This window comes from Nelumbo lutea, chromosome 3 (assembly GCF_056320005.1).
Source record: "Nelumbo lutea isolate HS-2025 chromosome 3, American lotus-T2T, whole genome shotgun sequence".
Classification (NCBI taxonomy): Eukaryota; Viridiplantae; Streptophyta; class Magnoliopsida; order Proteales; family Nelumbonaceae; genus Nelumbo; species Nelumbo lutea.
The window spans coordinates 95,534,981-95,590,826 of NC_142686.1; the positions used below are offsets into that span (position 1 = coordinate 95,534,981).

Here is a 55,846-nt window from a genome sequence, read left to right on the forward strand (position 1 = left end):
TTGCTGGAACAATTTGGGCTTGTTCTCATACAATTGGAGGAGACCTCCACTACTCCCCCCACTTCTTATGTAGCAAATTTTGGTAACCAAGCCCATGCTCTTCATGTTTCATCCATTCCTTCTCACTTCTCAGTCATTCTCAATCATTGATTTAGGGGCCAGACACACCACATGATTGGGAAGTCTTCCCTTTTCTCATCATATTGAGTTCTACCTAGTAGAGATAAAGTTAAACTTGCTGATGGTTCCTTTTCTACTATTGTTAGGTTGGAAGTTGTCTCCCTATCCATGGGTCTTTCCTTGCCTAATGTTTACTGATATTTCTATAAGGTGCCTCTTAATCTTCTCTCCATTAGTTGCATTACATAGTCCCTAAATGTTGGGTTTCAAGATTTGACTTCGGGGAGAATGATTGGTAGAGGACGCATGACTGATGGTCTCCACATTCCGGATTTAGTGGCTTTCGATACTTCCAAAGGCACAAGCTTGTTGAGTTAGATGAGTTAGCATAAGAGTCATTGTGATAAAGATTAGATTTATCTTTGGCACTGTCGCTTAGGACATTTTTCTTTGATAATTGAAGTCGGATTTCATTAATTTTGAAAATATAATCATTACAAGCATCCCTTAGAGAGGCACGAGATGCTACCTCTCTATAAACAAAACAGAAAAATTAGCTAAACCATTTGCTGATTTCCTCACCCATTGTATCAAATTCATATTCTTGGTGATCCATAAGAACCTTTTTAATTCATCCCTGTAGCACCATATCACAGATTCTGGATCCTTTAACCAACCCACCACCAAATTTGAGTCCCCTTCAATCACCAAATTGGTTATGTTGAACACATTTGCAATTTGTACTCTTGTAACGCTGCAAGCAATTCTGCCTTGAGAGAATCCCCATACCCCAGTGGACCAGAAAGCAAGGCTATGAATTTGCCTTCCATGTCTCTCACGACCCCTATTCCGGTAGGTCCTGGATTCCCCCTGCTACTCCCATCAAATTTCAGTTTTACATAGTCCTGAGGTGGGGGTATCCATTCAACATTTAATCTTTCCTTTCTAGAAAAGCTTCTTGTAACACCTGTCCAGTTCATAAGTCGTTAGGAGAAAATTGAGAGAACAGGTCCAAAGATTTCATCTAATGGATCACTCTAATCATCACAGTCCCTTATTTCTTCCTTGCTTCTTTCTTATCAAAGAAAATTCTCGCATTCCTCTCTTCCCAAATGGTTCACACCAATGCTGCTCTAACACACGTCCACATTATTCTTCCCCTCTTTTTTGGCCATGTAAACACAGAAGGATCAAATGGCAAGTTAACCTCCGCTGTTGAGGACCATCTACACCCAAACAAAGAAAAAACCAATTCCATATATTTGTAGCAACAAAACAAGAAATCAGTAAGTGATAGCAACTCTTGTTATTAGATCTGCACAAAACACACTAGTTTGGAGAGAGACATAAATTGGGTCTCCTCTTCCGTAGCATTTCCAAAGTGTTAATTTTCCAATGAATTACTTCCCAACAAAAAGCTCTTATTTTAGGGGGAATGGGTTTGCACCAGAACTATTTCAAGGGAAATAAAGGAGAGGACAAAGAATTACAAAGAGACTTTAAAAAGGAGGCACAAGAAAAAAGACCCTTAGGGTGAGAGGCCCAAACGCGCTTGTCTGACTTATCAAGATCAAAACACACACGTTGAAGTATTTGAAGCAAATCCAGACAAGCCCTCATGTCATCATCCCTTAATCCTTTACAAAAACCAAAATCCTAGTTATGATCCATTGGGTGAACAGGGGGAGTAATGAATTTAGAGATACATTCATTTTTGTACAAAGAAACTAAGTATAGGGATGGGAAGAGATCCTTTAAAGGATGAGACCTAATCCAGATATCCTCCCAAAAGTAATAGTATCCCCTGAACAAGCATCGTACTTGACAAACTGGAGAAGAGTGGGCAAAATGCCATGAATTACCTTCCACGTAGACACTAATGTAGCCCGTTTCGAAACAATTGCATCCCAGCCATTCCCAGCCTACCATGAATACTGGCTACCACCTTATGCCATAGTTTGTCCTGTTCTTGTGGCTATCTCCATAACCATTTTCCTAGCAATGCCAAATTCTTTTTATCCACATTCCCAATTCCCTGCCCTCCTGCCTCTAAGCTTCTAGTCACAATCTCCCACTTAACCAAGTGGTCTCTTTTACCTTCTTTTGATTCCCACAAAAAGTCCATCATTAGTTTCTCTATCTTAATTATTTCCTTTTAGGGATCCTAAAGACCAACAAGTAGTATATGGGTAGATTGTCAAGACTGGACTTAAATCTGAGTAATCCTACCCCCCAGCGAGATTTAATTCCTTTTGCAGGTAGCTAGTCTCTTGGCACACCTCTCAAGGATTGAACTTCAAAAACTACTCTCTCTATGGTTTGCACCTAGGTGAAGTTCTAAGTAGGTCAAAGGCCACCTTGAGATTGAGCAATCTAGGACATTTGCAACAACTTTAAAGTCTCCATCTTCCATATTAAGTCCTGCAATACAGCTCTTCTGAAGATTAATTTTAAGATTGGAGACAAGTTCGAAAATCCTCACCAACTCCTTCAGATTCTCCGCCAAAAGTAGATCTCCCCCTTCACAAAAGATTATAATATCATCTGCAAACTGTAAGTGAGTAATCAGTAACCTATCCCTTCCAACCTTTAATTCTATTCTCCCTTTCAGCTCATTCTGCTTAAGACATCCACAATTAGGGTAAAGAGGCAAGGTGAGAGGGGGTCTCCCTGCCTTAAACCTCTACGTGATGGAAAGAAGTCTCTTACAAACCCATTGACCTGAATCAAGTAATGACAAGTCTTAATACATCTAAAAATCCAATTACACCATCTCTCCCCAAATCCATAAGATCTCATTACCTCAATTAAGAATGCCCAATCCACCAGATATAAGCTTTCTCAAGGTCCATCTTACAAACAAAACCATTTTAACTAGATCTTTTCATCTATTTCACGCACTCATTTGCAATGAGAATTTGATTAGCCATTTGTCTCCCTTTTACAAAATCCCATTCCTGCTGACTGATTAATGTAGGAAGAACTATTTTTAGCTTTGTGGAAAGGACCTTAGCAATAATCTTGTACAAGTTGGTCACTAAGCTGATTGGTCTAAAGTCCTTAGGATGGCAAGCATCAGGTTTTTTGGGGACAAGAGCTTGAAAGGTTGCATTTATCCCTAGACTAATGAAACCCTTTTTCGTAAATTTAGTAAACACCTCAACTAGATAATGTTTCACAATTTCCCAACAATCTTGATAGAAGGCCATAGTGAAGCCATCTGGCCCATGGACTTTAGATCTGTTCATTGAGAAAACTGCCTTACTTATCTTTTGTTCAAAATTCCTTTCCATCCAGCAAGCTTCTTCAAATTCTAGGCAAGTCCAATCAAGGTCCTCCATATCCACTCTGTTAGTCAAAGGTCTTCCATAGATGGACTTAAAGTGGTCTACAAATCTCCTAGAAATCTCGCTCTAATTGGCTATCACCTGCCCTTCTATCTCCAATTTAGCCACATAGTTCTCCCTCTTTCTCCCATTTGCCAAAGCATGAAGATATTTTGTATTACCGCCACCTTCTTTTAACCACTTGAACCTAGATTTCTGTCTCCAAACCGCTTGCACCTAGATTTCTGTCTCCAATTGATCTCTTCCCTTAATAAGGTTTCTTCCAACTCTTTCTTTAATTTGCACGTCACGACTCCCTCCTCCACAAAAATAGTCCCCTGTGCTTCCTTCTTATCTAATTTCCTCTATGCTTGGCACAAGATTGAGCTTTTTCTCCTCTAGTCTTCCAAACTGATCCCTATTCTACTCCTTGATTTTTCCCCTCAACATCTTCAACTTCTTGTGAAACTTTACACCTTTCTAACTCACATCACCCATGTCCTCCTTCCACCATGTTTCTACTTTCCTTACGAAGTTCGGGTGGGTGAGCCACATGTTTTCAAAAGGAAATGAGGTAGGCCCACTCAAGGTTTAAAATGTCGATGTCAATGGAAATGTTGCTTACCAAAATATAGGACATATGTCAGAAATGTCAAAAATGTCGAGGGGAAATATTGTAAAAATTAGACATTGTCGAAATGTTATGACATATGTGGAAATATGCAATGATATTCTGTAAAATGATAAAAGAAGCATTAATACATATTTCTAGACTATTATCTTATTCCCAACCATTATATAAAGCTAAGAAACTAAGATCAATAACAAATTAGTAAATGACGATTTACTAATTTATTATGCATTTTGATGCTTTTACAAGGTTATCTAATATTTTCTTTTCTTATTTTTAATTCTGATTTATTATAAATTCTAATATATTTATTTCACACTAGTAAATAGAAATGCATTTATTTCTGATTTTTTAAATATTAAAGTTATAATACATTATGTTTTATTATAAATTTAATAAACTGGTTCTCCTTTTTGTAGTATTAAGATTATGATAAATCCTGATTTCTTATAAAACTTAATGAATTTATTATGATTTTTAATACTAAACTTATAATAAATATGATTTAGTATAAAATTTAATAAATTTATTCTGATTTTTTATATTAAATGTAGAATATGATTTATTATAAAATTTAATATACATTTTCTGATTTTAATAAATATTTTAAAAAATACTAACTAGTTTATATTTTATTACTTGAAAAATATTTTATTTTTATATTATAAAGTAACTAATTTATTCTTTTGTTTTTATATTTTGTTAATTCTTTTTTATAAATATTTTATTTGAAATATTAAATAGAAATTATTAATGGAATAATTTATATTAATATACTGTATTATAATAATATAATATACTAATATATTATATTATTAATGTACGTTAGTCGACATCTTGTTGACATTATCAACATCCTATCGACATAATAGGAAAAACTGTCCAATTTTTTGTTATTTGGACCGATTTGACAGAAATAATGTTGTTTGGGCGACATTAGCGACATTTCACGACATTTGAAACCATGGGGCCACTTATGAAGGTTTTAGAACCTAGCTAGATAGGGAAACGATCTGAGGTGACTCTAGGTAAGGTTGTAGATACTTGGCTCTCCTCATAGTTTTTCCATTATTCATTAAACAAATATCCAATTTTGAGCAATGGGAAACTTCTTGCAAATTGGACCAAGTGATTCTAGCTTTTAAGAAGGAGAGTTCCTTCAACTCACAAGAGTATGAAATCATTGAACTTCCTCATACTAGAGGTCACCTGTTGGTTTGGATTATTAGATTTATTTGAGAACCTTATCACATTGAAATCCCCTGCACACACACCTTGGTTCTTCCCATAAGCCCCTATCATCAAACAACTCCTCCCATATTTCATTCCTTTCTCGATATCTTTTTGGACCATAGACATTCACGAGAACCCAAGTAAATCCATCTCTTGTGTTTTTAAACTTCATTGAAATCAGGAATCTACCAATGAGTTCCTCTACAATCTCCACCACCTTGTCCTTCCACATGGTCACAAATCACAATTCCCCCTGAGGCCTCACAAGAAGGAATACAAGACCACCTAATTCCTCTTGAACCCTAGATACTTCTGATCCAAAATCTATCCACTTCTAAAATTTTAGTTTCTTGTATCAAAACAATATCTGGATTCTCCCTTCTAAGTAGGTCTTTTATAACTATTCTTTTCACGCACTCCCTAGACCTCTAACATTCCAATTAATAAACTTCATAGTTCTGCCTTGATGAAACCTCTGTTTCCTTAAAGTTCCTTAAAGTTGAGTTTTCCTTCTTTTACCCTTGATGAAACCTCTTCTTCTTTGTTATTTCAGTAGCTTCAGCAGTTCGAACCAGTAGAGAGTGAAAGAGAAAGAGAAGAAGAAGAAGAAGTTCGAACCAGTCAAACTTGGTAGCCTAAACCCTACCAGTCGACCATAATATGGATTAGGGGTGCTAATTAGTGCACAATGACTAAACTGACCCTATTTAAGTATGGGACAGGATGTCTACAGAAGTAATATTAGAATTGTCACATAAGCATATAACTTAAATAGAATGAAAAGACTAATCTACCCTTATTCAACTAACTCTAACACTCCCCCTCAAGCTGGGGAATATATGTCATATAATCCCAGCTTGTTACATATATAGTCCACTCTCCCTGAGCTCAAACCTTCTGTAAACAAATCTTCCCACTGTTCACCTGAGCCCACATGTTCTGTGCTTATCCCTCCCTGATTGTGGCCCTTAAGCTCGGTGAGAACCACCCGACCCGAAAATGGACTAGTTGGTTCAGAGAGTGTGGTGCGTAGCTCGAACTTAGTCTTGGACCGAACCCCCCCTCCCTGTTCTCACCTGGTTACCTCTTTCACCAAGTCTGCATAGGACAGAACAGTGGTAGAGTTGTTTTGGTTTTCAAAAAAAATTGAAAACTTTTCCACAAATGCCTCTTTGCTTTTGGCCTTCGACTTTTCAGCTTCCTCATTCAGAGAAACCATCACTCCAGCAGCTTCCACATGTCCAAACTTCCTTTGCTCTAACCTGCCAACTGTAGCCCATCTTGTCATGTCATCATCTCCCTCAAGCTTTGACCTCCCCAGCCACTGCAACTTTTCAACTTCCGAACTCAACCAAACTTTATACCAATAGCCTTCTGCACATATTTGTACTACCCTTGGAACTTCCTCAGGCTTCATTCCAGCAACACTCAAGTGTGCTGCCCTCAAATCTGTGGTCTTATAGGACAGAAGAACACTGCCCATTGCCTGCACCATATTCTCCAAGGTTGATTTTTGCCAGAGATGAAAGGGTAAACCCAACAACTTCAGTTTAAAGCTTCCATCTACAGCAGCAACCTCATTTGAAAGAGGACACCAGTTTTCAATTCTTACAAGACCTTCACTCGTTTCCAACATAGTGAAATCCATCAACAACTCACCCACATCAAGGACTGCATTCCGATCATTGAAAGGAATAAGGATGACCGTCTGGTTCAATCCAAGCTTCGTCGTCACCTCTTCTAGCAGCCCCTTCCAGTCCTTCACCTCGTCCTTCGCAGATAAGATGTATTTCTTTTCCCAGTTTCCTTTCTCCCCATCCAATGCAACTCTTGGTTCTGGGATAGTAAATGCCACAGTTGGCTTTCCCTGGGTTCCCACTGTGTCTTCTAAGCCCAGCCTCTCTAGTCTCTTTCTTCTTTCTGTCATCTCTTCTTTCTTACACTATCCGCCAACTACTCTCTCGGTTTGTACCTTCACTGCCTTTGATTCCTTACTGACTAATCTCCTGTCTAGAGCATTAGCCACCACTGTCCATCCCTGCTGCCGAACACCTTCAGGGATAACTAATATCTCTCTCTTCCTTTTGTCGAACTTCTCTTCCAAGGTAACAAACCAACCACTAGAGTTCTTCCTTCTCTCAGCTATGTATTGTCTCCTTGCCTGCCTTAGCGTACCTTTCCACCTTTCACTCCAACTCACCTGGCCAGCGGCACCATCTAGGAAACTCTGAAACCACGGAACGGCATCTCCCACTAACAGAACTATTCCTTTCTTTCCTTCTCTGATCTTAATCGTAAGGTCCTTTTGGTAAAAAGTCTCCTCCAGCAACAGTTCCTTTCGTTCTATTCTCAACACTTCTCTCCACTTACCGGCTGGTGAGAAACCTTCATGTTCTTCGAACGCCATTCTCTCCTTCTCTCCTCTATTCGATTTTTTGGAGTAAGATATTCATCGTTATAATTAATAAGGAAATCTCAAACTAGAACCAGGTTATAGATGCTTTAAGGAAAAGACTTTGCCCTGAAGAGTCTTTATGGTTAACTCCGATCTAGGATAGAAAAGCCATTTTGGATTTGCCTTGTGTCAACAAAGAGATTTGTGCACTCGGGGGTAGTTGGAAAATGGAATCCCATCACTAACATGGTTTTCTTGAGGGAACCCCACGGGTGAAAGTGGTAGGACTTCCCTTCCACATTTGGCTTGGAGAAGTATTCAAGAGGATAGTGAATCTCTGTGGGGGTGTGCTTGAAGACATGGATACATCAAAGCTGAGAGAGTAGCTTCATTTAGACTGTTAGGATTTCAACCAGAATCTATTACCAGGATGATGGAGGTTACTACAGAAGATGCTTTCTACCAGGCTTGGTTGCTATTGTTAGTGGAAGACAAAATTTGGAATGAAGTGTTGGAGGAAGAAGATGATGTGGAAGCTGGTGGTACACATGAAGGGTTTGTATAGGAGGAAGATGTTGGAAGAGCTGAAATTTAAAAATTTTCATGACTGAATCTATTAGGGTTTCTGGCCAAATTTGCAAAAAAAATTCAGTCCAATCCAGGAACCAATTTATCGGTATTTGAAAATCAGAGATTCAGAATTTTCTAGATCAAACTTGCATTGAATTGGATCAGATTTGGAACCTAAATTTAAATTGAGCATACCTGATATGGAATCCACAAATTGCAGCTCCCCGAGTGGTAGTTCACACCTAAAATTTAGACCTAGATCAGCCTCCCAACTAAAGATGGTGCACGTGGAAAGTTGAGGTCAATCCTACAACTCTACTTCAGCCAATTTGATTTCCAATTGGTGGAATTCGATGCAGCTATGTGAACCACTTCTCTGATGTTTTTACTTCAAAAACACAGCAGAAATCTGATTTAGACCTAGATCAGCCTCCCAACTAAAGATGGTGCACATGGAAAGTTGAGGTCAATCCTACAACTCTACTTCAGCCAATTTGATCTCCAATTGGTGGAATTCGATGCAGCTATGTGAACCACTTCTTCTCTGATATTTTTACTTCAAAAACACAGCAGAAATCTGATGGAGAATCAGTCCTCTCCAAGGCTGCTTTGAACTAGGGTTTTGGGAGCAAGTGAGAAGAGAGAGAGAGCAAAAGAGAGTATAGAAAAGTGATGTATCAACCTCTCCCTCTTAACCCTATGTATAGGTCTCTCTCCTAATGTGATTAGATTTTGATCCAAATCAGATTTGGATTAGGACTTAACCATACTAATAGAGTGGAGCTCCGTACCCATATTCTATCCAAATCACATGACAACATGACAAAAGTTGTCATGTGACTTTATTAATGTAGGAAACTGTGGACCCCACATTAGTGTACTCGTGTGACAGCCCGAGTTGTACTTAGATTTAATTAAGTCATTGATTAGGATCAGCTTTCCTAGTAGGATTAGTTTTAATCTTATTTTATCTTATCTAGGATTAGATTTTAATTATCTTTTCTTGCCATGTAAGCATTAAAGTTCTTTTACAATTAGGAAACTATGTATATAAATTCAAAAGGTGGGGCGGCTGTTTTAACACACCAACCACTCTCTTCTCTCAAATGTCCTTCCACAAGTTCTCCCTCTCTATCTCTCTTTTTCTCTTCTCCTCCTCTTCCTTTTTATTTTTTGTTCAAAATCTAAAGAATATCTGTAGTCATGTATGACTACTTGGTATCAGAGCTAAGATTAGGGCTTCTCATGTGAGTTTGATCCAGCCGACCACATGAGAATTGCCTTGGGCTGGAAGAATAGAGAAAAAGCTCTCTTCGGATGATTCTTGGAGGTTATCTACAGCAGCAGTCCAAAGATTGGATCAAATCTTTGATAACCAGGAAGAATCAGAGGAAGAGAAAAGGATCAAGATCAGTCCTTGATCAGTACTAGAGGTGGCGATCAGAATTTTAGAGGATTTCTGTTCAAGATCAGTTTTTTCTTTCTAGAGTAGAGGATCAAGATCAGTCCTTGATCAAGACAAGAGGCGGCAATCAAAAATTCAGAAGATTTCTGGTTCAAGATCAGTTTTTCTCTTAAAGACTGAAGTTGATTATCAAGATCAGAGTTTCTCAGAATTTTCTGGTAAGTTTTCAAGCTTTTTTTGAAATTGGCAGCAATGATGCCTTGATATTAGAGGTACGGTTAACAAAAAATCCCTCCTTTTTGTATTCCTTTTAGGGTTTAAGAGAAAACCCTCAAGTTTCAGGGCTGGTATTGCTTCAGGGAGGTAATCGGATTTGTCTCCCTCGATTTCTTTTCTCTTTGGAAGATCCAATGGAGTTTGGACTGTTACAGTTTTTTACTGCTATCTGTCTCAATAGGCTGAATAGGGTTTCTAAATCAGAACTCTCCATCTTGACCCACTATTACCTGTTACAGACCCAGTAGGCCGACTGGAACAGTAATTAGGAAGTATTCTGATTAAAAATGGAGTTTAAAATCCAAGGAGAGGGTGTTTTTGGGGCTGGTTCAGGTAGCATGGCTGAAAACCCCTTCCAGATTACAACCACAAAATTTGATGGTTCAAACTACTTAGAGTAGGCCCAATCAGCCATGATGGCCATTGGGGGAAGAGGAAAGTTGAATTATTTATTGGGAGATGTGAAGGAACCAACCAAGGAGGATCCCACTTTTGCTAAGTGGATTTAGGAAAATTATTTAGTGATGATATGGCTATGCAACTCTATGCAGCCACACATCAGCCAAAATTATTTATGGGCAAAAACAACTAAAGAAATATGGGAAGTTGTGAAAGAAACCTAGTCTTAGCCCCTTAGTGTTGCTAGGGCTTATGAGCTGAAATGTGAGGTTAAAAATTTCAGACAATGAGAGAAACAAGTCTCTGTTTATTTTTCAACCCTAAAATCTCTGTGGCATGAGATTGGCCACCTTGAGACAATTGAATGGGAGAGTTGGAAAGATGCACAGACTTACAGAAGGCAAGTTAAAACTAACAGAGTATTTGAGTTCCTGGCTGGTCTAAATTCTGAGTATGATATTGTAAGACAACATCTATTGACAAGAGAAAGTGTGACTCTATCTCAAGCATATTCCCTAGTGCACATTGAAGAGACTAGGAGAAAGGTTATGTTACAACAGCAGCGTTTCGAATCTGCCCTGGCAGTAGTTAAACGCAAGTCTGATGAGAAGGAAAGGGATATGAAGAAAGAGGCTAAAAAGGATCTAGTTTGTGAACATTGCAAGAAACCTAAACACACTAAAGACACTTGTTGGAAGTTGCATCAACATCTAGTTCCAACAAAACTTAGAAACAAAAAGGGGAATGCCAATATGACTGTCAACACTGATAGTGCAGCCTCAACGGCCTCAAGAGGCACTCCTCCTCCTTCAACCTCATCCTTTGCTCAATCAGGTAATCAGAACTCAGCTTATTACGCTTCAGCTCTAGGTAATACAAAACATTTTGGATAATAGATTTAAGAGCATCCAACCATATGACTGGCTTGCTATCACTTTTCTCTACACATCATTTATCTTCTGGTAAAGACAAAGTGTCCATTGCTGATGGATCCCTTGTTCCTATTTCTAGCAAAGGAGGCATCAAGTTGTCTAATCCCATTTTCTATCCTCTGTCCTGCATGTTCCTAAGCTTAACACTAACTTACTCTTAGTTAGTAGCATTATAAAAAAATAGAATTGTTCAGTAACCTTTTTTCTGGATCGATGTGTTTTTCAGGATCTGGAGACAAGGAAGGTGGTTGGGATTGGCCGTGAGACAAATGGAATCTACCTACTTGAAGGAAGTGCTCATCAGGAAGATAGTGAAACTAAGAAATCCTTTGTTTCTCAGTTTGTTGATCAGGTGATGCTTTGGCATAATAGGATGGGTCATTTATCCTTTTAGGCTTTGAAGAGTTTGTTTCGTAGTTTATTTGAATCTATTCAGATGTCTAGTTTGAAGTGTGAAAGTTGTGAGCGTGCAAAACATTGCAAGACAACCTATTTATTAAATAATAGCAGAAGCAATATTCCTTTTGAAATTGTGCATACTGATGTTTGGGGACCCTATGATACAATAGCCATGGGGGGTACAAATATTTCCTGTTATTTGTTGATGATTATACTTGGTTTTCTTGGGTTTACCTTATTCATTCTCGAGATGAGGTTCCTGCATTAACCCGGATCTTTTATCAAATGGTTTTAACCCAATTTGGGATTAAAATTAAAATTTTTAAATCTGATAATGCAAAAGAATATTTTGCAAACCCATTAGCCTCCTACATGCTTGATCATGGGATTATCCATCAGAGTACCTACCCACATACCACAACAAAATGGGGTTGTTGAAAGAAAGAATAAATACATATTGGAGGTAGCCAGAGGCATTATGTTTACCTTAAATGTGGCTATTCGTTTATGGAGGGGTGTTGTTTTTACAACAGTTTATCTCATCAATCGGATTCCCTCACGGGTTCTTGACATGAAACCTCCATTTACCCTTTTATACCCTAATAAAGAATTGTTTACCGTTCCACTCAAAACCTTTGGGTGCACTTGCTTCGTTCAAATCCTTGGCCCTCATCGTTCCAAATTTGATCCTAAGGCCTCCAAATGTATTTTCCTTGGTTATGCCCAAATTCAAAAGGAATATTGTTATTATGAACCCACTTCTGGAAAAAGATTTGTTTCAATGGATGTCACCTTCTTTGAGGATAAACCCTATTATCCAAGGGTTTCTCCTCAAGGGGAGAATAGTGAGGCTGGGAGCAGCTCATCAGAAGTTCCTTTACCAATCCCATTAAGTGAAGAAGGGTGTAATGGGGAAGGTTGTCAAAGGTGCAGGGATGTGAGTCTATCACAGATGATGGAGGCAGATTGATTTCGGACATCAGCAGTGCAGGCCAGTCCCAGTCCCCTCTACAGATCCAGATCCTAGTACCACGGTAGCCCTAGTTCCTTCTGCAAATCCAAATCTAGGTACCACAAATACTACAGATGAGAGACATCCCACCATGGAGCCTTCACCTTCATTAGATGATCTTGACCTTCCCATAGTAGTTCGTAAGGGCAAGCGTCGTTGCACTACATCCACAACTCACAACATTTCTCAGTTCTTGTCCTGTGATCATTTGTCTCCCTCCTATAAGTCTTTTCTCACATCCATTGCTGATATTTCCATTCCCAGAACAATACAGGAAGCATTGGAAGTACCAGAATGGAAAGATGCAATAAAAGTAGAAATGGATGCCCTCATCAAAAACAATACCTGGGAGATAGTTTATCAGTCTAAAGGAAAGAAACCAGTTGGATGTAGATGGGTATTCACTGTGAAACATAATGATGATGGTTTTGTTGAAAGGTATAAGGCCTAGTTAGTTGCAAAAGGATTTACTCAGACATATGGTATTGACTACTTAGAAACTTTTGCACCAGTAGCAAAGATGATCACTATTAGAGTCCTATTATCTCTTGTAGATAGTTACTCTTGGCCTTTGTATCAGATGGATGTTAAAAACACCTTTCTCAATGGAGACTTGTAGGAAGAAGTTTACATGCAATTGCCTCCTGGATTTTATGGTATGGAGGCAGGAAAAAAGGGTTTGCAGGTTGAACAAAGCTTTATATGGACTAAAACAGTCCCCTAGAGCTTGGTTTGATAGATTCAGATGAGCCCTTGATAGGTCCGAATATGTGAAGGCCCAGTCAGACCATACCTTGTATATTAAGAGAGTGGATTCTTTCGTAACTTTGCTTGCTATATATGTGGACGATATTGTAGTAACAGTGAGTGATACTAGTGAAATTGAGTCTCTTAAGCAACTTCTTCATCAAGAGTTTGAGGTGAAAGATTTGGGGGAACTACGATACTACTTGAGCATTGAGGTAGCTAGATTCAAGCATGGGATTTTTGTCTCTCAACAAAAGTATGTCCTTGATCTGCTAGAAGAAACAGGAAAGTTGGGAGTTAAGCCTGCAGACACACCTATTGAACAGAACCATAGGATTAGTGCAGAGGGTGGATAGCCTCTTGAAGATAAAGCTATGTTCCAACAGTTAGTTGGAAAACTTTTCTATCTTTTCCTCACACGACCTGACATCAGTTATGCAGCCAGTGTAGTAAGTTAGTATATGCACTCTCCTAGAACTACTCGCCTCCTTGCGGTTAAGAGGATATTAGCATATTTGAAGAGGTCCCCAGGCAGAGGCATTTTGTTAAAAAAAAATGACTACATGAAGATAGAAGTCTACACAGATGCTGATTGGGCTGGGTGTGTTGATGATCGAAGATCTACCTCTGGATATTGTGCCTTTGTAGGAGGTAATCCGGTCTCCTGGAAGAGAAGAAACAAAGTGTTATCTCTTGTTCCAGTGCTAAAGCTGAATATAGGTCCATGGAAAATGGTGTGGCTGAGATTCTATGGTTAAGATCATTACTTGAGAAATTGGGTATTGTTTATTATAAACCCCTAATGTTGTATTGTGATAATCAAGCTGCCATTAATATAGCCCATAATCCAGTACAGCATGACAAAACTACGTATATTGAAGTGGATCGGCATTTTATTAGAGAAAGGGTTACATCTCAAGAAGAATGCCTCCCCTACATCACCTCTGACATGCAACTTGCAGAACTTCTCACCAATGTTGTTTCAAGAAAGAAGTTAGAAGAAGACGCATGCAAGTTGGGAATGACCAACATCTACTCCCAACTTGAGGGGGAGTGTACGAAACTGTGGACCCCACATCAGTGTACTCGTGTGACAGCCTGAGTTGTACTTGGATTTAATTAAGTCATTGATTAGGATCAGCTTTCCTAGTAGGATTAGTTTTAATCTTATTCTATCTTATCTAGGATTAGTTTTTCATTATCTTATCTTTCCATGTAAGCATTAAAGTTCTTTTACAATTAGGAAACTATGTATATAAATTCAAAGGGTGGGGTGGCTGTTTTAACACACCAACCACTCTCTTCTCTCAAAAGTCCTTCCACGAGTTTTCCCTCTCTATCTCTCTTCTTCTCTTCTCCTCTTCTCTTCCTTTCTTTTATTTTTTGTTCAAAATCTAAAGAATATTTGTAGTCTTGTACGACTACTATTAACTAGTCTTATTAGTAATGGGCTAAGGTCCATTTCCTTTTGTGATTCACATACATAGGCACTGCAAGGCCTCTTAGGCTTGAATATTGTGGATATACTCTTTAACCTTAGTATGCTCAAAATTAAATATTGTGGATATACCCTTAAATTACATGATGGGTTGATTTTTAGTGTATTGTTCACATTCCTAATACATTACAGGGGGTTTTTGAATGTAAGGAAATTTATTTGGAAAGTGCTTACATCTATATGGGGAATTCAAAGCATGTCGGGGTCTTGGGAGTTGGCACTTTTAGACTTGTTTTAGAATCTAGAGTCACTTCAGATTTTTTAGATATTATGTGCCATCTATTAGAAGGAACTTATTTTCAGTTTCAAAGTTAGATGCTTTGATATTCATTTTATTTTTATTTTTTTGGGAACACTTGCTATTAGCTTTTGTTTGAATAAAATTGGCTATGCAATTTGTATAGATGGGCTTTATAGATAGAATCTTGATCAATCATTTGCAAAGCTCTTAATTAATCGTGAATGTCGAATTCTGTATTGTTGATAATTTGTCACTTAAACGAAAAGAGATGGAATTCTGTATTGTTGATAATTTGTCACTTAATCAGGGCACATATCCAAAGAATGTCCTAATAGACTAGTCAAAGAGAAAACAAGAGTAAAATAACTAGAAAACCATTTCCCAAGGGAAATAGATATTTTGAACTCTAGATCAGTGTTTTAAAAGGTGTGGGAGGCGTATGCCTGGAGGCGCTCCCAAAATGCCCTGAGGCGTATGCCAGAGGCATTGACACCTCTGAGGTGTACGCCTCAGGTGCAAGAGGTATATGCCTCATGCACCTCATGCACAATTGCACATCTTATATAAAAAGACAGAAAAAAAAAAAGAAGAAAGGAAAAAAAAAAGGAAAGGAAAGGTAAAGAAAAGAAAGGGAAGGGAAAGAAAAAGAAAGAAAAGAAAAAAAGAGAAAAGGAAAGAAAAGAAAAGGAAAGGGAGGAGAAGAAAAGATAAGGGGAAAGAAAGTGGTTTGCCCCCTGCCCCTTCGACAGGGAGCGCCTGTTGATATTTCATTTGCGGTTAGTGTGGTGAGCTAGTTTATGCAGAATCCTCAGGTTCCACATTGGGATGCACTTCTAAGGATTGTAAGGTATTTTAAGGGAGCTCTTGGTCATGGCTTGCTATATAAGAGTGGAGAAAAACTTGAAATAGAAGGATACATCGGTGCTGATTGTACCTTTCTTGGGGGTAACTTGGTGACATGGAAGAGTAAGAAGACAGTGGTGGCAAGAAGCAGTGCAGAAGCTGAATACAGAGCCATGGTACATACAACTGGTGAATTGATGTGGTTGAGAAATCTTCCACAAGAGATGGGGTACTCAATTGACACACTGATGAAACTTTATTGCGACAACCAAGCTGCAGTCCACATCTCCTCTAATCCAGTTTTCCATGAGAGAACAAAACTCATAGAAGTTGATTGTCACTTCGTGAGAGAGAAGATTCTTAGTGGAGTAATAAGTACAGCATATGTTAACACAAGAAGCCAATGGGCAGATCCATTCACCAAAGGGTTGAGTCAAGCGAGAGTGGACTACATATGTAACAAGCTGGGATTATATGATATATACTCACCAGCTTGAGGGGGAATGTTAGTGTCGATTATATGGGGGCAGAGTAGTCTTTTTGTTTATGTTTAGTATGAGGTGTAATGTTGAGTTAAGTGATGTGTCCCATACTTAAGTTGGGGCACAAGAATCAATTTGTTTTTGATATAGAGAACTATAAATATAACCTGGCTGACTAGAGAGGGTAGATTTTTCTCTCAAGTTCGAACCATCCTTTCTTTCCTCTCTCCCTCTCTTCACTCTTCTCTCTTCCTCTCTCTTCTCTCCCTTTCTCTTTTTATCTTTTCTTAACTATTATTCTGAAACTAATGGGTATATGTATCTGAACTTTATCAAGAATAAATTAAATAACTTACAAACATTCAAAGTTTACAAGACTGAGGTGGAAAATCAATTAGATAAAAGGATAAAAATTGTAAGGTCTGATAGGGGTGGTGCATTTGAGACTTTTGATGCCTTCCTCCAAAAAACATGGGATTATTCATTAGACATCAATAGCCCATACACCCTAACAAAATGGTGTTGCTGAGAGACGAAATAGAATTCTAATGGATATGGTGCATAACATGATGAGCAATGCCTCTTTACCTACATTTTTTTGGGGTGAAGCCATTAGGATGGTTGTTTACATTTTGAATACAATGCCTTCGAAGTTGGTGTCAAAGACACCATATGAAATATTTGATTGGAAGGAAGTCAAGGTTGAATCACCTAATTCTAGGACTACCTAAGACTTCATCTAGATACATTTGTTGCAATTTTGTGGGGTACCCAGAAAGATCGAAGGGTTACATGTTGTACGATCCATTAAACCCTAACTCCTCTATTATTGAATCTAGGGATGTGAAGTTTCTTGAGGATAATTATTACATTTCTAAAAGGAGTAAACAAGTAGAAGGCTTGATTGATGAGGGTTCTGTAGAGAACACTGGTGTGGACCCGACGACTGTGGTCCCCATTGTGTTTGTATGACAACAGAGCATGTATTATTTGTTAGTTATGTCAGTGTTAGTTGGTAGTTATTTCAGTTTTGTTGTTACAGCTTGTTATTTCAGCCTTATTATTAGTTTATTTTCCATGTAAGCATTAAGGAAAATTCTGCCTTTTTTTACAATTAGTAAATATATAAATATTAAGAGAGTGGGTCGGCAGATTAATCAATCCGTCCCTCTCTCTCCTTTTCTAAAACCCTTGTGTACTTCTGCTTCTCCCTTTTTTCTCCTTCTTTTCTTATTCTTTTCTCCATCTGAAACCCTTTTTACTTTTGGATTCAAGACTCATTGTAGTCTTGATCGACTACTTGGTATTAGAGCCAATCTAGGGTTTCTCATGTGTGTCTAGTCTAGCCGACCACATGAGAATTGCCTAGGGCTGGAAGCTTAGAAAGAACTATTCGTTGGCTGATTCTTGGAGGTTACCAGAAGGGTTTAGCAGCTGTCCAAAGGCTTGTAGAGGCTTGGAGAGTCTTTTGGTAATCAGGAAGAATTGGAGAAGGTTAAAAGGATCAATATTAGGGTTCAGGCCAAGATTGAAGGTGGTGATCAGAGTTTTCTGGGTAAGTTTTTATCTTTTCTTGAGACTGTCATCGGTCAAAGGTAGGTTGGACTTATCTAGTAGGAGTGACTGAGCTCTCCTTTATTTTCTTAGAGGCGCCAGAGTTCTTTGGTTTTTTCTAGGGTTTGTCCTTAACCCTACGACCAAACTTGACTGTGGACCTATTTGGAAGGTGCGGCTGAGCACTGTTTTGTTCTCACAAAGATTTCCTTAACCTTACAATCAAACCCTAAATCTGTTTCAGCATTACAGGATTGTTTTCTAAGTGAGTTCTAGACTTGTTTTAGCTTCAAAGCCTATTTTTGGGGTGAGAACCTTTATCAAGAATTGAACTGCTTACATTCCGAACTATCGATTGGTTTCAGATCAGATCTGAACTGGGTTCACCCTAAAATTCAGAACTGTTGATCGGTTTCATATCAGATCTGAACTGAGTTCATACAGAATTCTGTTTCCCTTTGTTTGTGGAAGACCTAGGCTGGCTGTGATCAGTTGTTTAAGTGTTGTTTTCTATTACAGTAGCTCTAATGGCTTTTGATTACTAATTCTTAACCAAGAATGGAGTTCAAGAATCAGGGGGAAGGTGTTTTTGGGACTAGCAATTCTGGTAATATGTCTAAGACTGCATTTCAGATTACAACTGAGGTTTGCTGGATCCAACTACTTAGAATGGGCCCAATCGGCCATGATGACTATTGGAGGAATAGGAAAACTTAGCTATCTATTAGGAGATGTGAAAGAATCATCCAAGGAAGACTAAATGTATACCAAGTGGGTTTAGGAGAACTACTTGGTTATGACATGGCTGTGCAACTCTATGCAGCCAAATATCAACCGAAACTTGTTGTGGGCAAAAACAACCAAGGAAATCTGGGATGTCATGAAAGAAACCTACTCCAACCCCTTAATTTTGCTAGAGCCTATGGATTGAAGTGTGAGGTTAATAACCTCAAGCAAGGAGAGAAACCAGTCTCCGTTTACTTCTCTACTTTGAAATCTTTGTGGCATGAAATTGACCATCTGGAAACACTTGAGTAGGAAAGTCAGAAGGATGCACAGACTCATAGAAAGCAAGTTGAGACTAATAGGGTGTTTGAATTCCTAGCTGGTTTGAATTTTGATTATGATATTGTGAGACAGCAGATACTAACAAGGGATGGTGTGACCTTATCTCAAGCCTATTCCTTGGTGCATAGTGAAGAGATTAGGAGAAAGGTTATGATGCAGCATCAGCCCTTTCCACCAGCCCTGGCAGTAGTTAAACCTAAGTCTGGGGGTGATATAGAAAGGGATATGAAGAAAGAAGATAAGCGGGATCTAGTGTGTGAACATTGCAAGAAACCCAAGCATACTAAAGACACATGTTGGAAGTTGCACCCTCATCTAGTCCCAGCAAAACTAAGGAACAAAAGGGGTAATGCTCATATGGCTGTTAATACTGCATCCTCATCGGGCACAAAAGGCACGCCCCTAGACAACTTAGCTGCTATTCGAGCTGCCCTAATACAGTTGGAAAAGGAGGTTGGAATTCAGCTCAGTCATCTCAGTCATCATCAGCTCCTGCCACATCAGCCTTTGCTCCTTCAAGTACTCGGGCCTCAATTTACCATGCTTCAGCTCCAGGTAACACCAAACATTGTTGGGTAATAGACTTAGGTGCATCTGACCATATGACTAGCTTGCCATCACTGTTCACTACCTATCACTTATCTTCTGGTAGAGATAAAGTGTCCATTGTTGATGGTTCCCTTGTTCCCATTTCTGGCAAGGGAGACATCAAGTTGTCTAATACCATTTACTTATCCTCAGTTTCGCATGTTCCTAAGCTTGATACTAATTTGCTTTCAGTCAGTAGTATTATGAAACACCAAAACTATTCAGTAACCTTCTTCCCTGACCGATGTGTTTTTCAGGACTTGGAGACAAGGAAGGTGATTAGGACTGATCGTGAGACAAATGGGATCTATCTTCTTGGAGGGAGTTCTAATTGGAAAGATCATGAAGATAAGAAGTCTTTTGTTTCTCAATCTGTTAGTCTGGTTATGGTTTGGCATAATCGGTTAGGTCATTTATCATTTCAGTCTTTGAAGAGTTTGTTTCTTAATTTGTTTGAGTCTATTCAGATGTCAAATTTGAGATGTGAGAGTTGTGAGCTTGCAAAGCATTGTACAACATCTTATTCCTTGAGTAATAAAAGAAGTAGTAATTCTTTTGATGTTGTGCACATTAATGTTTGGGGCCCGTATCACATCCCTTCTATGGGGGGGTACAAATATTTCTTGTTGTTTGTTGATGACTATACCCATTTTTCTTGGGTTTACTTTATACGTTCTCGAGATGAGGTTCCTGCTCTGACCCAGACCTTTAATCAGATGATTTTAACCCAGTTCGGGGTCAAAATCAAAATCCTCAGATCTGATAATGCGAAAGAATACTATACCAAGCCACTTCCCTCTTATCTGCTTGATCATGGGATTATTCACCAGAGCACTTGTCCTTATACACCACAGTAGAATGGGATTGCCGAGAGGAAGAATAGGCATATTTTGTAGGTGGCTAGAAGCATTATGTTTACCTCCAATGTGCCTATCCGTTTCTGGGGCGATGCTATTCTCACAGCAGATGATTTTAACCCAGTTCGGGGTCAAAATCAAAATCCTCAGATCTGATAATGCGAAAGAATACTTTACCAAGCCACTGGCCTCTTATCTACTTGATCATGGGATTATTCACCAGAGCACTTGTCCTTATACACATTTTGGAGGTGGCTATTCTCATAGCAGCATATCTCATTAATCGGGTTCCTTCACGGGTTCTTGACATGAAGCCTTCGTTTACCCTTCTATACCCAGATGAAGAATTATTTACTGTTCCCCTTAAAACCTTTGGTTGCACCTGCTTTGTTCAGATTCTTGGACCTCATCGTTCCAAATTTGACCCTAAGGCCTCCAAATGCATTTTTCTCGGTTATGCACAAACTCAAAAGGGTTATTGCTGCTATGAACCTACTTCCGGGAGGAGAATGAGGGGTTTTTTCCTCAGGGGGAGAGCAGTGAGAATGAGGGGTTTTTCCCTCAGGGGGAGAGTAGTGAGAGTGGGGTTAACTCATCTAAAGTTCCTTTACCCATTCCATTGAGAGATGAGGGCTGTAATGGGGAGGGTTGTCAGAGGTGTCAGGAGTTGAAAGTCTATCACAGGCGGTGGAGGCAGGTTGATTTCGGTCATCAGCAGTCCAGGCCAGCCCCAGTTCCTTTTGCGGATCTAGATCCAGGTACTACAGTCCCCTTATCAGATCCAGGTTCCACTGAGATACCTTCCACTGTTGCTACTTCACTTTCTTCGGATGACCTTGGCCTCTTACAGGTTTTTTCTCACTTCCATTGCTGATATTCCTATCCCCAGAACAGTGCAGGAAGCCTTGTCAGTTCCTGAGTGGAAAGATGCAATGAAGGTTGAAATGGATGCCCTTCTGAGGAATAATACTTGGGAGCTAGTTGACCAGCCCAAAGGAAAAACCGGTTGGATGTAAATGGGTATTTATCGTGAAACATAATGCTGATGGTTCCATTGAAAGGTATAAAGCTCGGTTAGTTGCAAAAGGATTTACTTAGACTTATGGTATAGACTACTTGGAGACTTTTGCTACAGTGGCAAAGATGACCACTATTCGAGTTCTGTTAGCCCTTGCAGCGAGTTATTCTTGGCCTTTGTTCCAGATGAATGTTAAAAATGCCTTTCTAAATGGAGACTTACAGGAAGAAGTCTACATGCAATTACCCCCTGTGTTTTATGATGCAGAGACAAGTAAGAAGGTTTGTCGGCTGAATAAAGCCTTGTATGGACTAAAACAATCTCCTAGAGCTTGGTTTGATAGGTTCAGACAATCCCTTGGAAAATTTGGCTATGTACAGGCCCAATCAGACCATGCATTGTTCATTAAAAGAGTGGACTCTTCTTTAACCTTGCTTGTTGTATATGTGGATGATATTGTGGTGACAGGGAATGATAATAGTGAGATTGAGTCCCTCAAACAACTCCTTCATCAAGAGTTTGAGGTGAAAGATCTGGGTGCATTACGATACTTCTTGGGTATTGAGGTTGCTAGATCTAAACATGGGATCTTTATTTCTCAAAAGAAGTATGTTCTAGATCTGTTAGCAGAAACTGGAAAGTTGGGTGTCAAGCTTGCAGATACACCCATTGAACAGAATCACAAGATCAGTGCAGAGGGTGGAGAGCCTCTTGAAGACAAAGCTATGTTCCAACGGTTGGTTGGAAAACTCCTATATCTTTGTCTCACATGACTAGACATCAGTTATGCAGTCATCGTTATCAGTCAATACATGCATTCTCCTAAAACTACTCACCTCCTTGCAGTTGAGAGAATATTAGCATACTTGAAGAGATGTCCAGGTAGAGGTATATTATTCAAGAATAATAATCACATGAAGATAGAGGTCTATACAGATGCTGATTGGGTTGGGAGATCTGATGACAGGAGGTCTATCTCTGGATATTGTGCCTTTGTAGGATGTAACCTTGTCTCTTGGAGGTGTAAGAAACAAAGTGTTGTTTTTCACCCTAGTGCTGAAGCTGAATATAGATCGATGGCTAATGGTGTGGCTGAAATCCTATGGCTGAAGTCATTACTTGAAGAGTTGGGTATTGATTATGAGAAACCCTTGATGTTGTATTGTGATAATCAAGCTGCTATTAATATAGCTCACAATCCAGTACAACATGATAGAATTAAGTATATCGAAGTTGATCAACATTTTGTCAGAGAAAGGGTTTCATCTCAAGAAGTGTGTCTCCCGTATATCACCTCCAGCATGCAGCTCGCAGATCTTCTCACCAAGGTTGTTCCAAGGAAGAAGTTAGAGGCAAACTTATGCAAGTTGGGAATGACAAATATCTATTCCCAACTTGAGGGGGAGTGTAGAGTGTAATCTGAAGAGCTATACTCAAAGTAGCAAGGAAGAGAAGAGAACCACAGAACTGAAGAGAATGTCGAACTGTACTATCCAGTCGACCAGTCCTTTATTTATAGATGAATATAGTACAAGGTACAAGAAATTACTGGGATGCCCCTGATTAGTGATGGGACACCCAAATGACTTAAATCATTAAACAGGATTAGGCCCATTAACACAAGCCCAGTTACAAGATAAGTTAAACATAAGAATGGGCTAATAAGAACTCTTATCAGCCGAACATCACTCTAACATTCTAACACTCCCCCTCAAGCTAAGCATGAATATCAATCATGTTTAGCTTGCCAAGTATGTCCCTGAACTTCGTTGATGCCAGCCCTTTAGTTAATACATCTGCAATATGCATCTCTGATGGAGTATAAGGCACACAAAGTTCTCTTGAAATAATTCTCTCTCTGACAAAGTGTCGATCAATTTTAATATGTTTTGTCCTGTCATGCTGCACAGGATTGTTGGCAATGTTGATAGCAGTTTTATTATCGCAATACAGCTTGAGAGGACCCTCAGTCTTGATACCAAGCTCATTAAGGAGAGTCCTGAGCCATAAGAGTTCAGCAACCCCGTGTGCCATAGCCCGGTATTCTGCTTCTGCACTTGATCTAGCCACAACATTCTGCTTCTTACTATGCCATGTGACTAGGTTTCCTCCCAAGAATGTACAGTAACCTGAGGTTGATTTTCTGTCTCCAACGGACCCAGCCCAATCAGCATCAGTGTAGGCTTCAATTTCAAGTCTGCTGTTTTTTCTGAATAGAATTCCTTTCCCTAGGCAAGTCTTCAAGTATCTGAGGATTCTTTCCACTACTCTCATATGAGGGGTCTTTGGTGAGTGCATGAATTGACTGACAACATGCACTGCATAGGCAATGTCTGGCCGAGTAAGGGATAAGTATATCAGTTTTCCTACCAACTTTTGGTACCTTTCCTTATCACAGTATTCCTCACCCATTGATTCTTGTAATCCATGGCTTGGTTCTATTGGAGTGTCTACTGGCCTACACCCCATCATGCTTGTTTCCTCTAGGAGATCTAGCACATACTTTCTTCAACATATGTAGATTCCTTCTCTTGATCTAGCAACTTCAATTCCAAGAAAGTATCTCAGATTTCCCAGGTCTTTGATCTCAAATTCTGAAGCTAAGAACTCCTTCAACCTCTTCATCTCTTTCACATCATTTCCAGTAATCACCATATCATCCACATACACAATGAGTGCTGTAACTTTGTCATCCTGTCTCCTTGTAAACAATGTATGATCTGCACTGCTCTGAGTGTACCCTACTTTCTTCACGGCCAAACAAAGTCTCTCAAACCATGCCCGGGGAGATTGCTTCAAACCATATAATGCTTTCCTTAGTTTACATGCCTTCTTTCCAACATCATATTCAGGTGGGGGTTCCATGAATACCACTTCATGAAGATCACCATTTAGGAAGGCATTCTTCACATCCAGCTGATGAAGTTCCCAAGAGAATTTTGCTGCTAGTGACAGTAGAACCCTGATTGTGTTGAGCTTTGCTACTGGGGCAAAGGTTTCCTTGTAGTCAATTCCTTCCTTTTGTGTAAATCCCTTTGCCACAAGTCTGGCCTTGTACCTCTCAATTGACCCATCTTCCCTGTGCTTTACTGTGAATACCCACTTGCACCCAACAGTGCCTTTCCCTTTTGGCAGGTCCACCAATTCCCATGTCCTTGCTTTCATTAGGGCTTTCATCTCCTCATTCATGGCTTCTTTCCACCTTGGATCAGATGCCGCCTCTGAATACCTGGAAGGGACACATACAGAGGAAAGAGCAGACACAAAGGAATGATAGACAGGGGATAAGTGTGAGTAAGAAACATAATCGGCTATGGGATGCCGAGTGGTACAAGAACGAACAGGCTTATGGAGAGCAATAGGAAGATCCAAATCTGAATTGAGTGAATCGGAATTACCTTGGATTGCAGAGACAGATTGATCCAAGTTCAACTGGTTGCAATCATGAGGTTGAGGGGTCTTCTTCCTTCTACTGTATGTAAGTATCTCTTTCTCTTGTTTACTGGAACCTTCAGAAGCATCAGCCGAATCTGGAGAAGCAACTGGCATAGTGGAAGTCTCACTAGGTTGACCCGGAATGTTACAGCTAGTAGTAGTGGAAGGTGATGAAATGGGAACAAAAAAGAAGGGAGAATGAGAATCCTCTTCCAACCCACTACTCTCCCCTTGAAGAGGATTCTGAGAAGACTGGAAATAGGGTTGAGACTCAAAAAAGACTACATCCCTAGTGACATATTTTTTCTTGGAGACAGGATCATAACACTTATACCCCTTCTGCGTAGTAGAGTACCCCAAAAATATTCCCTTTGTAGCCTTAGGATCCAGCTTGGTCTTCTTTGGATATTTCACATGTATGAAGCATGTACAACCAAAAACCCGCGGGGGAAGAGGAAATTCTGGAAGAGTGGGACACAAAACAGAGAAAGGGGTCTTCATACCCAGTACCTTAGATGGCATCCGATTTATCAGGTATGATGCAGTGAGAACAGCTTGAGACCAATATTGCTTGGGCACATTGTGCTGGAAAAGAAGGGCTCGAGCTGTCTCCAATAGATGCCTGTTCTTGCGCTCAGCAACCCCATTTTGCTGAGGGGTGTAAGCACATGATGATTGATGTAACATGCCTGTGTCTTCAATGAATGAGTTCAGGGATCTTTCAAAGTATTCAGCTGCATTGTCTGAATGGAATTGCTTGATCTTTTTATTAAATTGTGTTTCAACCATCTTGCAAAACATCATAGTTATCCGGGGAACTTCTTCACGTCCTTTCAACAGATAAATCCAAGTGCACCGAGAATAATGGTCAATAAAACTGATAAAATAACGGAAGCCATCAATGGAAACAATGGGTGAAGGACCCCAAATATCAGAATGAACCAAATCAAAAGGGGATTGAATTTCATTACTAGAAATTGGATACATTGATCTACATTGTTTTGACATTTGACACACATCACAAATTAAACTCTGGCTTGGAATGCCCTTACATAATTCGGGAAACAACATTGCTAAGGAAGAAAAGGACAAATGACCTAGCCTAGCATGCCACAAGTGTAGCCTAGCTATTGACTCCACACTTTCCATACTAGTAGTAGAAGCTTGCAAGGCTGAGCTGACATGTTCATCAAAATAGTAGAGGCCCCCATACTCATGACCACTCCCAATCGTTCTCTTCATCAATCTGTCCTGGAAGACACAATGAGAAGGAAAGAAAGTTATACTGCAATTCAAGTTTTTTGTAAGCTTTGAAACAGACAACAGATTTGAGGTAAGACTAGGAACATGTAGGACTGATTTAAGAGAGAGATCCTTGCTTAGGTCAACCACCCCCTTTCCAGAGATGGTGGAGAGGGACCCATCAGCTACTCTCATCTTATCCTGGCCAGACAACAAATGATATGTGGAGAATAAGGAGGACATATGTGTCATATGGTCAGTGGCTCCGGAATCAATCACCCAAGATGTAGAATTAATGGAACTAGATGCACTAAATGCAGAGGTTGTACCTGATTTGGCAAGAGAGGTGGAAGCTAAAGAATTGTTCTTTAGACGAGCTAATGCCTGACTGAGAACCTCTACCTCACTAGCTGTGAAGCCCAAAATACTTGATCCAGAGGAGTTGGCAGCCTGCCTTGCGGTGGAAGATGACATTGTCTGAATACTCTGTGAGTTGTCACTACTGTTGTTGGTGGCAAGATTCCCACTTGCTATGTGGCCCTTATGTTGCCTTTTGTCCTTTCTCAGAGCAGCTGGCTTCAGATGAGGGTACAGGACCCAACATTTCTCCTTTGTGTGTTTCTCACCACCACAATGTGTACACTTGAGGGACTTCTTGTCTGAAAATCTATTCCCCTTAGTGGAGACTAAGGCTGAATGTTCTCCAGGTAGTTCAGTTGACTGTGTTTGGGAGTCAACTTGCATCTCCTTTCTCCTTACTTCTTCATTCCTCACCAGGTAGTAGACATGGTGAAGCTCAGGTAATTCATCTCTCCCTAGAATCTGTGACCTTATACCTTCATATACAGGGTCAAGACCCGCCAAAAACTTGAAGGCTCTGCCCTCCTCAATCTACTTATCATGCCTCCCCTTATCATTAGCATTTTCCCAATCCAAAATCAAATGGTGGTCAAGCTCTTCCCAGAGGCCTTCCAGTGTTGCAAAGTAGGTTGCCACGGACATGTCTCCTTGCCTTAGGGCTGCAATGTCTTGGTTCAGCCTGTAGATTCTAGCATTGTTCTTTTTCTGGCCATATGTCTTAGATACTTTCTCCCAAATTTTAGCAGCTGTGGGGAAGTGATGAACAGTTCTGGCCACCCTAGGAGTCATAGAGGCCAGCAACCAAGACATGACTATGGCATTTTCCTTGCGCCACACGGTGTATTCAGGACTGCCAATTTCTGGTTGTTTCTTGTCTCCATCCAAATAGCCTGTGAGCTCACGAGAGGTAATGAACAGCATTGCTGAGACAGACCACTCTCTGAAGTTATACTCATCTAGCAGCACACTTGTAATCTGCAAGCTGTGCAGATTAGGGTTTTCCAGGTTTGAGGACCTTGTAACAGGTCTGTTATCCCTAGAGAAACTTCACCGGATAGTGAGGACATCCTGACTTTAGTCCAAGAGTTGTTCATAGTGCTGTAGGTGGTTCTGTTTAGGACTGGCCGAAGTGGTCACAGTGTTCACAGTGCTGGTAGAAGTGTTCACAGTTCGGGTACTGTGCAGTGCTATTTAGGACTGGTCGAAGTAGCTGAACCAGTTCACAGTGCTAGTAACTGAAGTTACTTCAGTTAGGGCTTGTTCTGCAACCTGAAGTAACTGTGCAGTGCAATAACTGAAGTTCACAAAGTAGGACTAATAACTGACCTGAAGAGAATCTGTAACTAAAGTTACCACAGTTCTGCCCGAGTCTTGCTGGGGCACGAAGCTACAACTGTAGAGAAGGCTAAGTCTTTACCACTCGTTCTGCGCAAGTCTTGCTGGAGCACGAAGCTGCAACTGTAGAGGAAGCTCCCCCCCTTTTGGCTAGTGCTAGGACTGCTGAAATCAGTCCTCAACTAGGTCTGTCCTATACAGACCTCTCTTAGTAGCCCAATAGCTACTATTTGCTGGAGATAATCTAGTAGGACATCTACTTCTGGGTCTTACTTCCCTTGAGTCCTACAACCAAGAGAAACCCTAGGTTCGAACTTGCTTTACTCTCTTACACTCCTAGGTCTTCACTGCAGCAACCCAGAAAAGGAAGAGAGAAGATGAAAAGACAGCAAGAGAAAAGAGTGCGCCTGTTGAAACCAGGAAGGAGCTAATGCTTTGATACCATGTAATCTGAAGAGCTATACTCAAAGTAGCAAGGAAGAGAAGAGAACCACAGAACTGAAGAGAATATCAAACTGTACTATCCAGTCGATAGTACAGTTGTAGAATATAGTACAAGGTACAAGAAATTACTGGGATGCCCCTGATTAGTGATGGAACACCCAAATGACTTAAATCATTAAACAGGATTAAGCCCATTAACACAAGCCCAGTTACAAGATAAGTTAAACATAAGAATGGGCTAATAAGAACTCTTATCAGCCGAACATCACTCTAACATTCTAACATAGAGAACACTGATGTGGACCCCACGACTGTGGTCCCCACTGTGTTCGTATGACAGCACAGCATGTATTCTTTGTTAGTTATGTCAGTGTTAGTTGGTAGTTATTTCAATTTTGTTGTTACAACTTGTTATTTCAGCCTTATTATTAGTTTATTTGCCATGTAAGCATTAAGGGCAATTCTACCTTTTTCTACAATTAGTAAACATATAAATATTAAGAGAGTGGGTTGACAGATTAATCAATCCGCCCCTCTCTCCTTTTCTAAAACCCTTGTGTACTTCTGCTTCTCCCTTTTTTCTCCTTTTCTTCTTCTTCTTTTCTCCATTTGAAACCCTTTTTACTTTTGGATTCAAGACTCGTTGTAGTCTTGATCAACTACTGGTTCTACCAAATCTCTCTCTTAATATTGCTCCAAATAATGTTGATGTTGGACCCTCACAAAGACCTCAGAAAGTTTGAAGATCTACAATTCTAGATGATTATGTTGTATATCTTGGTAAACTTGGTCATGTGGATAATGATCATGGAAATTATACAAAAGTCTTAGGACATCAGAATTCCAAGTAGTGGTTGGAAGCCTTGAAAAAAGAAATTAAATCCATGGAGCACAACTTGGTGTGAGAGTTCGTTTAATCGCCAAAGGAGTGTAAACCTATTGGTTATAAATGTGTCTTTAAGACCAAAAGAGGTTCTAATAGGACCATTGAGAATTTAAAGCACAACTAGTATCTAAGGGATCCACTCAAAGAGAATAAGAGGATTATGATGAAATCTTTTCACTACTATCCAAGAAGGATTTATTTTGTGCATTAATGGCTTTGGTAGTACACAATGATTATGATTTGTTTTAGATTGACATAAAAACTTCATTTATTAATAGTGACATGGAAAAAGTTACTTATATGCAGCAACCTGTAGGTTTTGTCATGAAAGGACAAAAACAGAAAGTGTGTAGATTAAAGAAGTCCATTTATGGACTTAAACAAGCCTCAAGGCAATGGTACATCAAATTTCATATAATTATTACAGGATTTGGGTTCAAAGAAAACATCTCTGATAATTGCATCCACTATATTTGTTTCGATTCATTGGACAATTTCAACCCTTATTTTGACTTTCAAAATAGAGCGGTCACTCATCGAAAGAGTTTTTACCAACATTTTTCAAAAGCTATTCGAAAAAAAAAAAACAATGGACCATGTGGGAGATTGTTAGAATTTGGTAATGTTCGTTGATTATTTTAATGTTTTGTAACATGACCTTTTATTGGATTGCAAGAGTTAATGAACCGAAACATTTGTAACAGTTTTAGTGGTGTAGAAGTCCTCGATGGGTGGACTGTTATGAAACATTTTACAACAACTATGTATAGAAAGTCACCATCCGACACATAGACCATCTCAAATTTATCTTTGCCCATCATATTAGTCTCTGAGAGCTTAGTGGAGACCAGTCTTGGAATTTAAAATTCATGCTTAAAAACACACATAAAGAAGAGAGTTATCTTCACAGTGAGCACAATTTGAGGTCGGTTTCATGACTGTTGCAATGGAAGGTATGCATTTTATCTACTAGATACTCAGTCTATATTAATAGATAAACGGTTTTTTTATGTTTTTAGGAGTTTAGATAGTCTTTAATTAGATTCTAATGGTTAGAATATTTTGGATAAATCACAATGACAATGCATATGTCATGATATTTATATATATTTTACTTAATTTTCTACTTATTTGTTATTTTATCTATAATTTTAGTACTGCATATGGAATTAATAGTAGAGGTTCTTTGTCTTATGAAATTTGCAGGAATTTGGTAGGCAATAACTTTATCTTTGATAAATCAAACATTAGGTGAGTTGATGTATATTTATACCATCTAAAAGAATTCTTATTGCATCTAGGAATTCTTATCCCATTGATTCCAAGAACATTTTAATTATTTTTAATTTAAAGTAATAATTATATTACTTAATCAAAGTTTATCTATTTTTTATTATTTATCTTTTACATAAAGTTTGGATTATCTTGCTGATTTTATGAGCATTTCCATTGTCTATGTAGTAATTTTGAAGGGCTAGCATGTCTCCAGCGGAACTTCCCATGCAATAGGGATAAACCTCACTGTAAGTAAGAGCTTTTCATATAATATGAATCATTTAACTTTCGGATGGTATAAATCTCCTTTTTTTTGATAAATATGGTATAAATCTCCTTTAATAATTAGAGAAACAGGTAAAATAAATTCTAACCATCTTGAAAACTGAAATGCATTAACCCTTTGTTGTAATTGACTTTGGATTATTAACACATTTGTATAAACATAAGCTTTTGAGAACTTCAAAAGTCTGATTAAAATTCTAGGAGGAACCTATGTCTTGTTAAATTTTAGGAGCATGTTTGGGTGGGTAATGAACCATAAGGACACAGTTTTCATCTCTTTATGCCCTCTCCAACCGTAGGGAGGAACCTATGTCTTGTTTTTTGGCTCTGTCTAATCCAAATGTTGGGTGTAATTGGGATTTAGGTTTCAAAAGATGACCTCATGACTTTGAAATGAACAGTGTCATCAACCCACTACAAAACCTGGAAGGGGTGTCTCTAGAAGATGACCTCATGGCTTTTAAATTCTAGGAGCATGTTTGGGTGGGTAGTGAACCATAAGGACACAGTTTCCATCTCTTTATGCCCTCTCCAACCGTAGGGAGGAACCTATGTCTTGTTTTTTGGCTGTCTAATCCAAATGTTGGGTGTAATTGGGATTTAGGTTTCAAAAGATGACCTCATGACTTTGAAATGAACAGTGTCATCAACCCACTACAAAACCTGGATGGGGTGTCTCTAGAAGTTGGTAAAAGGGATGGAAGAATTTGGACCCTATCACCCTCTAGTATCTTTACTTGTGTCTCTTGTTTTTTAGCCCCTATTCAACCAAGCAAAAGCCTGAGTTCTTCCTTTTCATTTAGGGAGATTTGGAGTAAACCTATCCCGTTTAGGGTGGGTGGTTTGTGTTAGTGTCGAGTATATAGGGGCAGATTAGTCTTTTTGTTTATGTTTAGTATGAGGTGTAATGTTGAGTTAAGTGATGTGTCCCATACTTAAATAGGGGCACAAGAGTCAATTTATTTTTGATATAGAAAACTATAAATATGACCTGACCAACTAGAGAGTAGATTTTTCTCTCTAGTTCGAACCAGCCTTTCTTTCTTCTCTCCCTCCCTTCACTATTCTCCTCTCTTCTCTTTCTTCTTTATCTTTTCTTCTCTATTATTCTGAAATTAACAGATATACAGATCTGAACTTTATCATGGTATCAGATCGAGGTTAGATCAATTCAGATCTATTTAATCTCCTGTGCACCCTAGTTGAGTATTTTGTAGATTTCTCTTAGGTTTCTTGGAGTTTGACAAAAAGGCTGAAAAGGAGTGGTCGTTTTCTCCCTCTAGAGGTTTTAATGCCTCCGATTGATTGCGGTGTGGTGGTTTCAGGTGGCTGGTAGGAAACCCTCTGATGGACCGAAGAGGGTTGCTATAATAGTTTCGTGGTCTATGTTCAGATGTGTGGTTCAGATAGGTGGTTGGAGTGCTGGTGTGATGTCTTTGTGTGTGATGTTTTTTTTGTGTGGTGCTGAAAGTGGAGAATAGTGGTGATTAACATTGCTGAAACCTGTGATAGTGAATGTTTCAGCAATGGTCAGTTGTAAGAGTGAAACAGGTGTGATCGTTCAGCTATGGAAGTGCAGTGTGGTCATGTGGTGATTGTTGGGAGGTAGGGTAACATATTAGTGTGACAAAAAAAAAATTGGCAGCTATGGGAAACAGTTGTGAACACAAGTCTGTTATGATTCCACCTAATTACTTGAATGTGCAAATGACCTCCATCAAACTGAATAGAGAGAATTACGTGCCTTGGGTCAAATCTGTTGAAGTGTTTCTCAAAGCTAAGAAGAAAGTAAAGCATGTGAGGGAAGACAAACCCCTAGTTGACTCTCAGGAGTACAGTGATGCACAGATTATGACTTGGTTATGGAACAGCATGGAACTTATGATTAGTGTGAACTTCATGTTCTTAAACACAGCCAAGAAGATTTAGGATCATGCAAAGAAGCTTTACTCAAGGCAGGACAATACCACTAGAGTATACCAGCTCTATCAAGAGTATTTTAATCTGCAACAAGGTAATCAGAGTGTTGAGGAGTACTATGCTAACTCGAGGAATCTAAGGAATTAGTTGAATTTGTATCACCCCCTTATATTTGATGTCAAAATTCAGCAATAGCAGAGAGAGCAGCTTGATGTAACCAGATTTTTGGTGGGATTGAAGTCTGAATATGAACTGGTGAGAGCAAAGATACTAGATGGGTCTGCCCTCCCTTCCCTTGAAGAGGTGTTTGCCTGTCTCCGGAGGACTCCTGTTAGACATCCGAAGAACCCCACCATGTTAGATAGGTCTGCTTTTGCAATGACAAGAGGGGGAGGTCATGGTGGTAGAGGAGTAACTCATCAGGGTCAACTAGGCCTTGGTGGTAGTGGTGGACACATGTACAGTTGTGGTGGAGGTGGACACATGTACAATCATGGTAGTGGGGGTGTTGGAGGTCGAGATTCAGGGGGGAGCTCGTGGTAAAGGACATAGTAATGGTCCGAGAAGGTGTACACATTGTGGTATGGATGGACATATTGTTAATTTTTGCTATGATCTACATGGTCCACCTTCAACCTAGGCAAATCATGTAGTGGCTAGTGGTGGTATGGGACAAGAGAGTTAGTAGGCTAGTCAAACACCTCCATCTACAGATGCCTCCGGACAAGAGATGATGAGTATTTCACATAATGAATATGAGCGGTTGATCCAGACTAATTCTCAGCCAAGTACAACTATTTTTGCCCACTCAAATATGGCTTATCTGGCATCCAAACCCTCCCATTGGATAATTGATTCTGGAGCTTCCGGTCATATGACTGGGACTCCAGGTGTGTTCTCTTCTCTTTCTTCATCCTCTACAACCCACATTCTGGAGCTTCCAAACCCTCCCACTTCTTCCATATGTGGTATTGTTAATCTTAACATTGATTCGTTATCTTTGTCATCAGTTTTGTATCTTCCCAAGTTCCCTTTTAATCTTATGTTTGTTAGCAAATTTACCAAGTCTCTTAATTACTCTATCACCTTTTACCTTCATCTTGTGTATTTTAGGATCTCAAGACGGGGATAAAGATTGGTGGACATGAAGCTGGTGGACTATATTATCTTGAAAGTGGTGGTGGTTCGTCAACAACTCTTCAATCATCTCTTTCTCTTCTCTAGTGGCACTATAGACTCGGTCATTCGTCTCTTAAAGCTCTTAAGCAACTTGTACCAGCATTAAGTCATCCTTTTACTTTGTATTGTGAGTCGTGTCAGTATGGAAAACATCATTGGGTTTCCTTTAGTCCTAGAGTAGATTGTCGTATGTCGAGTCCTTTTTCTTTGGTCCATTCGGACATTTAGGGTCCAAATAAAATAGTATCACACAATGGCTACAAGTACTTTGTTGTCGATGATTATTCAAGAATGACATAGCTTTATCTTATGAAAGAAAGAAGTGAATTATTTTCTATTTTCCAAAAGTTTCATGCTGAAATTCACACTCAATTTGGTTTCATATTAAGATCCTACGTTCCAATAATGGCAGAGAATGTTTTTATACGCCCTTTTAGCAATATTTAGAACAACATGGTATTATTCATCAAACCTCTTGCTCTTACAACCCTCAACAAAATAGGGTAGCTAAATGGAAGAACCCACCTCTTGGAAATTGGTCGGTCCTTGTTGCACCATATGAATGTACCCAAACGTTTTTGGAGTGATGATGTGCTTACATCTTGCTTTCTTATTAACGGAATGCTTATGTCCATCCTTGATGGTTTGTCTCCCTTCTTTGTTTTGTTTCCTACATTGACCCCTTTTCCTCTCACCCCATGGGTTTTTGGGTGTGTGTGTTTTGCTCATAACCTTAGCCCTGGACTAAACAAATTAAATGCATGATCTACCAAGTGTGTCTTCCTTGGCTCTTCTAGGACCTAAAAAGTGTACAAGTGTTATAATCCCAGTTCTCAACGTTGCTTTGTGTGTCCCGATGTTACCTTCTTTGAGTCGGTTCCATTCTTTTCTAGGTCAGATGTCTCTTCTCCTTCTTCCCTCCTGCTTCAAGTCCCTATTATGGATCCCATTCCACTTGTTCCAACTGCGACTAAGCCTTTACCTCCGGTGCCACTCCCCACTACACGGCCACCTATCCACCAAGTGTATAAGCATCGACATGCATTGGCTCATCTAGCTTCTTCACCATTGATGAATCTGGCAGTGGTTTCCGTAGCACCATCACACCCCGTTTCTGACCTTGACCTTCCCATTGCCCTACGAAAAGGTAAACGTAGTTGTACTCTTCATCCTATCTATAATTATGTTTTTGTTTCTCACCTTTCTCCTTTCCATCAACAGTTTGTTTCATTGTTATCTTCTGTTCCTGTTCCTAAGGATGTCCAGGAGGCCTTTATCTCTCTAGGGTGGTGTCAAGCAATGGAAGAAGAACTCTCTACTTTGGCTCATAATCATGTGGGATCTCACTACACTTCCCCCAGGTAAGCATGTTGTCGGATGTAAGTGGGTATACACCGTCAAATATTTACCCGATGGTAGTGCTGAGCGGTTGAAAGCTTGATTGGTTGCCAAGGGTTATTCACAGTTATATGGCATTGACTACACAGAGACTTTCTCTCCTGTTGCCAAGATTGGTTCAGTTCATGATTTGATCTCTCTAGCTGCTATGTATGATTGGCCTTTGTTTCAGCTTGATATTAAGAATGCTTTTTTACATGGTGATCTTCTTGAGGTGTATATGGAACAACCACCCGGGTTTGTTTCTCAGGGGGAGGATGGTAAAGTGTGTAAGCTCAAAAAATCTATTTATGGACTTTAACAGTCTCCTCGTGCATGGTTTGAAGAATCAGTGAAGTAGTGAAGAAATTTGGCTTGAAACAGTGTCTGGTCAACCATTTAGTATTCAACTATGAGTTTGGTGCTGGATTGACAAGTTCGGGATTGATAGGTTGAAGACTTGTTTGCATGATCACTTCCAAAAAAAGGACCCTAGTAAACTAAGATATTTCTTAGGGATAGAGGTAGCGAGGTCCAAGTATGGCATTAACTTGTGCTAGAGGAAATATGTCCTTGACCTACTGGAGGAGACAGGGTTGTTGGGTGCCAAACCAGTTGAAACACCCATGGAATTGAATGTCAAGTTTAGTAGTGATATAGGTGAGGAGTTTGAAGATCTAGGAAGGTACAGAAGGTTGTTGGGTAAGCTAAACTACCTAACCAGTACTTGGCCAGATATCTTATTTGTGGTTAGTGTGGTGAGTCAATTTATGCAGAATCCTTGGGTTCCACATTGGGATGTAGTTCTAAGGATTGTAAGGTATTTGAAGGGAGCTCCTGGTCGTGGCTTGCTATACAAGAGTGGAGGAAAACTTCAAATAGAAGGATACACCGATGTTGACAGAAGGTCCACTACAGGTTATTGTACCTTTCTTGGGGGCAACAAGGTGACATGGAAGAGTAAGAAGACAGTGGTGGCGAGAAGCAGTGCAAAAGCTGAATACAGAGCCATGGCACATACAACTTGTGAATTAGTGTGGTTGAGAAATCGTCTATAGGAGATGGGGTACTCAATTGACACTTCGATGAAGCTTCATTGTGACAACCAAGCTGCAGTCTACATCTCCTCTAATCCAATTTTTCATGAGAGAACAAAACACATAGAAGTTGATTGTCACTTTGTGAGAGAGAATGTTCTTAGTGCAGTAATAATTACAGCATATGTTAATACAGGAAGCCAATGGGCAGATCTGTTCACCAAAGGGTTGAGTCGGGCGAGAGTGAACTACATATGTAACAAGCTGGGATTATATAATTTATACTCACCAGCTTGAGGGGGAATGTTAGTGTTGAATACATAGGGGCAGATTAGTCTTTTTCTTTATGTTTAGTATGAGGTGTGATGTTGAGTTAACTGATGTTTCCCATACTTAAGTAGGGGCACAAGAGTCAATTTGTTTTTGATATAGAAAACTACAAATGTTACCTGGCCAACTAGAGAGTAGATTTTTCTCTCTAGTGCAAACCAGCCTTTCTTTCTTCTCTCCCTCTCTTCACTCTTCTCTCCCTCTCTCTTCTTTATCTTTTCTTCTCTATTATTCTGAAATTAACAGATATACAAATCTGAACTTTATGAGAATTAATACTTGTGAACTATTGCAAAGAAAATAACCTAGTTGGTTCCTTTCCCCACACTGGTTCTCCCTCTGCAAAGTTAATAGTGAGAATTGCTATCATTTATTAATCTCCTACTCTTTTTTCTCTTCAATTTGGGAGGAGAGAAACCAGAGATTTTTTTTTTTGAAAAAAAAAAAAGCAGAGAAGTTGTCATCGAAGCTATTACCATCAAGGTGGTTCACTGGGTTAAGTCAATCTCTTTAAGGATATTCCTTCCATTGAGGTGATGAGAAAGTGGAGAGATAGTTGTGTCTGCTCCTTGTAAGGAGGTGGTCAGGCCTGGGTGGTCCCCACCATCTAGAGGTTTTATTAAGCTCAACTTTGATGGTAGCAGTGAAGGCAATCCGGGTCTGTCTATCATAGGAGGGGTCTTCAGGAATGAGGAGGGAAATATCATTTGCATTCTACTCAGGTCCATATTGGAGTTGGGGACTCGCTAAGAGCTGAATATCAAGAAGTTCTTAATTTAAGGGGATTTGAAGCTTGTAATTAGTTAGCCCTGGAAAGAGGAGGGGGATGGATGGTGATACTATATATATGAGAAGTGGAAAGCTGTTAAATTTCTTCAAGGGGTAGAGGTGATTTGTGACTGGGTCTGAAGAGATGCAAATGCATTTGCTGATACACTTTCTAAACAAGGGGTGGGAAGAAATAGTTTATTTTGGGCTAAATTGTAACTTTATTTTCTGTTGGGGAGAGCTAAGAGTTTTTATCCCTCCCCTTTCTTATTGTACTAAAGTTCCTCTTTTTTAATGAAATTGATTCTGTTATTGATAAAAAAAATATACATAAAAACATAAAGAAAAGTTGAGCCAGTGATCTGTTTCATGACTTTCAGCCACCATTCAAGGTGTCATACACCTTGTTTAGATCTAGCTTCACGACCATGTTGAAAGTCTTAAGGTGTATCCTCAAAAAATGAAGGTCTCATGGCTGTCACTACATTATCCTAGATTAGTAGGCCCTGGATAAAAGCATTTTGCAACACGTTAATTTTGGCATAAGGAGCTTCAGCCTACTTACAAGGAATTTTGAGAAAATCCTGTATAGAACATTTGTGAGATTTATAGGCCTATACTGACCAAGAAGAATTACAAAAATACCCCTGTAGGTATTAAGTCTGTGAACAGTACATATATTACACCTATTAACACTCCCCCTCAAGTTGGGGCATAGATATCAATCATGCCCAACTTGTCACAGAGACCTTGATGTATGGAATGGTTTAGCCCTTTTGTAAATAAGTCTACTAGTTGGTCTTCAGAGCTGATGTATGGAGTGCATACTTCGCCTGTGATGATTTTCTCTCTGATAAAATGCTTGTCAACTTCAATGTGCTTTGTTCTATCATGTAGTACTGGGTTGGCAACGATACTGATAGCTGCCTTGTTGTCACAGAGTAGAGTCATGGGTTTACCAACTGAAAAACCCAACTCTCCCAATAGATTCTTTATCCACATACCTTCGGCTACTCTGTGTGCCATTGCACGGTACTCAGCTTCAGCACTAGATCTAGCTACCACGGTTTGCTTCTTACTCCTCCAAGTAACAAGGTTCCCTCCTACAAAGGTGCAGTAACCACTAGTAGACCTTCTGTCACTTTGGGATCCAGCCCAATCCGCATTTGTGTAAATTTCAACCCTCAAGTGTCCATGTTTCTGGAATAATAAACCAGCACCCGGGAACTTCTTAAGATACCGAAGTACTCTCTCTGCTACTTCAAGATGGGTGGACCTAGGTGCATGCATGAACTGGCTAAGGACACCAACAGAATATGCTATGTCCTGGACGAGTCATAGAGAGGTACAACAATCTTCCTACAAGCCTCTGAAATTGCTTCACATCCTTAAGAGGTTCACCTTGGCTGTCACTTAACTTATGGTTGGAGTCAATGGAAGAGTCAACTGCTTTAACCCCAATCTTTCCAGTGTCCTTAAGCAAGTCTATGACATATTTCCTTTGGGAGATGAAGATACTCTTTTTTGATCGGGCAACCTCAATTCCAAGAAAGTATTTGGCAGGTCCTAGATCTTTCACTTTGAACTAAGTGGCAAGGAAGCCCTTCAAACTTTGAATTTCATCCTCCCAGTCACTAGTAACAATTATGTCATCCACATATACTATTAGGGCATCCATTTTACCTTCTACTCCTTTTACAAACAGTGTGTGATCTGATTGACATTGATTGTATGCCCTCTGCTGAACTGCAATATGAAATCTGCTAAACCAAGCTCTTGGTGATTGCTTCAGCCCATATAAAGACTTCTTTAACTTGCACACTTTCTGTTCACTTCCTTGAGCCAAAAAACCGGGGGGTTGAGCCATATAAACTTCCTCTTCAAGGTCACCATTCAAGAAGGCATTCTTGATATCGAGCTGATGTAGATCCCAATTCAGATTGGCAGCAAGAGAGAAAAGTACTCTAATAGAGTTCATTTTGGCAACAGGGGCAAAGGTTTATGCATAATCAATTCCATATACTTGAGTAAAACCCTTTGCCACTAAACAAGCTTTATACCTCTGCACAATTCCATCAGCCCCATGCTTAACAGTGAACACTCATTTACATCCAACTGGAACCTTACCCTTAGGGAGATCAACAAGTTCCCACGTGCCATTCTTATGAAGAGCATCAATTTCTTCCTACATGGCATTTGTCCATTTTGGTACTGAGAGAGCTTCTGCCACATTCTTGGGAATAGGGATACTGTCAATGGAGGTAAGGAAGGCACGAAATGAAGGTGAGATGTTCTCATAGGAGACAAAGTTGGAAATGGGGTGTTTTGTGGTGCACAACCTAACACCTTTCCTGTGAGCAATAGGAAGGTCAAGATCATTAGCAACAGGGAGGTCAGGACCATCATTGGGAGTCATGTTACCTGAGAGGGTATGATCTTCCCCCAAGGAGTTCGATGGCACTTGAGGTACAGCTTCTGGATTCTCCACAGCTCTTGAATTTGGTTGGCCTTTACGACGATGAGAAAAGACACGGAAAGGTGGAGGATCAGGAAGAGAAGGGGGAGAAGGAGAAGGATTAGGAAGAGGAAGAAGCTGAACCAGTTTCTTCTCATGCCTACACTCCCCCTGAGGAGAAACAGGAAAGAAGGGCTCATCTTCAAAGAAGGTAACATCCATGGAGACATAGAGTCTCTGAGAAACAGGATCAAAGCAACGATACCCTTTCTGAGAAAATGAGTAGCCAAGAAATATACACGGGATAGCACGAGAGTCCAATTTGCCCCGGGTGAGAGATAGACAAAGCACCGACAACCAAAAAAACGATGAGGGATAGAAAGAAGAGGGGCCTTAGGAAAGAGAAGCTGATGTGGGGCTTTGTACTCTAACCAACGAGAGGGCATTCGGTTAATGAGGTATGTAGAACAAAGGACAGCCTCAAGCCAAAATCATTTGGAAACATTCATGTGGAGTAGTAAACCCCGTGCCATTTCAAGGAGATGTCAGTTCTTCCATTCAGCCACACCATTTTGTTGTGGCATACGAGCACAAGAGCTCCGATGAAGAGAGCCATGTGAAGCAAAGAACTCCGTGAGGTCACTATGAAAAAAACTCTTTTGCATTGTTTGACTGGAATATTTGAATCTCGGTTTGAAATTGGGTGAAGATCATCTGCTAAAAATCTTAGATAATTTTTGGTACTTCCTCACGGGTTTGCATTGGACATACCCAAGTGTATCTAGAATAATCGTCAATGAAGGTAATGAAGTACTTGTAACCACTCTTAGAAGGTAAAGTAACAGGGCCCCACACATCAGAATGCACAATGTGAAAAGAAAACTCAGATTTACTATTTCTTTGAGGGAATTGAGTTCTACAATGCTTGCTTAACTGACACGTTTGACGGGAAAAATTAGAAACAAACATTGACTTACACAGTTCTGGGAAAACCAATTTCAAGGTTTCAAAAGACAAATGACCCAGACGACAATGCCATAAATACATTTTACTCTTTTCGAACTGACTCATAGACTCTATAACATGAAGACCAGCCATATTCTCCAGCATGTAGAGTCCATCAACCATATGACCCCTACCAATCGTCCTCCCCGAAGCCAAATCCTGAATCACACAATAGGTAGGGAAAAAAGTCACAGAATAGTTCAAGGAATTTGTAATACTACTGACTGAGAACAAATTCATAGAGAATTTTGGAACAGGAAGAACATCAGAGAGAGTAAGGCTGAGGGGAAGAGAGAGAGTTCCTTGACCAGCTATGGAAGTGTATGATCCATCAACTAGTCTCACTTTATCTCTTCTGGAAAGAGGGTGATAAGTTTGAAAGTAAGAGGACATACCAGTCATGTGTTTTGATGCTCCAGAATCGATGATCCATGGAGAGTCAAGGTTGTGTGAGGCAGCATGGAAAGCAGTGGGAGAATTACCTGATATGGATGCAAAAGAGGTGGTGGAGTTTACAATATCCTCCCTTGTGTTTGATCCAGAGTAGCTGTGTTGGCTATGTGGTGTTTGAGGCACAGTAAAAGTGGAGGGTTGATTCTTCCGAGAAACCATATTTGCCATGTGGTGTTTCTTGGTACCTTGTTGCCCGGGTCTTCTAATTACATCTGAGCCTTGCTTCTTAGGTAAATCCTGAACCCACTTTGATTTCCCATGGAGATCCCAACAAGTATCTTTGGTGTGTCGGGGCCTCTGATAATTAGTGCACCACAATCTTTCCTTATTCATGATTCTAGGTTTAGAAGTACTCAAAAAACACAAATACACTGCATTACAGAGCTGTTACAGTCCACAACTAGGCACTTGCTGATTTTCAGTTTCACAGAGAACACTGCAACTACAGTACTAGGGGTTATCACCTACACTATGTAGGAGTTCACAAAAACACTATACGAACTGCACATGCAGTGTAACCAGGTCTGAAAGACCTATAGTTCACAACTTTGATACAGCTTCTCAGCCCAAAAAAGGCACAGTAGGAGCAGCAATATGAGTGGTGATTCACCACACCTAATCGGCTGATATCCACTTTCCAGGGCAGCCGAACAGACACTCAAGTTCTAGGGTTCATCAACAGCCCCTTAGAGTGCAAACTAGGGCAACATACAATTGGAGGAAGGGGAACAGTCCCTACTCAGATTCTGGAACATTAACAGTCGTGCAAGAAGCCATAAGCAGGAAGAGAGGAAAAAAAAATCTCAGTACCAACAATAGGCAGCACAGTCATCAGTCATAAACTCGAACTTCCCTTCAGGTCAGATTGCAATAGGCAGTTCAGTCATGAACTCAAACTCCCCTTCAGGTCAGAGCCTTCTTTCGAACATCTGGGATGGATTTCTACAATCCTCTTAGCCGAAGCAACCCAGTTACCAGCAAAAAACATGTAGCCAAACCCTTTTTCTGTGCTAGAAAGTTGAACAATCAGCATACTTGTACCAGAGCCCTACTCGGCAGTGAAGACTAACCGCAGCACTAGAAAAGCTTCCTCCTCCTTGTCTTTGAGCATCAGTACTATAGCTCCTTCGCAGCAGAGGAGAGAGACCTCAGTTAGTTGTTTTCTAGGCCTGGACGAACCTGCTCTGATACCATATTGAGCAGGAGACCAAGAAGAAGGAGAAAAGAAGAAGAAAGAAGGATAAGAGGAAGAAGAATAAGAGGCAACTGAGTTAAGGCCTCAACAAAACTTAGCTTCAGTCGAGTGAAGCTTTGCATTTATACTATTCTGGCCATACATAACAATATGTCTACAGAATTACAAAAATACCCCTGCGGGTATTAAGTCTGTGAACAGTACATATATTACACCTGTTAACAATATCCTTGTCCTCCTTTTAGCCATGTTCCATCTAGCTGTTTCAGACATTCAATTTGAATGTCTTTGTTGGAGAATCATTTGGTGAAAGAAAGTGGTGTTCTGATCACCATAATCTTAACCATTGAATTCAGCATTGTTTCCACCACAAGACCTCTTCTCTCTGCAACTCTTCACTAAGAGCCCTTTGTAGCTGTTTTTCCTGGTAGAACATGTCTCCTTGATTGGAATCTTTATGAATATCAGCTAGTTGTGATTTGTCATTAGTTATTCACTGCCAAATGTTACCAAACTGCACTTGGTTCCACCATTTGAGGTCTTCCCTGCAATGCCCTAGCTTGTTTTGAATTCAGCCAATAGGCTGAAGAATATCGAGCAAAGTGGCTTCCCAAGAATTTTTAATGACTTCTTGACGGTCAGGTTGTGAAATCCACATTTATTCAAAGTGTAAGGGTCCAAAGCCTTTCCATTTTACAGGGAACATGTTCAACACTACAGGCCCATGGTCAGAGCTTTCATCAATTTCATAGAAGACTAGGAATCTGCCTAACATTTCTTGAATAAGGTTGTTCCCCTGGCACCAATTGGACCAAGTGACTCCTTGGCTACCAATCGTGTCACAGAAAACTCTTTGATTTCTACTCTGCTTGAAACAACTGCTAGCCTTTTCAGAGACCTTGATGATTTTATTAGAGACCCCAGATCCAAACCAGGGTTTCTCTCCTCTGTCATTGACCATGAAAGATGTATGCATTTTAAGTTGATTTGTCCAGGCTTTCAAATACAGACACACACACACACAGTCAGACTATAGGACTTCAAAAACATTTTCTTTTCTTTTCTTTTTTTTTTTTTTTGATGTAGATGAAAGAATAGAAAGGCCCTACACTAGAGATCCTTGATATCACATATTACTGCATATACCTATATTAAACTTAAAAGAAAGTGATTATTAAAAAGATACATCAGCCACCAAATTCTATACTAAAAATTTGATTATGTAATAAAGGCAAATAAATAATGAAAAAAGGATTCATATTTCAAGTGCAATAAATAGGAACTAAACTAAAATATTGCGCCTATTCTATTGGGTTACAGATGCCGAAGTTTCAATCAAGTGTGGTGGCGAAACTATTGAAGATTCTGATGGAAACAAATTTGAAGGAGAAAATTATAACATTAGTGCAGCATCATACTTTCTAACTGACAATAGAAAATGGGCAGTTAGCAATGCTGGAAAATTTTTTGATAGAAAGATCCCAGTTACATCCTAAGCACCAAGAGACCAATTCAAGGTGGAGGCCCTTTACCGATAGCCTTCTTTCAACAAGTGAGGTTATCTCCTGGATCCCTAAGATACTATGGCCTAAGTATGGAGAATGGAATGTATACGGTACGCCTATATTTTGCTGAGATAGGATTCGATTTTGAAGAAGGATCCTGGAAGTTACTTGGAAGGCGCATCTTTGATATTTATATTCAGGTATTGTGATTTAAGAGGAAATATCTTCTAATATCCAATAGATGTAAATATTTTTTTCATATCTGTCACCTAGCCATTGACAATTTAAAATTTTAATAATAAAATTATGCTCTTTTTCCTGTAGTAGACTCACCTAAGTTCTAGAGGTTGAATAAAGCATAGCTCATCTCTCAGGTTTTTACAAAAGTCCCGACAATTCTTTTTTTTTCAATTTTATGCTTTAAGATGGACTGTGGTAAATGATGTAGAAGATGTGATTATAGATTTTTTTCTGAACGATATATACTAATATTACATTAGTAGTATCAACAAAAAGAAAGAAAAAAATCAGTTCATTTTTCTAATTAGATCTTGTTTTGTATCTTAATACTTTTATCAGGTTAAAAAAAGAACTATATGATAATGTTGTACAAAGTTGAAATAATCTCAAGATAGAATAACTAACTCTATATTCTTAAAAGTTTAAGCTCTTAATTTAAAAGGTTTAAATGCAGTATGAGATCATTGTATATTTAGGTCATAAATCTTGTCAATAAAAAAACACTGGATCTCCTACTAACTTCATCCTACTTTTCTTTTTACTTACCCAATAAAATCATTACATTTTCAATGCATGGTTTCATTGTATCAACACTGGTGGTTAAAACATGCTTTTGCCCATAAATTTGTGATATATTTAATAATAGTTGTAATATAAATTTTGTAAAGCTTCCCTCCAACATTTAGATACCTCCGAGAACCTCTTGTTCCAAAGGTTTTATGAATCAGTATCTCAGTTAAGTTACCATCTCACTCTTGATAGAAGTAGTGCACTTCATGTAGAAATAATTTCTAGATGACAATATTGATCTTAACCCACTTAACATCATTTATCTAATTTGATGTGGCAAAAATACCCATAACAGATGCTAAACAATTTCTCTATGAGAAGCAAAAGAAAAGAAAAAGAAATGGTTCTACATCTAAGATCATAGACAATCTATATGAATGATCATGGAACTTACTTTTTATTCATGTTTTAATGTTCAATTTAGTTAGATTCATAGATTATAACTGTTAGTTCTCAAGAAAAAAAAAGAAAGAAAAAAAAAAGATTCATAGGTTATAAAACCATAAGGAAGCAAGGAGGCACATTGATCTGATTGTGCAATGAGATGCCAAAATATAAACATTCAACTATGTCATCAACATGGTTGCCAAGATCTACATTGATAAGGACTGTCCATTTAATAAATCAAGACCTAGCATTGATCTGCCCTCACGCTCATACATATTGTTAGTTCAGGTGTATCCTCATCTGCAGGGTGGTGATGATTTGATCATTTGTAAAACAACCATAACTTAAGGGTCATTGAGTATATTCAGATAAATATATATGATGGAAACACAATTGATGATGGATAGAATAGTAACTTGGTATTATCTTTATTTTCCTTTTCCTGGACTATCTCTGATAGGAGGGTCTTTGAAGGCATATAAAGTTGCAGAAGTTTTAAACATTGTGAAAAGCGTGAAGGGAGAGGTTTTAGATAATTCCTCTTAAGCCCAGTTTGTTTGCAATGCAATTACATTTGTACCAGTACTAAAGTATGAGAGTGCAAATATGATGTATGCAAACTCAGATATATTTTTATTTTAAATTTTACTTTGTTTTGTTTGTTTGAAGTCTAAATGAAGTAAAACAAAACCTGAGGCAAAGTGAAACCCCAGGTGAAAGTGAACAAAAAATTGCACTCCTGATTTGTACTCCCATGCATTTGCACTAGTGTAAATGAAATTGCATGGCGTATAAAGTTGTAAATTGTTTTTGACTGCCTATTGTTTATCGAATAAGTTTACAATTTTAAAGCTTTGTGCTTGGTGTAGTAACAAATTTAATGTCACAGGGGGCTCTACAAATAGAAGACTTTGAAATAGCAAAGGAAGCAGATGGAATGTTTCAAGGCATTGTAAAGGAGTTCAAGGCTAATGTAACAGAGAACTATCTTGAAGTTCATCTTTTCTGGGCTGGAAAAGGTACTCAAAGAATACCTGAAGATGGCTATTATGGCTCATCCATTTCAGCCATCAAGTTTATTCCAGGTAATAGCACATAGAATTTGATTACACACATACCCAAAGTGACAAATATTGGATTATCAAAAAATAGTGATAGACATTCAACTGATATTCTATTAAGTATGGATTATGAATTTGCTGAGTAGATTTCACACCAACCGTACCTGCGGATGCACTACCTTCATCAAAAAGGGCGGGCTTAATTGTTGGTATTGTAGTTGTTGTCACAATTGCCATCTCAACATCTGTCTTTGTCATCTTCTACATAAGATGAAGGAAAAGAAAAGGCATACACAAGGATGAAGGTAATATACTGGTTTTAGTATTTATAAGGGGTTCATCTATTTTTATCTTCTATCAGCTATCCTGTATAGAGTTGGGATCTGCTGCAAGGACAAGTGTGGCCTCAGTAACCAATCAAGAGTGAACATACCAGTGTTCCACTCATGATTGGTTATGTAGTTCCATTTCACATACCTGTGCTTGCAGCAGATCTCTTGTCCTATTCCTATATTTATCCATTTTTTTCTTCATTGTGGACTAAAATGTGGAAGTTACAGTAAAAAAGGCTTGTTAGACCTCTGTGCCCTCTGTCAAGGATTATCCTATCCTCTCCATTAGATCGCTAGTGGCCATTGTCCCTTTGTCCATGTTTGTTTCAATCTAGCAAGTAAGGCGCCATGCAATGTATGGGGTTGTTTTGATCATAATTCACAAAAAGAGTACTTGAGTAGAATTAGGGTTTCCCTATTCAGGGTGTATAAGAAATACCCTTTGATTTTGATTTTATGTGAAAGAGTTGCTTTGTAAAGGTAAAACCCAATAGCAGGTATAAGTAGGCCCATCAACTTGGACTCTTAGTGGGTTATACCCATGAGCGAGCCCCACAATTGGTAGATTGGTCTTGGGATTCACACACTATTGGGTATTTACGTATTTTAAACTTACACATCTTAACAGTAGGTCCCGTTAATCAGTAAAAAATGGGGCCCACTATGCTGATTTAATGGTGAGCATGGCCTACTTAAATATTTAACAGAGAACCTTACTGACAAGTGGGACCCACTATACTAATTTGGTAGCAGGCATGGCCCACTTTAATAATTTAACAGTGGGGCCTGCTAATAAATGGGACCCACTATACTAATTTGATAGTGGACATGACCCACTTTGATAATTTAAATTTAATTATTTTAACAGTGGGCCCCATTGATGAATGGGACCCACTATGATGACTTGATAGTGGGTGTAGCCCACCTTAATGTTTTAAACTTGAATATTTTAACAGTGGGCCGTATTGACAAGTGGGACCCACTTTGTTGATTTGAAAGTGAGTGGCCCACTTACATTTTAAACTTGAATATTTTAAGTGGTTCTCACTGAGACCCACTATGTTGATTTGATAGTGGGCATGGCCCACTTTGACATTTTAAACTTAACATTTTAACAGTGGGCCCATTGTAAGTGGGGCCCACTATGTTGATTTGATAGTGAGCATGGCTCACTTGAATATTTTAAACTTAAAAAAAAAATTAACATTCGGTCTTGCTGATAAGTGGGACCCGTTATGCTAATTTGGTAGTGGAAGGTTCCAAATATCATTCAATTTTAATCATTAAATTCTGCACTCCTAACAATAAGTGATATCTGTTGTGGTAGTGGATATGGCCCACTAATCATCTTGTTTTAACTGGATATGAGCCACCAGACTAGCAAAGATGATTAAATTAATCAGTGGACAGGACCCACTAAATTAGAATAAGTGATACCTGTTGTGAACAGTGGGTATGGCCCACTAGTTAGCTTGTTTTAATGGTTTTAATGGTGGATAAGAGCCACCAAATTAGCCCAAATATGATTAAATGAATTAGGATAAGTGATGTCTGCTATAACAATGGGTATGGCCCACTAATTAGCCTATTCAAATGGTGGATAAGAGCCACCGAATTATCATAGTGGGTAGGACCCACCAAATCATATAGGTGATATCTATTGTGATAGTGGATATGGCCCACTAGTCAGCATGTTTTAATGGTGGGTCAGATTATATTTTGTTTTTTATTTTGTACTTTTTTTTATAACTGAAGTGGATAGGATCAACCCAGTGAGTCTTAAATTGTGTGCTTTAGTTTTTTATTTACAGGTGATAGCATAATTTCTTCCGTAACACTTGGAAGCAAACTGAAAATAGTGGATCCCAAGAGTTTGTTAGTAACAAGTGGCAAACCAGCACATTTGTCCCCCCTTCTCAGGTGGATAACAGTGCTGTAACAGGTGGCAAATGTGCTGTTACAGGTGGTAAACCAGCACATTTGTCTCATTTTCAGGTGTACTGACAGTAAGTCCCAAAGGGTTACCAGCTGTTTTTTTCTTTTTTCTGTCTATTGTAACACTAGGTTAGCCTACTGAAAGTTCTTTGGGGTAGATAGAATCCACCGATCTAAACAGAGGCTCCCCAGTATTAATCCTTTTTTTTATCCATTTTATACATTCCTTTTGTGGTGGAAATAATCCACCGGATATATAAGAAAACAATTGAGATAAGAGTTGGAGTTCAACAGAACTCTAGAGAGAGAGATAAGGATTGAGAGCACATAAAGTTTAAAGAGATCGAAGATAAGAGATAAAAAAATAAAATAAAATATGTACCTTTATATTTATCCTCTTCAATCAGCAGAACTAAAAGTTCCCTCTTCTATTTTCTCTCTTATTCTCTCTTCTCTATCTGCTGCCCATTTTTTCCTCTCCTCTCCCTTTTATAGATTAGGCAGTTATGGGTAGGAAGGTTAGAGCAACCTCCCCACTCTTCATACATGGGATGGTTGCTTAACTCTGGCCCCTATAACCAGAATAATTTAAAATTTAAATTTATGTAAAGTGGGCCAGCTGTTAAATCTGGCCCCCTCAAGCCTTATACATATATTTTTTACATCAGATATATATATATAATATTATATATATATATATATAGAGAGAGAGAGAGAGAGTCCTAAACAGGGTTTCAACATAAATTTGGTAAGGTTTGGGTTGGCAAATTTGACTTTTGACATTAGTTTGGGTCTAGACCAAGGTCTGTATCTTGGGTTGACTCTTAACCTTACCCAATCCATATAATCCATACCCCTACTTAATTAGAGTTGGTTAAAAGGGGTTCAAAGAGATCTAAGAGGAAATAAGGAAATGTCACAAACATTGACTATTGATGATGAGAACACATTACTCTTTGATATTCCTTCTTGTGAAGAAATTAGGAATGCCCTTTTTGGCATCAATCCTATGAAGGCCCCTGGACCAGACAACATTTCCTCACAATTCTTTCAAAAGAATTGGCACACTTTGCAGGATTACATGGTGGTGTTTATACAGGATTTATTTATTCACCCTCATAAAATAAGGGAGATTGTTATTACAAATGTTGATCTCATCCCAGAAAAAGGTGGTCTTGAGGAAGTGGCAGACTGTAGGCCTATTGGGCTAACTAATGTGGTGTACAAGATTGTCACCAAGATTATTGCGCACAGGATGAAGTCTATCATGCTGTGCTTCATTCTTTAAGAAAGAAAGGAAGAATTAGAGAATTTTTGCTTAAGCTTGACCTTTCTAAAGCATATGATAGAATGGAATGGAATTTCATTCTCAAAGTATCACATTTATGTGGCTTTTCTGAGTTCTTCTATCAACTGATTTATTATTTGTAATGATTGCCCCACCATGCACATGGTGCTCAATGGGGTTTCTTGTTCTCCTATCCTTTTTTCAAGAATTCTGCTGAATGGTGCCTCTAATGGCAAGCTAAAAGGCTGTAAGTTTGGTTTGAATGGCTGCACTATCTACCACGTTTTTTTTTTGCAGATGATATTATTGTTTATCGTAGAGCTTCTATGCAAGAACTAAACAGAGGCTGTATACAGTCATTTTGTCTCTGGTCCGGGCAGCAAATTAACTTTAGTAAGTCCTCAGTAATGGTCAGCCCTAATATGCATAGAAGGATTAGAAGACACCTTACTTCTTTTTTGGGTATGAAAGAGATGTGGAACAAATAGTAGTAGTACTTGGGGGCACCTTTCGTTACAATAAAGATAGTCAGAAGGAGGTGATTGATAAAATTTCAAATCAAATTCAGAATTGGAAATCAAAACATTTATCTCAAGCGGGTAGGGTGGTCTTGCTCAAGACTGGGGGAGGCATCCTTCTTATACTCTATCAGCATCATTAATCTCACAAGAGTCTAGTAATAAAGTTGATGCCATTTGTCGTGATTATTGGTGGGGTTTGGATAAGGAGCATTTTATTTATTTGAAAAGATGGAATTCCATCACTTCAGTAAAGAGGACAGTGGACTGGGCTTGAAAGACATCAAGATGATTAATACTAGCCTCATCATGAAATTAATGTGGAAGTTCTTGTCTTCTAATCAACTGTGGATGCAGATTCTTACAGAAAAATATAACAAACATGGACAGTCTTTTTCGAGTTTGATTAGGAGGGGTAGCAGGTCGGGCATTTGGGCAACTATGTTGTAAAGAAGAAACTTGGTGAAACAAGGGGTGCAATGGGTGGGCAGTTTAATTTGGGATACCAAAGTACTTGATGAACCATGAATCAATGGTTGGAGTCCTGAGGCACTTGTTGAAGCTAGGATGACCTTTCTTTAATGGGAGAGTGGCTTTGTTAATCAACCATCAAAATAATAGCTACAGGTGTGATATAATTGAACCCTACTTTCCGCATGACATTGAAGATAGTATCACTCATACCTCCCTATCATTGCATGCCATTCAGATTTCTGATCAGCTGATTTGGAAGCTTACTCCTAATAATAAGTTCTCAATTTCATCATGCATGACATTTGGTAATTTTACTTGGAAGGAGTTTTTGAAGTTTGAGCACATTCCTCAAGCTCACGTGTTCCTATGGAAGTGTGTCATACATTGTGTTCCTGTCAAGATTGAACTAGCTCATCTACATGCTCATGTGGAGACCACATGTAGTATCTGTCTACTTCACAAGGAATTTCTTGACCAAATACTGTAACAATGCCCAATTGTGTAAAGTATATTTGGCTTGCATCTCCCATTGATCTTCAAGTAGAGGCCCACCTAATTGGGAGGTAGTGAATTTGGTTGTTGGGCTGCAAACAGATCGGATCAAATTAAGATTAGCATATATCCAATTCGATTCAATAAAAGAGCTTCCTGGTCTGAATTCGATAAAAACATGACGGATATTTGAAGGAGACATTCAAATTCGATTCGATTTGATGTCTTTGTTGGATATCCGATTCATAACCGATTATAGATAAATCTTTGAATATATTTTAGGCCCTGGATTCAGAAACATCAAACACATGCATTAGGGCTACCATGCATCAACAACCAGTGTTCAATGTCCATCATTTGGTGTCAGATGTCTAGATTGATCTAAACACCGTGAGCAGAATAAAGGGTAGGTTTTTTATCTTTCAAAAAAAAGAAAAAAGAGTAGGAAATAATAAAAATATAACTTAAAGAGGTAGATTGAGAGAGATGGGGCAAGAAGGAGAAGCATCTAATACCGGCAGTAACCTATAGAAATGAAAAAACAAGACATTGAGAGAGAGATTACCAAGACTCAAGCTACCTGGAGTAGTTTGCAACATTGTTTTAAAATGTGGAGGTGTGATGTGAGGCATTCCACTACCTAGAGGTGTGAGGCATAGTTCAGAATGTAAGAGGCATAAGCCTCGAGAACAACAGGAGGCGTAAGCCTCCTTAAGAGGAGGGGGATGTGGAGGAAGGATTACATTGCAAGATAGCGTATTGCAGAAGCTATAACCTATCTTTTTATAAATTGCAGATATTCTATCAATAACTTCCAGAGCCAATACTTTCAGTTATGCTGAACTGAGATCTGCCACAGAGGACTTCGATCCTGAAAATAAGTTAGGAGAGGGGGGATTTGGACACGTTTATAAGGTGATATTTAATTAAATTTTCCATTTATATTGCATTGTGTGATATGCATTGACATCATAATTGAAAGATTGAATTAAATTTTCTTTTTTCTATACCAAAAGATTTTTAAACAAATTAATTTTAAATTCATACTAGTTTCCTGGGTCATATGGTGTTATCATCATTGTGTATGAAAGTAAATTCTATAAAGAAACACATAATGACAACGTGAGAACATTGAGTTATACCATACATATTTATATATACATGAATATATGAACAAGGTCAATGTGTATACATTGCATGCATCATATCATATATACAATGTACGTGTATTAGTATATGAGAGTGAGAGCGGTAAATCTATGACAAATAGATTATATACAATGCATATATTGCTGCACTAAATAGGTATTCTTATGGATGCATTTATTTTGAATTTATTAAGGGAAAAAATAATAATGTACTCATAATCAACCATCTTTTCTATGTAGATAATGAACCAGGGTCCAACCATGATTGGGTTGGTCAGATCCCCTTTATTTATAATTATGATTATGAAATAATTTGAATATCTACATATATAGAATTGTAAGCATCAATTACTAAGGTGCAAAAAATATTGGGATTATTCTTCTTGGGTGGAGAGGGTTTTGCTAGGAAAGCTTTATTGGAAGTGGAAGATGACCCAGGTGAAGTTTCAGATGCTGGTTCTAAGGCTCCTACTGGAAGGGTGGGGGGGGGGAGGTCAACATTTTGCGGAAAAAACAAAATCTTGGCAATATAAGGGAGTTAGTGTGACAGAAGAGCAAATATTTGGAAAAATGCAGTCTTAGAGCTTGAAAGGGTAAATGAAAGGAATGGAAATAAAATGATTGGTGAGGGTCATCCTAATGCAGTTAAAAGATTTAGGCATCAAAAATTCAGTAGACTTGTTCCAGTTTCGAAGGTATTTTCTAGATTGAAAGGGGGTCTATTTGGGGTGGGAATCAGCAAGAGGGTTAGGAAAGCACACACACAAAAAAAAAAGTAGGGAAAAAGCAAGTGGTGCCTAACACTGCTGTTGCTGGATTGGGGTGTGTGAATTATTTTTTCTATTGGGATGGAATTTAAGTCTGGGTGGACTTTACATGGAGAGTTGGGCGGCAAATGTTGGGTCAGTTAGTTGTTCAATTTGGTTGTTGGGAGGGGAGAGGTGTGCTTGAGGTTTGCTAGCTAGGGCGGGGTTATTCTGGTCTGTTTGTGGTGATTTATCTTCAAAAAAAATATTAAAGAGCAGAAACCTACAACTAGTTTAATGTCTAATTGGTGTAGAACATTGTTATTTCACACCTTATACCCATATTTGTAGTATAGCCTTATGTTCAATTGACAATTCATTTCCACTTTTGAAAAGAAAAAATATCACGAAACCAGTTTAATTTTATCATTGGTTCAACTTGTTTAAGGTTCACTGTTGGATTTTAATTAAAATCTAAGTTTTCTATAAAAAGAGTGATTTAAGGAGAATCAAATCAATTTTCACTTTTTATTTGATTGAACCCAATCTGACCATCTTGTCTGGTTTTGGATTCACTCGTTTATCCATGAATAAGTGTGGAGTGTGTGGAGAGAAGATAGTTTTATCTATGATTGCATCCATGCAATTTAGAAATACAATCTATATTGATGTCATAGCATTGTTATTTTATGGATTTCTAGTCAGATTTTAACGCGCTACAGAGTATAGACATGATGGGACCAATATCAATTATTGTCTTCTACTATGTGTTTCCACTGTCATGCCTGTAAATCTCTGAACTCAAATGGAAAAGTTTTTCTTGCCAGCATTGATCAGTTGGTACTAATTTCATCATATTTTTTTCCTTTTCCATGCTCGATAAACATTGCAATTTGCAGATATTTAAAGCAAAAAAAAAATTACAGATACAATTTTCATAAACATGCCAGAAATTTATACTTAATATTTATGTAGGGAAAACTTTATGATGGGAGGGGTGTGGCTGTTAAACAACTCTCAGTAATTTCTCCCCAGGGAAAGAGTCAATTTGTAACAGAGATTGCTATGATATCTGCTGTTCAACATCGCAACCTTGTGAAGTTATATGGATGCTGTATTGAAGGAGATAAACGACTCCTTGTTTATGAATATCTTGAAAACAAGAGCCTTGATCAGGCACTCTTTGGTATGAATTTATCTCAGTACTCTTATGTTTTATGCTCCCAGAAGGGTGCAAAAGGATAATTGATCTGTATGAAATTGGAGCAATTTACAGGAAGACTCCTCTATATCTTGATTGGCCAACACGCTATGCTATCTGCTTGGGGGCAGCAAGAGGCCTAGCCTATCTTCATGAGGAATCCAGTCCAAGGATTGTACATAGAGATGTGAAGGCTAGTAACATTCTGCTTGATGCCGATTTGAACCCCAAAATTTCAGATTTTGGTTTGGCCAAGTTGTATGATGAAAAGAAGACCCATATCAGCACCCGAGTTGCTGGAACAATGTGATCTCCCATAGCTATATATTCACTTGTATTAAACCATAATAAGTTGTGTATTACTATTCTTTTCTAATTTAAATTAGTAACTCCAGTTCTTGTTTTTTTTTTTTTTTTTTTGTCTTAGTGGATATCTCGTACCAGAGTATGCTTTGCGTGGGCATCTAACTGAAAAAGCTGATGTCTTTGGATTTGGAGTTGTTGCTCTTGAGGTTCTCAGTGGAAGGCCAAATTCTGACTACTCAAATTTGGTTTCAGAGAAAATATATCTTCTTGAATGGGTATGGAAGGAAATAACCTTTGGAACTTTTCTATCTTATAGTAGTACCATTTATAACATTCCTTCTTAACACCATGACGTCTTAATTTCTTACTCCTTAGGCTTGGAACCTACATGAACATAACCGTGAACTGGAATTGATGGATCGAACACTCAAAGTGTTTGATGAAAGTGAAGCTCATCGACTCAGGAGTAGCTCTCTTGTGCACTCAAGCATCACCAGTGCTACGACCATCCATGTCACGTGTTGTGGCCATGCTATCAGGAGATATCGAAGTGAGCGAAGTTGCATACAAGCCTGGTTATTTAATGGATTGGCATCTCAACGATATTTTCAGTGCTCAAGCTAGCAGCAGTACTTCAAATCCAAATCCAAAGATGAAAGCTAGTTTCAGTCCCCCCATAAATGTTACACAACCAATGCTTGATGACAGTATTATTCAAGGAAGGTGAGAATATGTTGTTTTGACATTAAAAAAAAGACAAAATGAAGAAAAAGGATAGGAATCAATATTACCCAAACCAAATTGTCTGTTTAGTCGACTAATCTTCTAGCCACAAAGGTTTAGTTTGTTTCTGGTGCGAATTTCATTTGCACTGGTGCAAGTGCAATGCAAGGGAGTGCAAATTAGTTGTGTATAAAGTCTGGTTTACTTTTGCTTTAGATTTGGCTGTCTTGTTTGTTAGTGAATAAAATTGGAAGTAAAATGATGTGGTTCCCACCATATATAAAATGATAGTGGAGGTACGAGGGTTATTTGTTTGTAAAAGAGTTTGGAAGCAAGATGACTTTG

At 38.8% G+C, this 55,846-nt stretch overlaps 1 pseudogene; it reads left to right on the top strand.

Moving 5' to 3' along the window:
- Positions 1-8,138: 8,138 nt before the first annotated feature.
- Positions 8,139-55,505, top strand: LOC148866997 (putative LRR receptor-like serine/threonine-protein kinase At1g56140; annotated as a pseudogene).
- The last annotated feature ends 341 nt before the right edge of the window (positions 55,506-55,846 follow it).